This window comes from Glycine max, chromosome 17 (genome assembly GCF_000004515.6).
Source record: "Glycine max cultivar Williams 82 chromosome 17, Glycine_max_v4.0, whole genome shotgun sequence".
In the NCBI taxonomy this organism is placed as follows: domain Eukaryota; kingdom Viridiplantae; phylum Streptophyta; class Magnoliopsida; order Fabales; family Fabaceae; genus Glycine; species Glycine max.
This window is the reverse complement of record NC_038253.2, coordinates 23,179,251-23,240,628: the sequence shown is the minus strand read 5'-3', so window position 1 is coordinate 23,240,628 and position 61,378 is coordinate 23,179,251. Positions and strand designations below refer to the sequence as shown.

Sequence of the window (61,378 nt, the reverse complement as noted above, 5' to 3'; positions counted from 1 at the left end):
TGTGTGTGTGTGTGTGTCTGTGTGTGTGTGTGTGAGACAGCTGTGTGTGTGTGTGTGTGTGTGTGTGTGTGTGTGTGACAGCTGTGTGTGTGTGTGTGTGTGTGTGTGTGTGAGACAGCTGTGTGTGTGTGTGTGTGTGTGTGTGTGTGTGTGCCCTCTGTGTGTGTGTGTGTGTGTGTGTGTCAACAGCACAAGCTGGATTTCAAAGTTAGCTTTAGAGGCAGGAGACAAGTGGTGTTGACCGACACGATGTGCCTATTCTGCTGCAATCATGAGGAGGACGCTGCCCACTTGTTCTTTAACTGCAGTAAGACCCTACCTCTATGGTGGGAGTCATTATCTTGGATCGGAGTAGTGACTGCACTTCCACAAAATCCAAGGGTTCACTTTCTGCAGCATGGGCATCAGCTTGTTGGTAACACAAAGTCTACAAGGTGGAAGTGCTGGTGGGTTGCAGTAACGTGGACAATTTGGCAACAAAGGAATAAAACAGTCTTTCAAAACCAATGTTTCAACAGTAGCAAAGTCATGGATGATGCCCTACTACTACTTTGGTCATGGCTCAAGTCCAACGACAAAGACTTTACAGTACATTTTAACCAATGGGCTACTAATCTAATATTAGGTTTGTGTACCTAGCCTAGGAGTAAGGGGGATGGTTGTTGTAGTAGGGTGTTACATAGCTGGGTGCTGTGGTGCTGGCTTGGGTCCTATCAGTAAACATAGGAACCAGCTGGCCCCAAAAATACTGAATTTTAGTACCACTGGTACTGACTGCACAAAAGTGGTTCACTTTTCTACTTTTCTTATTAATTAGTCATATGCCTATATTAGTTTATTTCTAATTTTATTATATTGCAGATGGGGTAGGGGGTATTTTAAATCGTCATATTCTAAGGCAGCACAACATTCCAATAAGTCCTAAGATTGCAAGGCAGCATGATTTTGGTAAAATTTTAGTGGAATCAGGCTTTGAGAAAGCTATTGGGTTTGTGTTAGATGGATGCCCTACATCTACATCTACATTGCTGCATCATTGTTTCCCACTCTGTCATGAGTTGAAAGCTCTAACCTCTGCTACAAATCAGAGATCAAGCAAACCTTAGATCAACACATTGAAAGTGGTTCACTTTCATCAGAAATCAATAGCAGTGCTTCTCAAGTGGATTCACCCCAACCTATTATTACTAGTCCTGGTAAAGACATAGATTTTCTCACTCTAAAGCCCCCTAGCTTGAACCTATGGTAGAAGAACCTCACGTGCTAGAAGGAGACAAAGACATGGCTACCACAACTGATATCCAGAACCAAAGTCAAAGTCACAAGCAATTGGAAGCAGAAGGGAGATTAAAAAGCAAAATTTTTTGTAACAATCAGGTGTTGGAAGATGCCTAACAATTATGGGACTTGGGGACAAGCATAGGCTTGGAAGCAGACACATGTCACTCTGATTTTATTCAAAGCTTTGTAGATATGGAGGCCAGAGACAGAAATGAAGCTATGGAGTTGGGAGAGAGGAAAACTCATAGATGAATATTCTTTCCTACAACATTAGAGGGCTGGGCAATGGCAGTCACAACATATATATACAGAAGGGCAATAGATAAAAATACAAAAACATTCAACACTAACAATTAACTAGTTCTGAGAGTTAAAATCACAGTAAATACTTCAAAGATATCAATCCAATGAAAGAAAGGTCATGTAGAGAGGCATGAAGATATCAGTCTAATGAAAGAAAGGTCATGTAGAGAGGCATAACATAAGTTACAAATATACTAGTAATGCATACAACAACAATTTCAAATTAGTTTTCGAATCAAAGACATAAATACCTGAGTTCGAGGCTTCAGCACAATTGACTTTCTAGCAATGACCGCATGACCAGTTTGAATTTCGAAACAACAATGACCACAGGATCAACAATGGCTAAAATCGCTCCCAATGGAATCTGAAAATACTATGGCAGCATAATTTAGTGTTTAGCAAATTAAATAAAAAAGCCATTCGTATTTTTGAAAAAGATGTTATAAATGGAGATGAAAGCAGTAAAAGAACATATGCAGAGAGTAGTAGTCAGTGAGTGAATCAGATCCAGATTGAGGTCAAATTAAAGCCATTCTACTGCAGCACTTCACTTTCATAGCTAGTTAGCTAGCTCTATAGCTATGGTAGGAGCAGTAAAGTGTGTCATAATTGCCATGCCAGCCACTTGTCTGAGCAATGGTTTTGGTTTGAAAAGAAAAAGTAGTGTAATGTAAAAACTAAGTACTAACTAGTGTGTGATTGCTCTTGTTGCACATGGCAGCTCTACATTGAGTGCATACACAGAAGCAGTGAGGGAGCTGGCATGTGAGATATTGGAGCTAATAGCAGAGGGGTTGGGGGTCCCGGACACTCGGATATTCAGCAAGTTCATAAGGGATGTTGATAGTGACTCAGTTCTCAGGCTCAATCACTACCCACCTATAATTAACAAGGACAACAACAAAGACATGTCACAACAATTTACCAAGGTTGGCTTTGGAGAGCATTCTGACCCTCAGATCATAACCATTCTCAGATCCAACGAAGTGGGTGGCCTCCAAATTTCCCTTCAAGATGGGGTCTAGATCCCAGTCACCCCTGACCCTTCAACATTATATGTGAACGTGGGTGATGTACTAGAGGTACAAATGCTATGTTATGTTTTCTTATGTATCAACATTTTTATGCATACATTATTAAGTAATTTTGAATCTTTATGTCTCTCTGTCTTTACTGTAATAATTTTTAATCGAAGATTAATTGGGAGTATGATCATTTAATTTTAAACTACCCCTGTTTGGGAGTATGATCGTTTAAGGTGAAAGAAAATGCAGCAGAGAAATGCAGCAAAGAAAATGCAAGCATAGGTCTTCCTTGACATCATTCCTTTCCCCTCTTCTATTTCCTAAATGCAGCAGAGAAATGTAGTAGATTCAGCATGAAAGGAGCCTTTTGAATGTGCCCTGAAACTTGTTTCTTTGTGGCATTCGTATTTAATTTGAATTAATGTATTAATTCGTTGTGGCTTCTGATCAATTTGAATTTTGTTATTTTCTGAAAATTTGACTGCAACAGGAGATAATCAGGATATTGAAGAAAACCTAGAGAATGATGTAACAAATTCATCAAATGAAAGGTAAAATGGTAACTTAAATACAGTCTGATGATTCTCATCATATATCCTTGTTTCTATTACTATTGTACTGATTCTGATGTCATTGTTTTTAAAAAATATTTTTCTTTTATTTGGTAAATTTTGAAATTTGTGGGTGTTGCCCACCAAAGCATTGTTTTTAAATTTTTCATTTGCTCTACCTATTGTATACTTGGTGTATTGATTTCTGGAGTTTGTGACCAGGACTCAAGCTTTTCACATTTTATTGGAAGTGACGATGAAAACGAAAATTATATTGGGAGTAAGGACATTTCTAGGTTTTCAGTTTAAACCATTTGTAATTTCTGTCTTTGCTACTGATAAAAATAATTCTCTCTTTGCTTGTGTTTCAATAGACTGTCATGCTAGATTTTCTTTCAGACAACAACGGTGCTAGTTCCTTATCAGTGCAAAACAAAGATATTTATGCAGAACTTTTGAAGAAAGCAAAAAAGTTGAACAAACTGAAAGAAAAGGTGGTTTTCTTGTGTCTTATGGTTTAATGGTGGTTTTCTCTATTTAAATTTTATTCTGTTAGACAGAGAGGTTTATTGTTCCACAAATTCATATGGATGGATACCCATTTATTTGAGTAATACTTCTTTTGAACAATTATGCCATGCTAGTGTCCTTTTTTTCCTTTTTATAATCAAAATTTTAATTGGAAAGAAAGGAGAGTACAAAAAGGAATGATATTAATCCAACTCAAAAAAAGGATAAACAGCAGTGAACAAGCCTAACAGTATTACAAGGTGCTGTCAAGATTACAGTAACATGAAGCATCTAGTGTTCAATGTTGAATGCTGAAACTTTTGTTGTTCTGTCCTACTTATCAAGTTTAATAAGCTAGGTGATACATGCCTCAAAATATTTCTTATATTAAATTGTGGACTTGTTAATACTTAGTTTTGCAAGAACTAAGCATATACGATAGTCAAAGGAAAGAGAAGCTTTAGTTGTTACTATTTTCAATGAATTTGGACTTGTATGTTTAGGTGCTGAATTTTATGCAGTGGTGCATTATGTTGTTTTTCATTTTTCATCTTCTTTGCTTATAACAAACGAAGTATTTGCTTCTGGTTTATTTTTTTTCCCATTCAATGTTTCTTGTACACATATCTAACTTAGCTTTCTTTTTGAAATCTCCAGGATCTAGGGTTTTCTAAATTTCTAGAAAGTTATAATATGAAGATCGAACAAACCGAATATGAAGAAATTGTGAGTAGATTTATTAATAAGAATGTTGAAATTGCCTGTACATTTTTTCAGAGAATATTTCACTAAATTGAATTTAAGCCTGTGATGTGCCATCATTTTCTTCTATTTTCTAAACCCTTTTTGCACCATTTTAATTACTGATTGGTCTTAATTGTCAATTAATTAGGCAGTTTTATTATTTGGTCTCATTTAGCTAATTTGATGTTTTTAATCTAATTTTAGGAATTAATGAAACATTGGGCTTAATCCGGATTTTGGTTGTGGACTTGAAGAGGGCAAATAAAGCAGCGCTTACCTTAGTTAATTTTTAATTAGGAAATTTCGCAATTTTATTTTATGTGGTTCAGTGTTTATTTCGTTTTGGGCTAGAGTATTGTAATAGGGCCCAGTGACTTTGAGTGAATCTTTTTAAATAGCAGCCTTGGGATTCGTGCAGGGCATTTTGTTAGACTATTATTCAGAGCTTAGGGTTTATGGTTTTGAAGTTTTTCTATTCTAATGCTACTGTTTCGTTCTTAATGCAATTTTCGATTTCCTGCTCCTAATTACAATTTCGTTCTTGTTTCTTCTTCTACTTTCATTTACGTTTCTGTTTTCATTTTCGTTTCTATCTCATTTACATTTCTGTTCATCTACGTTTCTGTTTCTTTACGTTTCTGCTTCATGTTTCATTTACGTTTTCTGTTTGAATCTATGGAAGGCTAAATATTCTGGTGTTGTTTCCTTCTGAGGATGAAGCCCAACTCTCTTTGAGGTTTCGTTTATAATGTGGTTCCCTGGCAGTTTTCCTTTCACCAGTTAACCCAAATTCGTGAACATTAATCAGTGCACGCTTCGTGTTCGATTAATTGCCTTTGAGCCTAACTTGCGTTCATGCTTAATGGACGAAGGGCTAACTGGTGTATGTGGTGCTTAATCACGTATTGACAACCCTAAGTTGATTTTCGCTTAGTAAATTGAAATAGGGTTGGATTAAGTGGTTAACTGTTAGGGACGAATTCTCCATAACCCATGATAAGAGAATGGCTTCTGAATCAGAGGAAACAACCCATTTTTAATATTATTAGTTTCGTATTCCAGTTTCCTTGTTCTGCTCCTTAAATCACAAAACAAACAAACCCCCCCAATCGTTACTGTTACTGCAAGTATATTATGAACAATTGGTTTATCATTGCTCGTTGGGAAACGACCTAGGATCACATCCTAGTTACTGCATTATCATGTTTATTTGATTCGGGTACGGCCCCGATCAAATTTGGCACCGTTGCCGGGGAGCAGTGTCCAAAGGTTCATAATAACTAGCTAGTGTTGTGTGTTTAATTCATTCGTGTTTTAAGTTTAATTGTTAGTATTGTGTTAGTATGCGTGTTAGTGTTGTTTAGTGTCCTGGTATTTTGTTTAGTGTGTGTTATGTTTCAGTTTTCCTATTAAGCGCTTCCCCTGTTTCAATTTTGGGTGTTTTGCTGTGAATAGTGTTTTGCGACGGACTTAGCAACCACTTTTGCTTGCGGCAAAACAGAGTAGTAGTAGGAATCAAGTAGAGACGGATTTTAGCGACCACCCATGCTGAATTATTGGAGATTTTTTGTTTTAGTAGCTAGGGTTGTTATTTTTGGCTGAATTTTTTTGTGGTAACTTCTTTTAATCTATATTTTGTGGGAAAAATAGCTAGAGCCTTTAGTTTGGTCAGATTTGAAAGTTCCAAAAAAGTAGCAAATTTTGTGTTTGTGGAAACTTCAAACGGCCATAACTTTTGCTCCGGTTATCAGAATCGCAATTATTATATATGTATTTGGGGTAGAAAAAAATTTCCTACGCCATGGCAGCTTGCCATAGGCTGACTGAGGTCTCCATCATCCAAAAATAGTGATTCTATCAAAAGTTTTTTATTTTTCAAGTTTTATTCACTTATTTTTCTTAACCTACCATTTTTAGCTTCCATAGTAAGACTTTGAATTTTTGCCTGAAATTTTTTGTGCTATCTTCTCATCATTTTATAAGGTTTCTCACAAAATTTCAAGTCATTTGGATATCATTTGAGGGTAGCTGTAGTTCAAACCTGGACCTTTATTTACATGACAAGGCAACTAGTTGTGCATGCTGAATGTAGTGTATGACTAGAGGCAATCCATCTGACTTACAACCCTTTGATCCTGAGATAGATAGGACATTTCATAGATTAGTTAGGCATCATTTTATACCTTTTGATCATCCTGAGCATTCCATTACTGGTGAATCTGTGCATTCTGTTATTGGTGATTTTGAACATCCTGATTTGGAGCATTATAATTTTGAGCATTCTGATTCTGAGCATTCTGATTTTGAACATTCTGAGAACATGGCACAACCTCCACCCCGTGAGAGGACTCTAAGGGAAATGGCTGCACCAGATTTCACCTACGAAAGCTTGTGCATCCAATACCCTGATGAGGATGTCCCATATGTTCTTAAAACTGGACTGATTCATTTGCTTCCAAAGTTTCATGGCCTTAGAGGTGAAGACCCGCACAAACATTTGAAGGAATTTCATATTGTATGCTCCACCATGAAACCCCCAGATGTCCAAGAGGACCACATATTTCTGAAGGCTTTCCTTCATTCTTTAGAGGGAGTGGCAAATGACTGTATGTATTACCTTGCTCCAAGGTCCATCACGAGCTGGGATGACCTTAAGAGAGTATTCTTAAGAAAAAAATTTCCCTGCTTCCAGGACCACAAGCATCAGGAAGGATATCTCAGGTATTAGACAACTCAGTGGAGAGAGCATGTGTGAATACTAGGAGAGATTTATAAAACTATGTGCCAGTTGCCCTCACCATCAGATTTCCGAGCAGCTGCTTCTCCAATATTTTTATGAAGGACTCAGTAATATGGAGAGAAGTATGATAGATGCTGCCAGTGGTGGCGCCCTTGGAGACATGACTCCTGCTGAAGCCAGAAATTTAATTGAGAAGATGGCTTCCAACTCCCAACAGTTTAGCGCCAGAAATAATGCTATAGTCATTAGAGGAGTGCATGAGGTAGCTACAAACTCAGCTGCATCATCTGAAACTAAGAAGCTTGAAGGCAAACTGGATGCATTGGTTAACTTGGTAACCCAGCTGGCCTTGAACCAGAAATCTGTACCTGTCGCAAGGGTCTGTGGTTTGTGCTCCTCTGCTGACCACCATACAAACCTTTGCCCTTCCATGCAGCAACCTGGAGCAATTGAGCAGCCCGAAGCTTATGCTGCAAATATTTACAATAGACCTCCTCAACCTCAGCAGCAAAATCAACCACAGCAGAACAATTATGACCTCTCCAGCAACAGATACAACCCTGGATGGAGGAATCACCCTAATCTCAAATGGTCTAGCCCTCAGCAACAACAACAACAGCCTGCTCCTTCCTTCCAAAATGCTGCTAGCCCAAGAAGACCATACATTCCTCCACCAATCCAACAACAGCAACAACCCCAGAAACAGCCAACAATTGAGGCCCCTCCACAACCTTCCCTCGAAGAACTTGCGAGGCAAATGACTATGCAGAACATGCAGTTTCAACAAGAGACCAGAGCTTCCATTCAGAGCTTGACTAATCAGATGTGACAATTAGCTACACAATTGAATCAACAACAGTCCCAGAATTCTGACAAGCTACCTTCTCAAGTTGTCCAAAATCCCAAAAATGTCAGTGCCATTTCATTGAGGTCGGGAAAGCAGTGTCAAGGACCTCAACCCATAGCACCTTCCTCATCTGCAAATGAACCTGCCAAACTTCACTCTACTCCAGAAAAAGGTGATGACAAAAATTTACCTAACAATTTCTGTGTAGGTGAATCTTCTTCCACTGGTAATTCTGATTTGCAGAAGCAGCACATTCCCCCTCTTCCATTCCCTCCAAGAGTAGTTTCCAACAAAAAAATGGAAGAGGCAGAGAAAGAGATCTTGGAAACATTCAGAAAAGTAGAGGTAAACATACCTCTGCTGGATGCAATAAAGCAAATTCCAAGATATGCTAAATTCTTGAAGGAGCTGTGCACTAATAAGCGGAAGCTTAAGGGAAGTGAACGAATTAGCATGGGCAGAAATGTCTCCGCATTGATTGGTAAATCTATTCCCCAAATTCCTGAAAAATGTAAAGATCCAGGTACATTCAGCATACCTTATATTATAGGGAATAGTAAGTTTGACAGTGCCATGCTAGATTTAGGAGCTTCTGTTAGTGTTATGCCTCTGTCTATTTTTAATTCTCTATCTCTAGGTCCCTTGTAGTCAACTAATGTGGTAATTCATTTAGCTAATAGAAGTGTTGCCTATCCTGTTGGTTTCATAGAAGAAGTCTTAGTTAGAGTTGGTGAACTGATTTTCCCTGTTGATTTTTATATTTTGAATATGGAAGATGGATTTTCTCAAGGATCAGTTCCCATCATTCTAGGCAGACCCTTTATGAAAACTGCTAGAACTAAGATAGATGTTTATGCAGGCACACTATCCATGGTGTTTGGTGATATAACTGTGCATTTTAATATTTTGGATGCTATGAAATACCCATCTGAAGATCTTTCTGTATTTCGTGCTGAAATAATTGACCATGTTGTTGATGAATACAAGACTGATCTTTACTCTAATCTGCATGCCTCTCACTCTTCATGCATTGAGTCTGAAATTGTACTTGATCATATGTCTGAATTTGATGCTGAAAGTGACTCTGAAAGTGATATTGATTGCATGTCTGGTGGTGGTGTTTTACCTCTTGAGATTGATTTTATAGAGTCAGATAGGACTAACCATGTTTCAGGAAGTACACATACCTCTAACTTTCTTTATGAGGTACAAGCTGAGAAACCATCTCCTTCTACCACTATCCAGCCGACCACACCAGAATTGAAGCCTCTGCCATCAAATTTAAAATACGCTTACTTGGATGATAGCAAAAGTTTTCTAGTGATTATATCTGCCTCCCTTACTGATGAGCAAGAGGAGAAGTTGTTGTCTGTTCTCAAGAAGCATAAGAAGGCTATAGGCTGGACCCTGGTGGACATTCCTGGTATTAGCCCATCCACATGTATGCATCGAATAAATTTAGAGGATGGAGCTAAACCAGTAAGACAGCCACAGAGAAGACTCAACCCGGTGATTCTTGATGTAGTGAAGAAGGAGATAACCAAGCTTTTGCAAGCTGGAATCATTTATCTTATCTCCGACAGCCAATGGGTGAGTCCCGTCCAGGTAGTCCCGAAGAAGACTGGCCTCACAGTGATAAAAAATGAGAAGGAGGAGCTGATTCCTACTCGGGTGCAGAACAGTTGGAGAGTCTGCATTGACTATAGGAGGCTGAACCAAGTTACCAAAAAGGACCATTTTCCCCTGCCATTCATTGACCAGATGCTTGAGCGCCTGGCAGGTAAATCTCACTACTGTTTCCTTGATGGTTTTTCTGGTTATATGCAAATTTCTATTGCTCCTCAGGATCAGGAAAAGACCACATTCACCTGCCCCTTCGGCACTTTTGCCTATAGGAGGATGCCTTTCGGCCTGTGCAATTCCCCTGGTACCTTCCAGCGGTGCATGATTAGTATTTTAAGTGATTTCTTAGAAAATTGCATAGAGGTGTTTATGGATGATTTCACTGTGTATGGATCCTCTTTTGATGGTTGTTTGGATAGTTTGGAAAAAGTTTTGAATAGATGCATTGAAACTAAACTTGTTCTAAATTTTGAAAAATGTCATTTTATGGTTGAGCAAGGTATAGTTTTAGGCCACATTATTTCCAATAAGGGTATTGAAGTAGATCCTGCAAAAATTTCAGTTATTGCACAATTGCCTTACCCCTCTTGTGTGTGAGAGGTGCGATCTTTTCTTGGTCATGCAGGATTCTACAGGCGCTTTATAAGGGATTTTAGCAAAGTAGCCCTTCCACTGTCCAACTTGTTGCAAAAGGAGGTGGAGTTTGACTTTAATGACAGATGCAAAGAGGCGTTTGATTGCCTCAAAAGAGCGCTGACTACCACCCCCATCATCCAGGCACCCGACTGGACAACCCCTTTTGAGCTTATGTGTGATGCATCAAATTATGCATTGGGGGCTGTCCTTGCTCAGAAAATTGATAAATTGCCCAGGGTGATATATTATGCTTCTAGGACTTTAGATGCTGCCCAAGCGAATTATACTATTACTGAGAAAGAGCTTCTAGCCATAGTTTTTGCTCTTGAAAAATTTCGATCTTATTTGCTTGGTACCCGCATTATTGTTTATACTAACCATGCAGCTCTAAAGTACTTGTTGAAGAAGGCTGATTCTAAGCCTAGGTTGATCTGATGGATGCTCTGGCTTCAAGAGTTTGACTTGGAGATCCGTGATAGGAGCGGAGCACAAAATTTAGTTGTTGATCATTTGAGTCGGATCGAACGTGTATCGGATGCGAATTCACCCATTCAGGATGATTTCCCGGATGATCATTTGTATATACTGTATAGTATTTCTGACTCTCTTTCTACTCTTTGGTTTGCTAACATTGTCAATTATTTAGTTGCTTCTGTTTTTCCTCCCTTAGCATCTAAAGCCCAAAAATATAAAATTAAAAGTGATGCTAAGCATTTTATTTGGGATGACCCCTACTTGTGGAAATTGTGCAGTGATCAGGTCATTAGACGATGCATTCCAGATCATGAGACTGACTCAGTCTTGCAGTTCTGTCATTCTTCCGCACCGGGAGGTCATCTGGGTGTTCAAAGGACAGCTCGCAAAGTGCTTGATTGTGGTTTTTATTGGCCCACCATCTTTAAAGATGCGTGGAAGATCTGCAGCACTTGTGAGCAGTGTCAGAGAGCCGGAAATACACTTACATGGCGACAACAAATGCCTCAGCAACCTATGCTATTCTGTGAGGTGTTTGATGTTTGGGTATAGATTTCATGGGCCCTTTTCCTGTCTATTTTGGTTATGTTTACATTCTCCTTGTAGTTGACTATGTTTCAAAATGGGTGGAAGCCAAACCTACTAGAACTAATGATGCTAAGGTTGTTGCAGATTTTGTCAAATCTAATATGTTTTGCAGGTTTGGAGTACCTAAAGCAATTGTTAGTGATCAAGGAACCCATTTCTGCAACAGAACAATGCATGCCTTGCTTAAAAAGTACAGGGTGGTACACAGGGTATCCACACCATACCACCCCTAGACCAATGGACAGACAGAAATTTCTAACAGGGAGATCAAGAGAATTTTAGAGAAGATTGTGCAGCCAAGCAGGAAAGATTGGAGTATGAGGCTTGATGATGCTCTCTGGGCACATCGGACTACCTACAAAACACCCATAGGAATGTCTCCTTATCGGGTTGTCTTTGGAAAGGCATGTCATCTTCCAGTGGAAAATGAGCACAAAGCATACTGGGTAGTGAAGACTTGCAACTTCTCTATGGATCAAGCTGGTGAGGAAAGAAAGTTGCAACTGAGTGAGTTAGATGAAATCCGCCTAAAAGCCTACGAGAATGCCAAGTTCTACAAAGAAAAGACCAAGAAGTTCCATGATAGCATGATAGTTAAGAAGGACTTCATGGTTGGGCAAAAAGTTCTATTGTATAATTCTAGGCTTGGACTCATGAGTGGTAAGTTGAGGTCTAAGTGGATTGGTCCTTTTGTTGTTACTAATTTTTTTCCTTATGGTACAGTTGAGATCAAAAGCGACTCCATAAATAAGAGCTTCAAGGTCAACGGACATCGACTTAAAGCATTCCTCACGAACCCTTCTTTAGTGGATGTAGTGGTGGAAGAGACTTCCTTACTCCACCCTACTCTTCCTCCACCATGACTTAGGGAGTTCTTCTTTTCCTATCTCCTTCTTCCTTCTTTGCTTTTATTACACTTGTCCAATTCTATTTGATGGTTTAATTGTTTTAATCTTTTAATTGTGCTACATTGAGGACAATGTGTTGTTTAAGTATTGGGGGGGGGGGGGGGGAGTGTTCTTTGGTTTTGCTAGTTTTGTCGGTTTTGTTAATTTGTTAGTTGTGTTAATTTGTTAATGTTGTTAGTTTCGTCGAATTTCTAGTTTAATATTTTGGGTCAATTCTGTGTGCATGTACGACTTTGCATGTTTTTCTTTGAATTATAGGATATGTTCAAGAAATGGGTAATTGTTTTGAAAATAAAAGTTTTTGACATTTTGTGACTTGAAATCTTTGATTCTCCTCTACATGTCATGATAGTTTTGAAAGCTTAATTTGAAAGTGATGAGTTTACCTTTGTGAGAATTTGAGCCATCCATCATCATGATCATTTGGTGTGTTTTGCCCCATTGATTGCTTGCACAATAGCCTTGGCTTGATTCTTGTTGATGCTTCCTAATTCACATGCATATTTGGAAATGATTGAGGCAATTTTGTTCTTATAAGCTTCTAGCCAAATGGACTTACCTTGACTTAATTCCTTGGATAGCCCTTTTGAGCCTTGTTTCCCTTTCCTTGTTTTGAAGCTCACTACAAGCCTTAAGTGAAAAACCATGATATCACCATATCCTTAAGGAATTTTGGAGCTTTGGAATCATTTTGGGAATAAGTGTGGGGGTTTTTGTTTCATTAGATAACATGTTTTGTTGGCCATGCTTCATGATATATTTTGAGCCATACTTGATGTACATTGCATATTGGTTAAATGTTGGACATGCTGAATATGATGTTGTTTCTCAAAGGCTACAGAGTTACAAAAAAAAAATATTTAAAAAAATTGAAAAAGAAAAAGAAAAGCAATAAAGTTGAGTGAATAAGATCTTAAATGACAAAAGAATGATGAGACTCTTGGTTCTACTCTTTATGTTTAAATTTTATCTTTACTTCTTTTTATTTTCTTATGTTTTCTTAATATGTACTTCTTCCCCATTGCTCCTCTATTCCTTTGGGATTCAGCCACTTATTCCATATTTTTCCATACCTTGTCCTTGGCCCCATTACAACCTTAAAAGACCTTTTGATCCTCATGTGCTTGTGTTTATGGGTTGATTGTCAATTTTAGAATCTTGCCAAGTTTATGTGGTGTTTGTTTTCATGGGTGCTTTGAGGGTAAATAGTAGCCTAAACACTTGAGAGATAGAGTGTATATCTTGTGAGGCTTTATCACTTTTCATTCTTGAGCTGATTAACTATTTTGCCATGATGGGGTTGCTTGGATGATTTTCATGAATGTCTTGACTTTTCGGATCTCCTTATGTTAGATGTTACCCATTCCTTGATGTTCATTGAGAAATATGTGAATGTTTTCGTTTGTCTCTCTTTGATATCCTTGGATTATGTTCTTTGTTTCATTTTGCCCAGGAGTGCAAAAGGCTAAGTATGGGGGGTTTTGATGTGCCATCATTTTCTTCTATTTTCTAAACCCTTTTTGCACCATTTTAATTACTGATTGGTCTTAATTGTCAATTAATTAGGCAGATTTATTATTTGGTCTCATTTAGCTAATTTGATGTTTTTAATCTAATTTCAGGAATTAATGAAACATTGGGCTTAATCCGGATTTTGGTTGTGGACTTGAAGAGGGCAAATAAAGCAGCGCTTACCTTAGTTAATTTTTAATTAGGAAATTTCACAATTTTATTTTATGTGGTTCAGTGTTTATTTCGTTTTGGGCCAGAGTATTGTAATAAGGCCCAGTGACTTTGAGTGACTCTTTTTAAATAGCAACCTTGAGATTCGTGCAGGGCATTCTATTAGACTATTATTCAGAGCTTAGGGTTTATGGTTTTGAAGTTTTTCTGTTCTAATGCTACTGTTTCGTTCTTAATGCAATTTTCGATTTCCTGCTCCTAATTACAATTTCGTTCTTGTTTCTTCTTCTACTTTCATTTACGTTTCTATTTTCATTTTCGTTTCTATCTCATTTACGTTTCTGTTCATCTACGTTTCTGTTTCTTTACGTTTCTGCTTCATGTTTCATTTACGTTTTCTGTTTGAATCTATGGAAGGCTAAATATTCTGGTGTTGTTTCCTTCTGGGGAGGAAGCCCAACTCTCTTTGAGGTTTCGTTTATAATGTGGTTCCCAAGCAGTTTTCCCTTCACTAGTTAACCCTAATTCGTGAACATTAATCAGTGCACGCTTCGTGTTCGATTAATTGCCTTTGAGCCTAACTTGCGTTCATGCTTAATGGACGAAGGGCTAACTGGTGTATGTGGTGCCTAATCACGTATTGACAACCCTAAGTTGATTTTCGCTTAGTAAATTGAAATAGGGTTGGATTAAGTGGTTAACTGTTAGGGACGAATTCTCCATAACCCAGGATAAGAGAATGGCTTCTGAATCAGAGGAAACAACCCATTTTTAATATTATTAGTTTCGTATTCCAGTTTACTTGTTCTGCTCCTTAAATCACAAAACAAACAAACCCCCCCAATCGTTACTGTTACTGCAAGTATATTATGAACAATTGGTTTATCATTGCTCGTTGGGAAACGACCTAGGATCACTTCCTAGTTACTGCATTATCATGTTTATTTGATTCGGGTACGGCCTCGATCAGCCTGCTTAGCTAGTTATGTATTTTAATTCTATTGATTGGATTGTTGTATTTCACTATTGTTCCCTTTTTAATTCCACTCATCAGGTGGAGCATAGGTAAAAAATGACAAGAATCATTCCTTTTAGTTGGAATAAGTGCCGAGAACTGAATCTCAATTGTGGTTGGATTTGTTTGTGTGGCAATTGTGGCATAGACTGTTTGTTAGTTTTTCTGGGCAGTGAGTGAGTTTTGCCTTAGTAAACTGAGGCCTTACAGAAACATGCTGTTATTTCTGGACTGGTGCATATGAATGTGATATGTTATAGAGTCACCTGAGATTCCAACCTTGCATTCCTATTCCCTAGTATTTGCAGAGGGATTGGAAATCTCTATGGGAGTATGATAGTGGCTTACAACAAATATGGTCTATAGGAGGAATAGGTTGGGCAGCAGAGTAGTTTCCAAAATTTGAAATACTTTGCAGGGTCCCCATAAGAAGACCCCTTTAAAAAAAATTAACCTATGCGGCTTTAAGTGACACGTACATGGTATTCTTTAGTAAAAGGTGAACTTATAGTTCGCTATGTACTCATCACAACTTCTCATTTCTTGCTTTCTGTTTGATGAATTGAAAACCATGGCAAGAGAATATGTGGACAGATTGTAATGTCTTTGTGGGATGTGAGGAATCTAAAGTGAGAAACCAACTTAAGGCCTTTCTATTTGATTGTGTAATACAATATCCATTTGAATGCATGGTTTTCTTTTCCCTTTTTGTTTTCTATTTTTTCAATTCATGAGATGTTAAAAAGCTTTGAACATCAGAATATGGCTTTACAATATGGGCCTAAATTGGGCCAGCCATCAATATTATTACTTAATGAACCTCCAAGCTACTTGGGCCACACCCCCTCCAAAAATAAAAATGCAATGGGATGTAATTGGCAGGAACCTTGGACATCTCTGACTTCAACAATTGGATTTCTGACATGGAACTGCAGGAGATCAAATCTTTTGGTAGCAGATTTACTTGGTTTAGACCCAATGGATCTATGAAGAGCAGACTAGATAGGTGTCTGGTCTCTGAACAGTGGCTATCTCATTGGCCTGATTCCTCACAACATGTAATCCAAAGGGAATTTTCAGACCACTGCCCAATTATCTTGAAAACAGATATGGTGGACTAGGGCCCTAAGCCCTTTAGGGTGCTGGATTGGTGGCTCAAACACAAAGATTATCATAGAATGGTGAAGGAAACATGGAACAGAGATCAGCAAGTTGGTTGGGGGGGAATTGTGCTTAAAAATAAGTTGAGGAATTTAAAATCCAGCTTAAAACAGTGGAGTAGAGAGTTTGGGGATGTCAAAATGAAGAAAATTCAGCAGCTGAGACAACAGCTAAATGACATTGACACTATTGCCTGTGATAGAATTTTGACTGAGGCTGAGCTTATGTCCAAGAAGTCTATACAACATGATCTGTGGATGGCTTCAAATGCTTATGAATCCCTATTGAGACAGAAATCTAGGGCTAAGTGGTTCAAGGAAGGTGACAGTAACACAACTTACTTCCATAAAACCATTAATTTCAGAAGACATCAGAACACCATCCATGGAATCTTCATTGAAAGGATATGGGTCCAGCAACCTAATATGGTCAAGGATGAAGCTGTTAAATTTTTTGTCAGAAGATTCACTGAGGAAAACTTCTCCAGACCTACTTTGGATGGGGTTCACTTCGATATGATTACTCACAGGCAAAGGAAGGAGATGACTGCCCCTTTTTCTGACCAAGAAGTTAAAGAAGCTGTGTAGAGAAGGCGTATGATTCTGTTTCATGGTCTTTCCTGGATTACATGCCAGATAGGATGGGCTTCAACCTTAGATAGAGAAAATGGATCAAGGCTTGTTTGCAATCTGCCACAATATCAATCCTAGTAAATGGCAGCCCTACAAAGAATTTTTTTCCCACTAGAGGTTTGAGACAAGGGAATCCTTTAGCCCCTTTGCTCTTTAATATAGTGGCTGAAAGGTTTGACAGGAATGATGCGGGTAGCAATAGCCAAGAACCTGTTTAGAAGTTTCATGGTAGGGAAGCAAAGTGAGCCTGTAAATATTCTGCAATATGCAGATGATACAGTGTTTGTGGGGCATGCTTCATGGGACAATGTCATTGTTTTGAAGCCTATGCTGAGGGGTTTGGAATTGCCATCTGGATTGAAGATTAATATTGCAAAAAGCCAATTTGGGATTTTTGGACTTGGGGCTAATTGGATTCATGAAGCAGCACAATTTCTGAACTGTAGACATACGGAGACGGAGACTCCTTTCCATTATCTGGGCATTCCCATTGGGGCAAAGTCTACCAGCAGCTTGGTGTGGGAACCTCTGATCAGCCAATATGAAGCTAAGCTATCTAAATGGAATCAGAAAATTTTATCTATGGCTGGGAAGGTTACTCTGATTAATTCTGTCTTGACTGCCCTACCCATATATATTTTATCTTTTTTCAAGCTCCCACGAAGAATAGCTCTCAAACTTGTATCCTTGCAAAGGAACTTTCTATGGGGGGAAGGGGTGATCAAGGGCATAAGAAAATCCCTTGGGTGAAGTGGGATGTCATATGTCTCCCCAAGGAGGATGGGGGCCTTGGGGTCAAGGATATTTCTAAATTCAATCCAGTTGTGGGCCAGAATACTAATGTCAAAATATGGAGGCTGGTCAGATCTTAGTATTGGAAGGGACAAAGCTTGGCATTCTCAATGGTGGAAGGACCTCCGAAGGTAGGGGGAGGGGAAAAAATTAAATTCTGGAAAGATAAATGGTTGGGGGATGATTGTAAACTTGAACAACAATATAATCAGTTGTTCTTGATTAGTGGTCAGCAGAATAGTACCATCTCGAACATGGGAAGCTTCTCTCAAGGAAATTGGTGTTGGGGCTTAAAGTGGAGAAGGAATCTATTTGATTATGAGCAACATATAGCTGTGGCATTTATGGAAGCAATTACTGATATACAAATCCAGCCTCATATGCAGGATATTATGGTCTAGAAAGCAGATCCCAGTGGTGTATATTCCACTAAGTCAGCCTACAGATTATTGATGACCAACAATCAAATTCCAAAGGCCAACATCTTAAAGACAATTTGCTAATGATAAAAATAAGAAAAACCACAAAAAAATCTAGCAACTCTTACCACCGCAACTAAATGTAGACCTTAATCATTAAACATTCCAAAGAAGTATGCAAATAATACTGCTATGAACATCACTAGCTACAGCTCACCATGCAGTAGGCATAATCACCATTTGTATTTCATATTTTTAATAGAAGATAAAACACATGCCAAAAAAGTTATATATCAAACAAATTTATATGGAAGGCATTTGGAAAATTTGTGACATACTAACAAGTGCCCCAAACTCCAAAATAATTGCAAGAAGTGTCAGTAACTTGTTATGAACCTGCTTAATGCAAAATAATGAGATAGTGAGCCAAGCAGGATCCTTATCACTAGTTATCTCTACTAGTGCTCCAAGCAGTCTATAGATTTAACAAAGACCAAGCTTACCTCAAACCCAAACAGTGACAATGGCAGTGAGATCTAACAAAATGGCACGAAACTTTAAGCTTTCCTCGTACCTCAATCAACAATATTGCAACTGAAGACGTATTATTATTATCATCAATAAAACATGAACACCCAAGGAAACTTAGCATACACGAATTTGACCTACGTATCTCGCAGAGAAAGCTTTGAGCTTTGAGCACCCACGAGTGTTTCAGCACCCTAGTAGCAATAGTGTATGTCGGGTTTTCTTCGAGCGAGGACAATGTGGGTTCTGTGGGGTTCGAGCGACGACAATGTGGGTTTTCCGGCAGTGTAAGGGGTTCTGATGGTTCCAGCGAGGACAACGTGGGTTTTCCGGTAGTGTAGGGGGTTCCGTGGGTTCGAGCGACGACAATGTGGGTGTCGAGGGAGCGGTTTCCGGCAGATTTTAGGCGGGAGGAGAAAGAGAAGATCGATTTCAGGCAGGAGGATGACAAAGAGAAGAGGGAGGGCAAGGTTTTCGAGCGCGCGCGGCTTGTGAAATCTCAATTTTTATTAACTTATAAACATAACAACATTGGTTTTTTAAGGATAACCGATGTTAACTGAATATAGTTAACATCGGTTTTGTAAATAACCGATGTTAACATGAAGTAGTTAACATCGGTTTTGCTAAAACCGATGTTAAGTAACTCCATTTAATTACAAAAATGCCACCGCGCTTTCGTTAACATCGGTTTTAGCTATAACCGATGTTAATAGGGCGATGTAGAAAGCTTTTTTTTAGTAGTGAGGACTCAATGTTGTGATGGATCTACCATATTAGATATAGAAAGGTACTAAATTAAGTAGTGAATATATTGTTAATTATTTGTTAATTTTCTCCTTTCATTTGGATATCTTCCTTAGTTTGAATTAGTATTGGTATGTTTTTTGTAATGGGGTGTTGGATTGTTTACGCCACAATTTTCCCTTGTTTGTCAATGCTTTATATTTCAATTTATTGACTTGGGAGATCAAATAATATTATGTGAAATTTGATTCATTAGTCTAATTCTTTTGTCATCATGATATTGATATTATGTTTATTGATAATTAATTTTCGTGGAAAACTTATTTAATCACCACTCAAGACTTTATTTAACAAAATAAACTCAATTTTAGTCAAACTAACCACTTATTGGTGGACTACTTCAACTTTTCATAAAATTGGGTATAAGTTACAATTTTTTTCAACTATTAATTGTTAACTGATATATTTTCATTTTTCTAAAATCTATTTTTTTCTGAATAAAAAAACTTAAGAGATATATTTCTTATCGATTCCAAGAAAAATAATAGTAAATAGCTGAATCTTTTGAATATATTATCATAATTTTTCACTCAAATCAATGCATGAGATATCAGTGCATCTCTGGATGAAATTGAAATCTCTCCATATTCAACAATGTTATTACCCCCCTCCCCCCTTTTCTTCTTTACTATATATATGCTTGGTTGGCTCCTCCAACTTACCACCATCAAGTATACATCTTTAAGCAGAAAATGAAAGTGACATTTTTTGTTGCTTACATTAGACCGGTCATTTATTATATTAACAACTCACATTACAAATAAAAAAAATACTACCAACTACTCAAAATTTAAACCAAAATTTAATTTCGTTCTTGGCAGATTTTTTTTCTTTGTTAAAAGTCACTACTAATGCCATTTTTAAGAGTACCTATTAATGGCATTTTAATAATTTCACTACTAAAAAAAAGGCTTTCTACATTGCTCAATTAACATCAGTTATTGCGAAAACCGATGTTAACGAAAGCACGGTGTCATTTTTGTAAATAAATGGAGTTACTTAACATCGGTTTTAGAAAAACCGATGTTAACTACTTCATCTTAACATCGGTTATTTAAATAACCGATGTTAACATGATGTTAAGATGAATATGTTAACATCGGTTTTGGCAAAACCAATGTTGACTTCATAGAGTTAGCATCGGTTTTGTCAAAACTGATGTTAAGGAGTTTATCTTAACATCGGTTTTTTTTAAAAACCGATGTTACCTAGTTGATGTTAACATTGGTTTTCTAAAAGCCGATGTTAACTATATTCAGTTAACATCGAGTATCCTTAAAAAACCGATATTGTTATGCTTATAAGTTAAAACGTTGAAATTTCACAACCCGCGCGCTCGAAAACCCTGCACTCGCTCTTCTCTTTCTCCTCCCGCCTGAAATCTGCTGGAAACCGCTCGCTCAACACCCACATTGTCCCACATTGTTTTCAATACTGTCGAAAACCGCTCGCTCAAACCCACAGAACCCTCTATCGAAGAAAACCCTACACTGCTATTGGAACTGTGGCTCGAATAAAACCCTACATACACTCATCTGCTAGGTACTAGGGTGGTGAAACAATTCGTGTTTGTCACTTTTCCACGAGGTACTAGGATGATGAAACACTCATGGGTGCTCAAAGCTCAAAGCTTTCTCCGCGAGGTACGTAGGTCAACTTCGTGCTCTTTGTGGGTTATTGTACCTGTGTGCACGATGGTAGAAGTATGCTAAGTTTGGAAGGAACCAAGGTGGCAAATTGTAAATTACTAGCAACCAAGGAGGCAAATTGTAAATTACTAGAAAAATTGTCCATGAACTATGTTGAGTGCTTAAATTGCCATATGGATTCATTCCATCACTGGCTAGTCTAAGCCTAAGATTTCTTGCCTCTTTGCCGAAATCCAAATACAAATGATCAATCTTCCACTGGGAGGAATCAGCCAAATGACGGAGCATTCCGTCACAGTTTCTCCCATTTGCATGCCATGTAAGGTCTTTTGCATCGTCTCCATTAGCAAAAGGATGCTTAAACCTTGGAATGATGGGAAGATACCACAACACCTTCACTGGGGGCCCTTCTTTGAGTTTTCATCACTACTACAGTCGTTATTATCCTTCACTTTGTACCGTGATACCCTACACCTAGGGCATTTCTTGAAATTCATGTCTATACAGTATGCAATCATTTAGGCAAGCATGAATCTTCTGATACTCCATACCCATCAGACATAGTATCTTCTTGGCCTGATAATAACTTTTAGGCAACGTGTTTTCCCTGGGAAGCATATTGTGTACTACTTGAAGCAGTGAAGTAAAGCTTTTGTCACTCCACACATATCTGGCCTTCACATTAACCAGACTTAACACCGCCGACAACAGCGTCAAGGAATTCTTGCACCCCAGATACAGAGGCTTCTTTGAACCAGTTTGCAATGTATCATACATAGGAGCATGTGCTTGCTGAAAAGACTCTTGTCCAAGATCACGAATCATATCCTCTAAGCGATCTCCTATTTATACATCAAATGGTTTAAATTGAGACCCCCTCTACATGTCTGTCAATTCATCATGCCATATCCATGTGGTGTAATTCTTATTAATCCCATCACACAATAGATGCTCCCGTATGTCGTCCAGTATTTGTCATCTCCTGTTCAAACAATTGATGCAATGACAAAAACATTTTCTGTCCTCATCCGATCGACTTCTTTCGGAAGCAAATTGCAAAAATTGATCAACGCCTTCCTCATATGCAAGGCTCATGCGACTTTCATTCATCCAACTTCGATCCATCTAAATAATAACTCCGTGATACTCACAAAGTTATTCCATGCATGAAAATCTCACTCCTTTGTTAAATTTGACAAAATTTCGGCAGCATTTTGCATTGGTCTCCAAGTACACAACATGAAATCAGTGAGATTATTTCCCCAATAATCAAGTATGCACTAAGAGAACAACTAGAAATGCATTGTACCGAAATTTCATCAAATTGAAGAAAAAATTCTTAACCTTAATGCACAAATCTACCATAAAAATATGAGTCTCCCCAAACTGTCCAAATGGATAATTCAAGATTGAATATAACAATTAATGCAAACTATCTGCAAGAATCATTGTATCCAATCTCAAACAGGAATCTAAGGTTCACTCATGATAAACATTAACTATATGCACAATAGTCATTAATCACGTAAAACAACATAAAAAAGGACATGGTTTGCATTTGTACTTGTAATAATGCTTAGTAACAGTCTCCAAGAATGAATTTCGTGATTGACAATGCTTCAAACCAAATGATAAGTGTCTCGGAGCTTATGCTGCAGCAAACAAGGGTTCCGTCTATTATTGCTCAGCTGTCATTAATACTCTAACTACCATGTAACATAATTATGGGAAAGTAGACTATGTCTTACAATAGCAGTGTAAACTTATGTACACAAAACTTCTGCCATGTTCTTGCGGACACTCAAAGGTGTTTTTCACTAAAACTAGCAATATGTTCTTTATACAACTGTATGTCTTACAATAGCTTTCAATCGATCATAAATTTATCACAAATGATTTTGGTTGTATGCAAATTAAAAAGCCCATTTGCATGGACATGCATCATATCCGACTTCTCAAACAAATTCTCACCATAAAAAGTAAGCAAGAATTAAAATCATAAGCAGCTTCATGGAGATCACCGTGCAAGTGCTTATCCAATTAACACTCAATAAGACCTGTACAATGTTTCTTATTCCTAAATATCTCCTTAATTGGATTTATATTTATATGCCTCGGCATATGATAATAGCCAATGGAAGTTTTTCATCTCATTAACACTCCTCAACGATCTGATTAGAGAGGGAGTTGTAGTATTTCATTCAATAAGCAATATCATTTTCTTCTTAGTTCTTTAACTAATGACCAAGTATACTAATTAGCAAGTCCCTTATGATTATAATATCTATGTATTAATAATATTTTACTATTATGATCTTGTTTTTCAGATGCAAACTATTTGACAAATGGGAATTTAGACTCTGCCATAGACTGGATTCCTGGCTTGAAGAACATCACTCTAAGGGACCTTGCTGGCATTTATCGTACCACAGATCCAAATGATATACTTTTGGACTTTGTGGTGGAACAAATTGAAGAAACTTCAAAAGCTTCGACTATTATTCAGCCCATATTTGATGCCTTGGAGCATGATGTGCTGAATGCACTCTCCACAATGTTTCCTAAACTTTAAAACAAGAACACAATGTACTGTGAAGGCCCATTGAAGTTGCTCCTTGTTCAAACTTTAGAGAGTACATTTGACTCTATTTAGTGTAATTTGTGGAAGGAAGAGTGCGAGTGTCTCAAATGGTTGGAGTCACAAGAACTTAATTTGGTTCTCTATGTGAATTTTGGCAGTGTTATAGTCATGAGACACCAACAACTAGTTGAATTGACCTGGGGCCTAGCAAATAGCAACAAAAAGTTCATGTGAGTGATTAGGCCTGCTTTAGTTGAGGGTGAGGCCTCAATTTTGCCACCAGAAATTGTAGAAGAAACCAAAGACAAAGGCCTATTGGTAGGTTGGTGTCCTCAAGAGCAATTTTTGAAGCACCCAGCAGTGGCAGGGTTTTTGACTCACTATGGTTGGAATTCCACACTTGAAAGCATAACCAATGGGGTGCCTCTAATCTATTGTCCCTTTTTCAATCACCAAACTTTCAATTACAGGTATATCTCTCGTGAATGGGCTTTTGGCATAGAGATGGATAGTGATAATGTTACAAGGGCTGAAGTGGAAAAGCTTATGAAGGAGAGTTATTAGAGGGTGAGAAGTGTGGCGTCCCTAAATAATGATTGGTTTAATAGTAATGATTTAAATAACAAAAAAAAAACCATGGGAAATTTTTTTTTCTTTTTCTTTTTCGTTTCTTTCTCTTTTTCACAGTAATTAAGTTCAGAAGGAAAATCATCACTATAGAGTCCTGAATGACCAGTTCACAACTCTATTCGGAGTCATTTCTTTTTGATCACGCATAACCTCTAAAATATTTTGCTCTTTCAAAAAAATAAAAGTATGTCAGCCATTACTTTAGGTCGTCACGTGAAAATAATAAAATAAAATATGGTCGGTGAACTCTCTTTCAAATAAAGTTTGTTAACACATTCTTCTCAAATAACAAGATTAAACATAAGTACATTCATCATCTAAAGCTGTCCAAAATATGGGAGTTTTGCAAAATACATAGTGACATCAAGAGCAAAGGTATCCACTGTGGTGGCTTCAGCCATATGTATACAATCATCAAATTCCTATACAATAGGTCTACCCATACAAAAACCAAAAGAGTAAACCTAACAGTCTGTACTAGATACACCCACCCCCAAAAAGTATATAAACCTAGTCTAAGGAGCCGTCTGCTATGATGAAGAGCCTCCACTAGTCGCTATCCCTCCAGGGCCGCTCTCCTCCGTAGAGTCTGCCTCAGATGCCGACATGACGTCCTCGAGAGAATCCACCTCAGGGAGTGGGTCCTCATCACCCTCTGGAAAGTCAAGAGCATCCACAGCAGGCTCAGGAGGTAGCTCCTCTGGGTCCTCCTCAGGGTCTTCCTCAGATGACGTCACCTCTATCACTTGGACTGGCTCCACTAGTCGATATGGAGTAGGTGTAGGTAATATCCACTCCACAATGCGCTAGAGCGTGCATGCGGGTTCCTCTGGATGTACCAATGAAGTAGCCGTGAGTCGGATCGTGCCACGGAATCGGCACCTCACATTGCCTTGAGGGTCTCCCAAACTCCCTCTAAGAACTCCATCTCCACTCGGTCATGGATTAATTGCGCTGCCATCGCGATCTACAAGAAATAAAAGAAAGGGGGTAGACTCTTTCACGAGAGATCTAACTACGGTAGCAACACAATGCGTCCCATAACCACTACATGCAATTAAAAGGTGTGCCTCAAGGCTTTTCATCTCTGGTAATCGATTACACAACATTGGTAATCGATTACCAGAGGCCAAACTCGAGCTACACAGCTTCAGAACATGGAAACCCGCAATATGCATTGTGTAATCGATTACACATAACTGGTAATCGATTACCAGTGGCCTGTTACTCTGTGTAATCGATTACACAGTATTGGTAATCGATTACCAGAGGCATCCACAACATACTGTCTCCATTTCTAAGCCTGGTAATCGATTACACCCATTGGTAATCGATTACCAGAAGCCTCTCACTTTCCTGATCCCATTTTTAGGCCTGGTAATCGATTACACACCCTTGGTAATCGATTACCAGAGGCCATCTTAACTTCCTGTCTTCATTTTTAAGCCTTGTAATCGATTACACACCCTTGGTAATCGATTACCAGAGGCCATATTCCAAATATCACTCAAGATCCATAGCTGGCCAGCCACCACACAAGCCTCCTTGCTTTGTGGTCTTTGTTCTTTTATCGGTTGATTGCCAGGAGCTCGCCTGTTTAGGTACGTCACAGGTTCTCACTGACTGACTATGCCCGGGTTGGGTCGGGATTGGTCAATAGCACCCCACCTGACGTCCCCAAGGTCTCCTGACCCCCGCGACATATCTCCAGGTACCACTCTGTGGTCAACGAATAAAAGTAGGAAGACTCACTCTTCCACACTTCCTCACTTCAAGCTAGGATTATGGGGTACCCGTCATATGTGGTACTAGGTGGCGATCGGGCGATGGTGCAAGTCGACTCTCCACATCCACAAATCACACATAAATCCACCATCCCCAGTTGCCCACCTTCAACTGAGCTCACGTACTCCCACATAGCCCTTATCCTCGTTCCTCTCAACATCGGGTTCCCATCAATCCCTCCAAGCTTCCACAACATCCAAGCAATTCAACATCCAAACATCATGAACTATCAAAAACCAAGAAAACAGGGCAGAGGAAGAAAACTCTGCCCAAAACACAAACCAATACCACATCTTTCCTTACTCAAATACCCCAGTAACATTCTCTTCGGTCCAATTCGTTCACCGTTGGATCGACTCGAAAATTTTATTGGAGGTCCCTAGTACATAAGTCTACATTTTGACCGTTGGGATCTGCTAGAAACATCCACAACCAAATATGTACAACCCTTTCCACAACCAGCCATGCATAAGCATTTTCTGCACAAGCACAAAATTCTGCTGCACATTTCAACAGCAAAATTCTGCATAATAGTGCAGATTTTCGAAATCACTCTTGCCCTCATCCAATTTTGCCCAAATTGGATCCTACAAGTCCTAAATCATGTATAAATCATATCTAAACCAAAGACAAGCTTCAGACCAAAGCAACTCAAAATCTAGGTATCTAAAACCCCTCAATTTAGTGGATTTTCAAGGTTTGAGAAGTGAAAATGAGAATGGGGTAATTTTGGAGCAAACTATCATCTCACACAAGTCTATAACATTAATCTAAACTTGCTCAAACTGGTTTTACAACTAAAACTCCACCGAATCAAAATTTGACCCCTCAACACCCAATTTACCCTAGAAATGACTCTTGCCTTCACTTTGGTCACTCATTTTCCTCCTTTGCTCAGCCCAAGCTTTCCCACAAGTCCTAAATGACATTTCAAACTAGTATTAACTCACTTTAACCTCCAATTACCACTAAATCCAGATTTAGCTTTTCAAACCCTCAAAGCATCGCACTTTTCCACTCATATCACTACATTCTCACTTTTTAACCATAGGTTAACTCTACCCTTCATCTCTATCAGTTTTCTAACAGAAATTTCAACACCCAAACATCACAAAGCATCATCATAAAACCCTAAAACAGAATGGGTAAGCTTAACTCACATCAAACATGACAAGTTTAGCATGCTTTCAACAAATTCCTTCACAAATAACTACCATAAGGCATAAACCTAGTAAAACTACCCATCATATCTCCCAAACACCCAATACCCACGAAATCATGTGAGAAAGAAGTCTACCCAAACCTGAAATTTGAAGTCCCACAACGTAGATGTGTGCTTCACGACTCCGAAAATGGCTTCCTTTCGCGATTTGGAGCAGAAATGGTGAGCAAAGGTTGGAGCTTTGATGGAGCTTCAATGGTGAGGAAGAAGAAGGGAATAGCAATGTGAGAGAGAGAGGGAGAAAAGCTTCTGAACTTTTTGGCTGAGTGAGGAGAGAGAACATGGCTTTGTGTTTTAAGAAAAGGCTTTCTATTTTTTTTTTTTTAAAAGCTGTGCCACATGTCTTCTTTAGAGTGGAGCAAAAAGGGGCCCACTTTTTCTCTTGATGTGACTCATACTCAGCCACAAGAAGAGAAAAATCTGACCTTTTGAAATGCTAAAATCCTGCCTCAGTTTGCAAGCCGTTTCTCTGGTTCCAGTCCCTCGCGTTTCTCTGCACCCGTCGGGGCCAGTTTTCGAAGGTAGGCAATATATATATCAAAACGCTCAGAATGAAACCCCGAGCGTGGTTCAGAGGTTGGTTTTGTTAAATTTTAAGTTGCACGCAAAATGATAATTTTTAGACTAATTAATTGAGAATTAATCTATAACTATCCAGTTATGGATTTCTCTTCGTTAATTAGTCTAACCCGTGTATCTTTCCCCCAATATACTTATACCTACTTCTACCAGAAGTGTGTATATATATATATACGCTAAATAATACTCACATATATATAATCATTCAAAATGCATCGTTTACAAAATTCCGGGTAGAAATTTCCAGGATGTCACAAGAAGGGTAAAGAGATAAAGAAAAAATCAATTGAGTGGAAGAAATTGGCACAAGAAGCTACCCACACTAATGGTTCGTCCTTTTTGAATTTGGGAAAATTGGTGAATGAATTGTTGTTTGTCAAGACTTAGGCTACAAGAAAATAAGTTGGCATTAGTTAGTTTCCATATTACTAAGTTGATATTCAAATATTGTTTGTAATGCTATCATCTAAATTTGATTTGAACGAGTTTCCCTATGGTGTTAATGTGGGATTCAATATTACTATTATTTCTTTCTCGTTGATGCTATTCAATGCTTGAATGCTCTACTCGTTTTCAATTGGCAGATTATTTTTCAAAATTGTTTAATTAAAATGTATGCTAAATAAAGTAACAAAATTTCCCGTATCAAAGACTAGAATTTGAAACTCCTAATATACACCATTGACAAAAAGCCTCAAGCAGTTGACCAGAGGAACAAAAGCAGCAAAGTAGCTAGCCTTAGGGGAGTTGCTATCCTAGCAATTACATCAAAACATTCAAACAATACAACAACAACAGCAATTAATACATTGCAGTTCACACACCTTCCTCGTATGAAAGATTAAAAAATTGAAGAAATGGGATACCTGAAAATTGGCCAAGAAACCAGAAAAAGCAAGGCAGACAATATATGGACCAACTTTCTACTTAGACACTGCCCAATCAATTTTCACTAACCCAATTAGTCACATCATAGCTAAGCACCAACACACAAATCAAAAGTGTACTAGTTAATTTTAGTTCACAAACTAAAATCAATTCATTTTATCTTATAAACATTTACAAAGAAATTTATCTGCACTTTGTAGATAGATTATGTTTTGGAAACTGTGTGTGGAAGCAATGTCTTCCAAGGTTATTTTGATTATGCCAAAGAATCAAGAGTTAAGCAAAGTTTCAAGCAAAGATTCAAGAATCAAGTGTCAAGTTTAAAGAATCAAGATTCAAGATAAAGATTCAAGAATAATCAAGATCAAGATTCAAGACTCAAGATTCAAGAATCAAGCGAAGACTCAATCAAGATAAGTATTACAAAGTTTTTCAAAACATTGAGTAGCACAAGAAGTTTTCACAAAATCATTACCAAAGATTTTTACTCTCTGGTAATCGATTACCAGAAGGTAGTAATCGATTACCAGTGTTTTAAAACGTTAAGATTTTCAAGAGTCACAACTTTTTAAGTGACTAGTTTTTTAAAGAAATTGCCAAGAGTCACAAGCTTTGACTTGAGTCATCAAAAGATTATAAACATGGCATGAATTTTAATAAGAGATCAATCATCTATCTTTCAATCTTCTCTCAAACATCATTCAATATCTTTCAACTCTTTCTACAAAATTTTCTGATTCTTTTTCTTTTCATCTTTCTAAAAGTTTTTGTTCAAAACTTTCTCTTCCAAGAAAAGTTCTTTGTTCAAAAACTTGTGCTATTCATCTTTTTCATTGTCTTCTACCTTTGCCAAAAGAACGAAGGACTAACCGCTTGAATTCTTTTGTGTCTCTCTTCTCCCTTACAAAGGATTCAAAGGACTAACCGCCTGAGAATTCTTTTGATTCTTCCCTTTCCCTTAAGCAAAAGATTTCAAAGGACTAACCGCTTGAGATATCTTTTGTTTCCCCTTACAAAGATTCAAAGGACTAACCACCTGAGAATTCTTTATCCCAACACATTGGAGGGTACATCCTTTGGGTACAAGTAGAGGGTACATCTACTTGGGGATTGTTATACTGAGAACAAGAGAGGGTACATCTCTTGTGGATCAATTCAAGTGGAGGGTACATCCACTTGGTTTTTCAAAGAGAACAAGATAGGGTACATCCCTTGTGGATCTTTGGCTTGTAAAGGATTTTACAAGGTTGAAAGAAATCTCAAGAACCACAGGTTGCTTGGGGACTGGATGTAGGCACGGTTTGTGGCCGAACCAGTATAAATCTTGTGTCTATCTTCTTCTTCCCTACACTCTTTAATTTCCGCTGTGTACTTTTCTTTTACGCTTTACTTTTGTTTAAATTACATAACTTAGTAGTAAAGCCTAATTGAATCTAGTAACATTAAGAAGGATAAATTTTTTTAATTAGTCCAGACACGGTCATAGTTAATTCAACCCCCTCCTTCTTAATTATTCTGAGGCCACTTGATCCAACACTGTGTATGTGCATGCAAGCATCAGAAGGAAACAACACCAGAAATTTAGCCTTCCATAATTTCAACCAAAAACAAAAAATGCAATTGAAGCTAAAGGCAGAAACGTAAATGAAACTGGAAATAGAAACGAGAATGAAACTAAAGCAGAAACGTACATGAAACTAAAGGCAGCAGAAGAAATAAAAACAAAATTGCAATTAGAAGTAGAGAATGGAAAAATGCATTACGTGAACAGTAATAATAAGCTCAGAAAAACGTAAACCCTAAACCTTATGCTCTGAATAATAGTCTAACAGAATAGCCTTGCACGAATCCCAAGTCTACAATTTATAAGGGTCACTCAAAGTCACTGGGCCCTATTACATTATTCTGGCCCAAAATGAAATAAACACTGAACAACATAAAATAAAATTGCAAACCCCTAATTAAAAATTAACTAAGGTAAACGTTGCTTTATTTGCCCTCTTTAAGTCCACGACCAAAATCCGGATTAAGCCCAATGCTTCATTAATTCCTGAAATTAGATTGAAAACATCAATTTAACTGAATGAGCCCAAGTAATAAAATTGCCTAATTAATTTGACAATTACGACTAATCAATAATTAAAATGGTGCAAAAAGGTTTTAAGAAATAGGAGAAAATAATGGCACATCAAAACCCCCCATACTTAGCCTTTTGCACTCCTTGGCAAAATGAAACAAAGAACAAAATCCAAGGATATCAAGAGAAACAAACAAGAACATTTACATATTTCTCAATGAACATCAAGGAATGAAAGGAATGGGTAACATCTAACATCTAACATGAAGAGATCCGAAAAGTCAAGACATTCATGAAAATCATCCAAGCAACCCAATAATGGCAACATAGTTAATCAGCTCAAGAATGAAAAGTGATAAAGCCTCACAAGATATACACTCTATCTCTCAAGTATCTACTCAAGTGTCTAGGCTACTATTTACCCTCAAAGCACCCATGAAAACCAACACCACATAAACTTGGCAAGATTCTAAAGTTGACAATCAACCCATAAACACAAGTACATGAGGATCAAAAGGTCTTTTAAGGTTGTAATGGGGCCAAGGACAAGGTAGGGAAAAATATGGAATAAGTGGCTAAATCCCAAAGGAATAGAGGAGCAATGGGGAATAAGTGCATATTAAGAAAAAATAAGAAGACCTAAAGATAAAATTTAAACATAAAGAGTAGAACTAAGAGTCTCATCATTCTTTTTCCAATTAAGATCTTATTCACTCAACTTTATTGCTTTTCTTTTTCTTTTTCGATTTTTTTTTACTCTGTAGCATTTAAGAAACAACATCTCATTCAGCATGTCCAACATTTAACCAATATACAATGTACATCAAGTATGGCCCAAAATACATCATGAAGCATAGCCAACAAAACATGTTATCCAATGAAACAAAAACCCCCCACACTTATTCCCAAAACAATTCCAAAGCTCCAAAATTCCTTAAGGATATGGTGATATCATGGTTTTTCACTTAAGGCTTGTAGTGAGCTTCAAAACAAGGAAAGGGAAACAAGGCTCAAAAGGGTTAACAAAAGGAATTAATTCAAGGTAAGTCCATTTGGCTAGAGGCTTATAAGAACAAAATTGCCTAAATCATTTCCAAATGTGCATGTGAATTAGGAAGCATCAACAAGAATCAAGCCAAGGCTATTGTGCAAGCAATCAATGGGGGCAAAAACACACCAAATGATTATGATGATGGATGGTTCAAATTCTCACAAAGGTAAACTTATCACTTTTGAATTGAGCTTTCAAAACTATCATGACATGTAGAGGAAAATCAAGGATTTCAAATCACAAAATGTCAAGAGACTTTTATTTTCCAAAACAATTACCCATTTCTTGAACATATCCTATAATTCAAAGAAAAATATGCAAAGTTGTACATGCAAACAAAATTGACCTAAAATATTAAACTAAAAACCCAACAAAACTAACAAAATTAAAAAATTTAACACAACTAACAAAATTAACATAACCGACAAAACTAGCAAAACCAAAGAACACTCCCCCCATACTTAAGCAACACATTGTCCTCAATGTAGCACAATTAAAAGCAATTAAACCATCAAATAGAATCGGACAAGTGTAATAAAAGCAAAGAAGGAGATAGGAAAAGAGGAGCTCCCTAAGTCATGGTGGAGGAAGAGTAGGGTGGAGTAAGGAAGTCTCTTCCACCACTACGTCCACTAAAGATGGGTTTGTGAGGAATGCTTTAAGTCGGTGTCCGCTGACGTTGAAGCTCTTGTTTGTGGAGTCGCTTTTGATCTCAACTGTACCATAAGGAAAAACATTAGTAACAACAAAAGGACCAATCCACTTAGACCTCAACTTACCATTCATGAGTCGAAGCCTAGAATTATACAATAACATTTTTTACCCAACCATGAAGTCCTTCTTAATTATCATGCTATCATGGAACTTCTTGTTCTTTTCTTTGTAGAACTTGGCATTCTCGTAGGCTTCTAGGTGGATCTCATCTAACTCACACAGTTGCAACTTTCTTTCCTCACCAGCTTGATCCATTGAGAAGTTGCAGGTCTTCACTGCCCAGTATGCTTTGTGCTCAATCTCCACTGGAAGATGATATGCCTTTCCAAAGACAACCCGATAAGGAGACATTCCTATGGGTGCTTTGTAGGCAGTCCAATGTGCCCAAAGAGCATCATCAAGCCTGGTACTCCAATCTTTCCTGCTCGGCTGCACAATCTTCTCTAAAATTCTCTTGATCTCCCTGTTAGAAATTTATGCCTGTCCATTGGTTTGGGGGTTGTATGGTGTGGATACTCTGTGTACAACCCCGTACTTTTTAAGCAAAGCATGCATTGATTTGTTGCAAAAATGGGTTCCTTGATCACTAACGATTGCTTTAGGTACTCCAAACCTGCAAAACAGATTAGCTCTGACAAAATCTGCAACAACCTTAGCATCATTAGTTCTAGTGGGCTTGGCTTCCACCATTTTGAAACATAATCAACTGCAAGGAGAATGTAAACATAACCAAAAGAGACAGGAAAAGGGCCCATGAAATCTATGCCCTAGACATCAAACACCTCACAGAATAGCATAGGTTGTTGAGGCATTTTTTGTCGCCATGTAAGTGCACTTCCTACTCTCTGACACTGCTCACAAGTGCTACAAATCTTCCATGCATCTTTAAAGATGGTGGGCCAATAAAAACCACAGTCAAGCACTTTGCGAGCTGTCCTTTGAACACCCAGATGACCTCCCGGTGCGGAAGAATGACAGAACCGCAGGACTGAGTTAGTCTCATGATCTGGAATGCATCATCTAATGACCTAATCACTGCACAATTTCCACAAGTAGGGGTCATCCCAAATAAAATGCTTAGCATCACTTTTAATTTTATCTTTTTGAGCCTTAGATGCTAATGGAGGAAAAACAGAAGCAACTAAATAATTGACAATGTTAGCAAACCAGGGAGTAGAAGAAGAATCAGAAATACTATACAATATATACAAATGATCATCCGGGAAATTATCCCAAATGGGTGAATCCTCATCAGACACGCGTTCGATCCGACTCAAATGACCAGCAACTAAATTTTGTGCTCCGCTCCTATCACGGATCTCCAAGTCAAACTCTTGGAGCCAGAGCATCCATCGGATCAACCTAGGCTTAGAATTAGCCTTCTTTAATAAGTACTTTAGAGCTGCATGGTTAGTATAAACAATAATGCGAGTACCAAGCAAATAAGAACGAAATTTTTCAAGAGCAAAAACTATGGCTAGTAGCTCTTTCTCAGTAGTAGTATAATTCGCTTGGGTAGCATCTAAAGTCCTAGAAGCATAATATATCACCCTGGGCAATTTATCAATTTTCTGAGCAAGGACAGCCCCTAATGCATAATTTGATGCATCACACATAAGCTCAAAAGGGGTTGTCCAGTCGGGTGCCTAGTTGGACAGTGGAAGGGCTACTTTGCTAAAATCTCTTATAAAACGCCTGTAGAATCCTGCATGACCAAGAAAAGATTGCACCTCTTGCACACAAGAGGGGTAAGGCAATTGTGATATAACAGAAATTTTTGCAGGATCTACTTCAATGCCCTTATTGGAAATAATGTGGCCTAAAACTATATCTTGCTCAACCATAAAATGACATTTTTCAAAATTTAGAACAAGATTAGTTTCAATGCATCTATTCAAAACCTTTTCAAGACTATCCAAACAAACATCAAAAGAGGATCCATATATAGTGAAATCATCCATAAACACCTCTATTCAATTTTCTAAACAATCATTGAAAATACTGATCATGCACCGCTGGAAGGTACCAGGGGCATTGCACAGGCCGAAAGGCATCCTCCTATAGGCAAAGGTGCCGAAGGGGCAGGTGAATGTGGTTTTGTCCTGATCCTTAGGAGATATACTGATTTGCATATAACCAGAAAAACCATCAAGGAAACTGTAGTGAGATTTACCTGCCAGGCGTTCAAGCATCTGGTCAATTAATGGCAGGGGGAAATGGTCCTTTTTGGTAACCTGGTTCAGCCTCCTATTATCGATGTAGACTCTCCAACTATTCTGCACCCGAGTAGGAATCAACTCCTCCTTCTCATTTTTTATCACGGTGAGGCCTGTTTTCTTCGGGACTACCTGGACGGGACTCACCCATTGGCTGTCGGAGATAGGATAAATGATTCTAGCTTGCAAAAGCTTGGTTATCTCCTTCTTCACTACATCAAGAATCATCGGGTTGAGTCTTCTCTGTGGTTGTCTTACTGGTTTAGCTCCATCCTCTAAATTTATTCGATGCATACATGTGGATGGGCTAATACCAGGAATGTCCACCAGGGTCCAGCCTATAGCCTTCTTATGCTTCTTGAGAACAGATAACAACTTCTCCTCTTGCTCATCAGCAAGGGAGGCAGATATAACTACTGGAAAACTTTTGCTATCATCCAACTAAGCGTATTTTAAATTTGATGGCAAAGGCTTCAATTCTGGTGTGGTTGATTGGATAGTGGTAGAAGGAGATGGTTTCTCAGCCTATACCTCATAAAGAAAGTCAGAGGTATGTGTACTTCCTAAAACATGGTTAGTTCTATCTGACTCTATAAAATCAATCTCAAGAGGTAAAACATCACCAGACATGCAATCAATATCAATTTCATAGCATCAAGAATATTAAAATGAACAATTATATCACCAAACTCCATAGATAGTGTGCCTGCATATACATCTATCTTAGTTCTAGTAGTTTTCATAAAGAGTCTGCCTAGACTGATGGGAACTGATCCTTGAGAAAATCCCTCCTCCATATTCAAAATATAAAAATCAACAAAGGAATATCAGTTCACCAACTCTAACTAAGACATCTTCTATGAAACCAGCAGGATAGGCAACACTTCTATTAGCTAAATGAATTACCACATCAGTTGACTGCAAGGGACCTAGAGATAGAGAATTAAAAATAGACAGAGGCATAACACTAACAGAAGCTCCTAAATCTAGCATGCCATTGTCAAACTTACTATTCCCTATAATACAAGGTATGCTGAATGTACCTGGATCTTTACATTTTTCAGGGATTTGGGGGACAGATTTACCAATCAATGCGGAGACATTTCTGCCCATGCTAATTCATTCACTTCCTTTAAGCTTTCGCTTATTAGTGCACAACTCCTTCAAGAATTTAGCATATCTTGGAATTTGCTTTATTGCATCCAGTAGAGGTATGTTTACCTCTACTTTTCTAAATGTTCCAAGATCTCTTTCTCTGCCTCTTCCATTTTTTTGTTAGGAACTGCTCTTGGAGGGAATGGAAGAGGGATATGCTGCTTCTGCAAATCAGAATTACTAGTGGAAGATTCACCTGCACAAAAATTGTTAGGTAACTTACTCTTTAAATTTTTGTCATCATCTTTTTCTGGAGTAGAGTGAAGTTGGGCAGGTTCATTTGCAGATGAGGAAGGTGCTACTGGTTGAGGTCCTTGGCACTACTTTCCTGACCTCAATGAAATGGAACTCACATTTTTGGGATTCCGGACAGATTGAGAAGGCAGCTTGTCAAAATTTTGGGACTGTTGTTGATTTAACTGTGTAGCCAATTGTCCCATCAAATTAGTTAAGCTCTGAATGGTGGCTCTGGTCTCTTGTTGAAACTGCATGTTTTGCATAGTCATTTGCCTCAAAAGTTCTTCGAGGGAAGGTTGCGGAGGAGCCTCAATTGTTTGCTATTTCTGGGGCTGTTGCAGTTGTTGAATTGGTGGAGGAATGTATGGTCTGCTTGGGCCAGCATCATTTTGGAAGGAAGGAGCAGGCTGCTGTTGTTGTTGTTGAGGGTTAGACCATCTGAGATTAGGGTGATTCCTCCATCCAGGATTGTATCTGTAGCTGGAGAGGTCATAATTGTTCAGCTGTGATTGATTTTGCTGCTGAGGTTGAGGAGGTCTATTGTAAATGTTTGCAGCATAAGCTTCAGGCTACTCAATTGCTCCAGGTTGTTGCATGGAAGGGCAAAAGTCTGTATGGTGGTCAGCAGAAGAGCATAAACCACAGACTCTTGCGACAGGTACAAATTTCTGATTCAAGGCCAGTTGGGTTACCAAGTTATCCAAGGCATCTAGTTTACCTTCAAGCTTCTTAGTTTCAGATGATGCAGATGAGTTTGTAGCTACCTCGTGCACTCCTCTAATGACTATAGCATCATATCTGGCACTAAATTGCTGGGAGTTGGAAGTTATCTTCTCAAATAAATTTTTGGCTTCAGCAGGGGTCATGTCTCCAAGGGCTCCACCACTGGCAGCATCTGTCATACTTCTCTCCATGTTACTGAGTCCTTCATAAAAATATTGGAGAAGAAGTTGCTCCGAGATCTGATGGTGAGGGCAACTGGCATATAGTTTTTTAAATCTCTCCCAGTATTCATATAGGCTCTGTCGCAACCTACCCTTCGGCGGGAGGGCGACGCGTGACTCGCGGGATGCATGTTCCACGAAAGGAATACGCGCGGAGTCGCCACCAACGTTTATTTGAGGAAAACGTCGGAAAAACCGGAAAAGACGCGATCTACGAACTTTTAAGTGAAAGGTTCGGGAGTTGTATTTACGTACGGGGAAGGTATTAGCACCCCACACGTCCGTCGCAAGGGACGGCAGCCTTTAATCGAATGTGCAAACATGACTTTGATTTTTTATGTTCCCTTTTTATGTCTTTATATCCTTTATACCCTTTTTATATTTTTTTCTCTTTTTGTGGTCGACAACGGTGTTTCCCTTTGCTCCTACGTATTCCTCAATTGCGATGAGGAAATCAGACCTACGTAGTTCTTTCTTATCAAGTAATTTCTTTTTTACTTAAGAGGTGATCATTTTAAGGCGTTGGACCTTGAAAATGATCCATTTTACTTAGTAAGAAATTGAAATGACAAACTTCAAAAATCTATTTTTATGGACGAGCTTGACTAGGCGAGTTGATTTTAGCTTTAGTTTCACTTTAGTTATTAGTCAATTCAATTAAGAATGAGAAATCCCAAAGAGAAAACGTCCAATTGATTTTCCGCTTTATTTTACTAAAAGATGTTTTTTGATTATTATATTATTTTTTTACTTCTTTTTTTATTTCCAACGTGGTTACGGCACGACCGAACGGTCGGAATTCATTTTAACCGAAGTTAACAGATAATACAATTCAAACGATCGGTGGAAATTTATTTTATTTTTAGTTTAAGCGAGAAATGACTTAAATAAAATGGCTTAAGCACGTCAAAAGGGGGTATAAAAAGTAAATAAAAATACACGAAACACAATGTGGACCACCACGGGTACATAGAATGAATCGAAAAGCTTGGTTCGAGGTACTTACCCATTGAAGATCGAAGAACGATGAAGAACGAATAAAGAACGTCGAAGAACGGTCGAAACCTTTGCGAAATTCCTCACGGAAAATGTTACAGAAACGTTTCGGAAGCGCCTCGGCTTAGATTTTCTTCACGGAAACAATTTTTCCAAGCAAATTCGAAAGAGAGAGAAGTGCCTCAGGGGCTGAACCCTTTTCCTTCTCACTTCCTCCCCTATTTATAGCAAAATAGGGGAGATGCTTGCCGCCCAGCTCGCCCAGGCGAGCTCAGCTCGCCCAAGCGAGCAGGGTTGCTTCCTCCAGAAGCAACAGCCTTCTGGAGGAATCTTCTGGAGGGCCCAAGTGGGCCTGGTTGCTATTTGTACCCCCATTTTTACTAAGTACACCCCCTCTGCTTTTTTTGGTGATTCTTTTTTCGTAAAGTTACGGAAACTTACGAATTTCGTAACAATACTTGTTTTCTTTCTGTAATGTTACGGAACCTTGCGGATTACATAATCATCCCCTTTTTGACTTACGGAATGTTACGGAACCTCACTAATTATGCAACGATGCGTCCATTTGATTTCCGGGGTGTCACGGAACCTTACGGATTGTGCATCAATATTTTCTTTTGTTTTCCAGCATGTCCCGGAATTTCACAAATTGCCTAATGATGGGTGCCAAGCACCTTGCAAGGACCAAACAAAGATCGCATGTCATCAAGCAAAAGTCCCCGGACGAAATTAGGGTATGACAGTTGCCCCTCTTTACTTGTCTTTTATTGGAGATAAAAGGAAAGTAAAGATAAGACACTAATTTCGTTCCTCTCGATTAACGAGAGTCGCGGGTGACCATAAAATCTCCGCATGCAAATGACTTGTTGTTCCCGAGGGAACAAAAGGTGCAGAAGACGATGTCAGTCTCTGCATGCTATCAAGCGTTCTGTCTTACAGATAGCAAAAGAATGTTTATACGGATAACCACTCGGGTATTTCTGCCTGTCAGCGTGAAGATGATGTAAATCCCCGCGTGTCAACGGGCTTGTCGGCCGCGATTGACGAAGGGTGCAGAATGACCATAATTTGTCTCTGCGTGCCATCGGACACAACTGTGTCTGAATGGCAAAGGGGTGCAGAATGACCAAATTTTGTCTCCGCATGTCATCGGGCCCGCCGCCTCTGGATGACAAAGGGTGCAGAATGACCATAATTTGTCTCTGCGTGCCATCGGACACGACTGTGTCTGAATGGCAAAGGGGTGCGGAATGACTAAATTTTGTCTCCGCATGTCATCAGGCCCGCCGCCTCTGGATGACAAAGGGTGCAGAATGACCATAATTTGTCTCTGTGTGCCATCAGACACGACTGTGTCTGAATGGCGAAGGGGTGCAGAATGACCAAATTTTGTCTCCGCATGTCATCGGGTCCGCCGCCTCTGGATGACAAAAGGGTGCAGAATGACCATAATTTGTCTCTGCGTGCCATCGGACACAACTGTGTTTGAATGGCAAAGGGGTGCGGAATGACCAAATTTTGTCTCCGCATGTCACATGACCTCAGGGTCAGTATGACAGAGCTTGTGGGGCGGCCGACAAAAGCAAGGCTCTTGCTCCTACGTATCCTCCAATGAGGAACTCAGACCTACGTAGTTCTGGATAACTTGTGAGACTTGAAAAAGTCTCCACCGGAAGATGCTGACATCTCCGGAAAGGGCGTAGATGACCACATTGGCCTCTGCTCATCAATCACACTTGGGGTCACTGAATGACGAGGTGCGGATAACGGTAAGGTGTCTCCGCGGGCTACCAGCTCTTGGGTCATGGTAACAAAAAGTGGTGCGGTCGACAAAAGCAAGGCTCTTGCTCCTACGTATCCTCCAATGAGGAACTCAGACCTACGTAGTTCTGGATAACTTGTGAGACTTGAAAAAGTCTCGGTGTTTTCTCCACTAAAATGCAAACATGCTTTAGTAAAGAGACAAATATTCCAACCGATTAGAGCAGCATATGCTTTTTGAGTGACAAACAATGCGTCTACCAGGGAAGGAGAGTCTGCTGATGAAATCCCCCATAACCATAAATGAGATTTTGGATGTTAGCATTTCGTTTCTAAATGACCATTTAGAGGAAACACTGGGTTCGACAAAAATAGAAGAAATCCACTCAAAGTGTATCAATCTCGCACAGGTAAGTGTTTTATCCTAATTCCGAACCATAGATATGTCATGACTTGATTTTGCAAATTATTTCCTATCAAATCAAAAATTGCATGCGTGATCATGGATCAATAGGACTTCCCTTGGGAATGGGTTCTTTTGATGGGTTTTTCGGCTTTTGTGTGTTTTTGGCTTTTGATTTTTTGTTGGCTTTTTCCTTTTCTGTTTTTGTTTAGTGCGGGGCGAAAAAGTCGCTAGCGCACAAGATTTTGGTTGGCAATTAAAGGGAGAAGACCATTTTAGGTCGTGGTTTCCTTTCCTTCTTTTTGTTCATTTGGTGACAATTCTGTATTGTTCAGATATTGTCCGGTCCAAAGACCTCTCTGCACATTTCTTCTGGTTTCTTTGACCAGGAGTTTTCTTCTTTTTTACTTTCTCCCATTCTTTTTTCTTTGACTTGGAATTTTCTTTCCTTTCTTTTTGCTTTCTCCCACTCTTTTTTTTTCTTTGACTTGGAATTTTCTTTCCTTTCTTTTCGCTTTCTCCCACTCTTTGATTGGGAATTTCCTTGCTTCCTTTTTTCCTTTGATTGGAAATTTTCCTTATCTTTTTCTTTGATTGGAAATTTTCCTTCTCTTCTTTTTTGCTTTCGAGGGTAAGGATTGACATTCTCACCCTGGGTCAAGGTTTATGGTGAGTCAGGATTTTGGCTCAAGACTAGTAGAATGGCTAGGCATTATACATGTCAGGGTTTGGTTTGGTTCAAGGACAAAAAGGGATGCCCCACATTATTTCCATGACACAAATGCAAAAATGATGATTTGGAAATTTTATGCAAAACTCAAGTGTCAAATTTTTATGGTCATGTGATGCTAGGGCTCAGTATTCATTTCCTCCATTTTAGTCAACCCAATGTTTCCAAAATATGTTCTTTTATCAATTTGTGCATTCATCCGAGTCCATTTTGGGCGTCCGGGGAAATTTCACAGCGTTCACCCTTCGGGTGTACACACACATTTTCCAAAAACTAGTTATGATCAGTGAATTTTTTCAAAGAAAAGTTGGAAGTCATCTCTTTTCAAAAGCATGTTGGTTTTTCAGCTAGACAACTTATTTTTCTTTTTTTTCTTCCTTTTTTTTTATCATTATCATTGGTTTATTTCTTTTTCTTGTTTGTTTTTTTTTCCCCTTTTTTTTCATGAGGTATTTTGCTACCTAAACATGTGTATATTTTTGTGAGGTATTTTTGCTATATACACGCATATCCAAGGTATCTTGCTACCTAAACATACATATATATATTTTGTGAGGTATCTTTTTGTTTACATACATGCATATCTAAGGTATCTTTCTACCTAAACATACATATATATATTTTGTGAAGTGTTTTTTTGTTTACATACATGCATATCTAAGGTATTTTCACTACCTAAACATACATATATATATTTTGTGAGGTATCTTTTTGCTACATACATGCATATCTAAGGTATCTTGCTACCTAAACATACATATATATATTTTGTGAGGTATGACTACCTTCCGAGCTTGTGCTCGTTTTATTTAAATTCTTAGGATCATGAGCAACTAGGTGTGTCCCAATATGACTTGAGAAACAAAGCTGATCAAATAACAAGCAGAGATTTAAAAGGTACTAGGTTGCCTCCTAGTAGCGCTTCTTTAACGTCTTGAGCTGGACGCCTTATGACTTGTCGGTCACTGACCTAGTACTTTGCTTACCTTTGGCTTTGGACTTGGTCGCCTATTGGTCGGCCATGTGGTGTAGGCAATACTCAAACCTTTTTGTGGATGAGCAGAGGTGAACTCTAGAGGTGATGGCGGTGCGTCTGTTGCCCGCTGCCGGCCATCCCCAGGCTGCTGTGGTGTTTCACCCTGCGCCTGCCTGGAGACGCAGTACTTCTTGATGAAAGCTCGATTAGTAGGGGGCCTGATGCCCTTGCTGGAGGTGACAGGTACTCCGTAGAACTGACAGAGACCCGTATATAGAGCTGGCAACTCCAAGACCCTGTTGGCCTTCTTCGGGTCCACTAGGTGTCTTGCGGGCACAATCCCTGCAAACAATAGATGACATCAGAAATCAGTTGGGGGAGGTGCATACTTACCTATGCCACGATGACATGAACTTGCTGGGGGGAACGGGCGCCCTGTAGGGCTGACAGAGGCCCGTAACCAGAGCTGGAAACCCCAGGGCCCTGTTGGACTTCTTCAGGTCCACTGGGGGTCTCTGTGGGTGAGATCCCTGCAAACAATAGATGGTATCAGAAATCAGTTGAACCATATGCATACTTACCCATGTCGGGACGACACAGACCAACTGATACTTTTGCAGGGGGAGATTGGCATTGCGGTCGCTGGGCAGAATGTTGCTAAGTAGCAATGTCATCTATATCTGTGTAAGAGTGGTCATGTTGGTGTGCATGATCCGCACTCGTCTCTTTGCAGCGGCACGGGTGAAATCTTGCCCCGGTATGCATAGTAGCTGTGTGATAGCCTTCCTCTCTGGTTGTGCTCGCACAGTTGGCCCTCCTCCAATATCAGGGGGTGGCCCAGGAACCGTTAAAAGGAAACTACTGGTCCCTTAACCGGGAGTGCAAGTCTCGGTTAAGCATTTAAGGATAGAGGACCTTAAATTCTCTTAAGGTGCGGATGTGGAGCACACTGAAAATGAGGACACGTAGCCCTCTAAAGGTGAGGGCGTGCAACCCTCTCAAGGCGAGGATGTGTAGTCCTCTGGAGGTGAGGGCGTGCAGCCCTCTGTTGGCGAGGACGTGTAGTCCTCTTCAAGGTGAGGACGTGCAGCCCTCTGTTGGCGAGGACGTGTAGTCCTCTCAAGGTGAGGGCGTGCAACCCTCTGTTGGCGAGGACGTGTAGTCCTCTCAAGGTGAGGGCGTACAGCCCTCTGTTGGCGAGGACGTGTAGTCCTCCAAAGGTGAGGGCGTGTAGCCCTACGAAGGTGAGGACATGCAGTCCTCTGATGGCGAGGGCGTGTAGCCCTCTGAAGGTGAGGACATGCAGGGCGCGTAGCCCTCTGAAGGTGAGGACGTGTGATCCTCTAAAGGTGAGGGCGTGTAGCCCTACGAAGGTGAGGACATGCAGTCCTCTGATGGCGAGGGCGTGTAGCCCTCTGAAGGTGAGGACAAGCAGTCCTCTGATGGTGAGGGCATGTAGCCCTCTGAAGGTGAGGACATGCAGTCCTCTGATGGCGAGGGCGTGTAGCCCTCTAAAGGTGAGGACATGCAGTCCTCTGATGGCGAGGGCGTGTAGCCCTCTGAAGGTGAGGACGTGTGGTCCTCTAAAGGTGAGGGCGTGTAGCCCTACGAAGGTGAGGACATGAAGTCCTCTGATGGCGAGGGCGTGTAGCCCTCTGAAGGTGAGGACATGCAGTCCTCTGATGGCGAGGGCGTGTAGCCCTCTGAAGGTGAGGACATACAGTCCTCTAATGGCGAGGGCGCGTAGCCCTCTGAAGGTGAGGACGTGTGATCCTCTAAAGGTGAGGGCGTGTAGCCCTACGAAGGTGAGGACATGCAGTCCTCTGATGGCGAGGGCGTGTAGCCCTCTGAAGGTGAGGACATGCAGTCCTCTGATGGCGAGGGCGTGTAGCCCTCTGAAGGTGAGGACATGCAGTCCTCTGATGGCGAGGGCGTGTAGCCCTCTGAAGGTGAAGACATGCAGTCCTTTGATGGCGAGGGCGTGTAGCCCTCTAAAGGTGAGGACATGCAGTCCTCTGATGGCGAGGGCGTGTAGCCCTCTGAAGGTGAGGACGTGTGGTCCTCTAAAGGTGAGGGCGTGTAGCCCTACGAAGGTGAGGACATGAAGTCCTCTGATGGCGAGGGCATGTAGCCCTCTGAAGGTGAGGACATGCAGTCCTCTGATGGCGAGGGCGTGTAGCCCTCTGAAGGTGAGGACGTGTGGTCCTCTAAAGGTGAGGGCGTGTAGCCCTACGAAGGTGAGGACATGCAGTCCTCTGAAGGTGAGGACATGCAGTCCTCTGATGGCGAGGGCGTGTAGCCCTCTGAAGGTTAGGACGTGTGGTCCTCTGAAGGTGAGAGCGTGTAGCCCTACGAAGGTGAGGACATGCAGTCCTCTGAAGGTGAGGACATGCAGTCCTCTGATGGCGAGGGCGTGTAGCCCTCTGAAGGTGTGGACATGCAGTCCTCTGAAAGTGAGGACACGCAGTCCTCTGAAGGTAAAGGCGTGCAGCCCTCTGTTGGCGAGGACGTGTAGTCCTCTGAAGACTAGGGTACTAGTACCCGAGGGTCCATCCTTATGAGAAAGCAAGAGATCAACTCATCGAGAGAGCCGGTCATCCCAAATTCAAAAGATTTGGACATTTAGATGTAGGGAATCTATGTAGTTAAAATGATTTTGAGGGATGCAAATGCATGCAACCTTTGTTGTGAGATTTGGGTAAATGTGGACTTTATATGAAACAATGCAATGTAATGGAAAGTTGTACAATGTTCATAACATTCTTTCCCTATTTTGTGATTTTGATTTGATTTTTTTTTGGAAAACACAGATTGACTGTCCTTTTGAAAAAGGTGATAATTCATGCAACCTCATCCTATCTTTTTGCAAATCTCTCCGGGAACTCCCTCAGAGTGTATGTTCTTTTTTATTTAGTCACTTGACCATTTTGGAGTGACGACAATGGAGCCATTTGATGTTTAACCAATCCATCGAAATTCCAGGGTTTGTCCCCCTTTTTTATTATTATTATTTTTTTTTTTAAAAAAAACATCGATGGGTGAGAACTTTTGATTTGCCCCTAGGTTCACTTGTGGCTCATGCACGATGCCCCTCATTGCCCCAGTGTAAGGCTTTGAGGTACCAATTGTTATCTTTCGTCATGACCTTGTAGCAAGGAACCTATTGGGTGAGAAATTCTAATCTGCCCCTAGGTTCACTTGAGGCTCATGCACGATGCCTTTCATTGCCCCCGTGTAGGGCTATGAGGTAACCATCGTTGTCTTGTTTTCATAGCCTCGTAGTGAGGAAGAATGAAAGAAGCAGTTGATTCTTGCAAAAAGAATTTTTCCAAGGACGAGAAATAGTTGAAGGATTTTTTGATGGATTAAGTCAAATGACTCCTATGTAGAAGCAAGATGTTTTGATGTTTTGATGATGCCAAAGGATCAAGTGCTTCCAAGTTTTATTCAAGACAAGAATCCAAGAAAATCAAGATATATGATCAAGTTGATCTCTAGAATCTTAGGAAGAAGTTTCCAAATTGAAAAAGCAAAAGGTTTGGCCAAAGAATTCTATCTAAATCATTTTAAATTGAGATTTACTCTCTGGTAATCAATTACCAACAGCTGAAAATGTTTATAATAGTCACTAGAAATTTGAATTCAAAATTTATAATGTGTAATCGATTACACATGGATGGTAATTGATTACCAGCAGTTTATTCAAATTTTAAAGCCTGTGATTGATTACACAAGTCTTGTAATCGATTACCAGAGGAGATTTTCAGAAAATAATTTCCAAGAGTCACATCTATTCAAATGGTTTATGAATGGCCATCAAAGGTGACTTGGAAACACGAATTTAAAGGGAGTTTTCATTGCCCAAAAAGTTTTATCCTCTCAAAAGATTAAGAGTTTTTCTGAACTGAAATGTCTTATCCTCTCAAAAAGATTCCTTGGTCAACCACTTGCATATTCAATAAGGAATTTTGATTGATCTTCATTGTACAATCTATCTTTTTTAAGAGAGATTTCTTCTTCTTATTTCTGAAAAGGGATTAAGAGATCGTGGGTCTCTTGTTGTAGAGGATTCCTGAACACAAGGGAAGGGTTGTCCCTGTGTGGTTCAGACTTTGTAAAAGGAGTTTTACAAAGAGAGTGGAAAATCTCAAGTGGGTTGCTTGAGGACGGGAAGTGGCCGAACCAGTATAAATCAAGTTTGCATTCCTCTCTTCCTTTAAACTTCTTTTATTTATTGCTATTTATCTTTTGCTTTAAAGAAGTTTATTTTGAATTGTCTTTTGAGTAATTCATGTTAAGGGTGCATTGTTAATCCAAAAAGAAAGAGTGATAGTTCAATTGGGGAATAGTCTTTGCATCTTAATTCAACCCTCTTTTTTCTTAAGGTAACTGAGGCCATTTGTCCAACATCCTATTCTTGATAACTCACTTCTCTCTAAAAAGACAAAATGAGGTCACATGAACGTCTATATTTTTACTTGAAAACACAGTCAATCAAATGCCTTTTTATTTTTTATTTTGAAACTTATTTTTTTATTTTGAAACTTATTTGTTTTGAACTTTACTCGTTGTTTTACGGCACCTCCACCAATGTGCAAGACGAGTAATCTCTGATTGAACAGTCTTAGAAGTCAACACTCAGGAGCGCAGGTCACTTGAGCAAACAGACCAATGGCTTGCACCCACATTCCAGTGAAAGTTGAATAAGCAAACATGCGTTTGTGAGAGGATGAGGGACAAAGATATCAACTTTATCCATTTCATTTAACATTGTAATTGTGGTTTACAATAATGGCATAAACTTGGAAATCCTGATGAGTCATTAGAGACACCTAACAACAGCCTTCAAAATTGCCCCATGTGTGGCATCTCTTGTCAATGTCAGGATTTACACGCGATTCTCCTCAAATTTCAGCCAGCCCGCATCAATTTGACCTTGCACCTTACGCTTCAAAGCCCTACAATGCTCAATGGAACGCCCCGGGGCTTCTCCGTGACAAGCACACGATGCGTTTCGAGTCGTATTCTCGGAGAAATGGAGGTTGATGAACCTTGGCTAGGGTTATGGCTACCATTGAATTATCAAGTAGATATGGGAGCAAGTCAGCATAGGACACTGGAATTGGGGTGAATTCTACAGGCTTTCTCGCTGCAAAAATTCATTTTTTGGTTGGTGTTTTTGGTTTGTGCGAAAGGTGGTGTTCGTCATTGGAAGTGCGGTAGACAGACTTTGTGGTTGATTTAGGGATGGCCTTTGTGGATAACTGGGCGGTAGGTAAGGAGAAGGGTTGAGTAATGACATTGTTGGGTTGGTGGGAAACTTGGTCGTACAAGAATGGCAGTCACAGCATGGGTTTCTCCCTCATCGTCACCCTCTTTATTTGCCCCAGTTTTCTCATTCGTCCAAGCAGGATGATTAAATTTGCCTCTTTTCAGATCCACTTCGATCCTTTCACTGGCGAAGACCAAATCCGCAAAACTTTGAGGGTGCGTAGCCCACCATCTTTTCATAGTAGAGTATCGATAATGTGTCTACCATCACGATCATCGTCTCCCTTTCCATCATTGGGGGTACCACCTGGGCCGCCAGATCCCTCCACCTTTTGGGCGTGTTCTTTGAAAGATCCGTCCCCCTTTTTGCAAATGTTCTGTAGTTGCATCCTATCCGGAACCATATCAAAATTGTACTGATACTGCCTAACAAAGGCAACCATTAGGTCCTTCCAAGAATGGACTCGGGAAGATTCCAAGTTAGTGTACCAGGTAACAGCTACCCCAGTAAGACTTTCTTGGAAGGAATGTATCAGCAATTCCTCATCTTTTGCGTATTCCCCCATCTTCTGACAATACATCTTTAGATGGTTCTTGGGACAAGTAGTCCCCTTGTACTTGTCAAAGTCCAGCACCTTGAACTTGGGAGGGGTGATGATATTGGGTACTAGGAACAACTCTTCTAGGTTAGCAAAGGAATAATCTTCACCTCCTTCAATGGCCCTGAGCCTTTCCTCTAGATGATCTGCCTTTCCCTTTTCGGCCATAGCAGGAGGGGCTCTTCCCACCGCAAAATGCAATGGTTATGGTTGTGGGTGAAACTGAGGGCCCTCCAAAGTGTTTTCAAAGGGTATACCACCAACTGCTTGCCCTTCAGTGGCATATCCGAGCCAAGGCTCGAAGTCAGCTAGATTGTGGTGGGGAATTTCATGTGTCTCCCCCATGGTTTGAGAGATATGTGCCTGATCAGATTGAGGTTATTGGTTCTCAATGAGTATCGGAGTGGAGTTATTGAGATTTTCATTGAGAGTGTATGCCACATTGGGTGGTGTATAGTTGGGATGCAAGCCATATGATGGGCAGGCGTGCTCGTTTTGAATTTGCACATCATGGGGTCGTCCGTACTTCCCAAATCTTTGCCTACCATATTTGAGGTTGGATGATTCATTGTGGCCATTTGCTCTTTCATGGCCTCCATGTCGGCCTTCATCTGCTCTTGCACCTTCTCTACTTCACCCATTACTCTAGCTCTAGCACGGGTTTGGTAGGGGCGCCGTAAAGCGTGTTTTTTTTTCTTTTTTGATAATAACGATTAAGTTCATTTTTATTTTATTTTATTTATTTATTTATTTTTATTTTCTTTTTCAAGGAAAGAATGCAATGAGCAATGCAACCAATGAAAAGCATGGATGTATGCAAATGATGTACAGTTGAAGTATTGCGAATTTTTACGCAGGATATGGGGTTGAATCAATTTAGATTTTAACATGGTCCATGACATCTTTGTCAAGGTGAAACTGGAAGTAACAAGGACATCAACAATCCTAAATATGTTTGGCAGTAGTCGAAGCAGTGATGTGACTCGATTCATCTTTTGCCCCAATTTTTGCAAGATAGTTACTTCCATACTTCAACTTGACTTGATGAACTTTTTTCGAAAAAGCATGAGCTTGGTTCAACCCCATAACCCAGGGAATGGCAATTTTGACCGCCAATACTTCAACAACATTTCATAGGGATGAAAGACTCGGGAATACGCATACTATGCATGGAGAATGTAATTATCAAATTGAGATGCCCGAAGAAACATCTTTTCTTAGTTAACTATGCATTAGGTACCATGTTCACTCATTTTGTTTTTAAGTGAAACGGGTTTATGATCCCAACATGGTTGGCTCATGGTACCGAATATATGCAACTAAGAATGCATCATGAATTTTCATGCTTCCTTTTTTGTTTTTGTTTTGTAGAGGAAAATGCAAGGCTCATGCATGAGCAAACATGAAAACAAAAGGTATGCAGTTTGTAGAACAAAAAGTATGTTGAACGCATATGCATGATGATGCAATGACTCATGCAAAATGTGAGGCTGGAATATGATAACGGACAAATGCAGGAACGATATGTTCATTATGATGTTATGAAGAGATGCTTATGCGATGCATGATATGAATGCATTTTACGGACACGAGAGCCCGGAAAATTATCTCTTCTTACTTGCGCATTTGGGGGCGCAGTGCCCCATGTGTACAATTAAGAAGGTGATATGGACCTTCCGGCTTCCCGTGACAAAGGACGAGACCAACATACAATGCATGCTAGAGATAAAATGCGGGAGTGACTTGATTCGCACTGATTTTTGGAGTAAAAACGTGGGATAAACTCATTTTATTCAGAAATTTTATAACTAGTCAAGATCTGAGCGACAATACAAACTTCCTAGCGGTTTCTAATCATATGGTCCATTAAGTCTATCATATGCTGACAATAGCTGAGAAGTCCGTGGATCTCCTCGGGGGCGGAGTAGGTGTCCGCCATTGCTTTGGCCTTGGCTAGCAATCGGGGAAGTTCTTGACTCCTGTTCAAAGTAAGAGCAAATCGGTCCATCCACATTGTTGCCTCTTGGTGCAATGAATCAATTACCCTTTCCCTTGCTTCCCTTTCTGCTGATATCTTGGCATACTCATCCTCTAGCCTTTGCTCGTGAGTCGCCGCTAGATTTAGCCTCTCTTTGCACTCATCGATGATGGCCCACATATTCCCTTCAGTCTCGCTTAACTGTTGGGACAAATTTCTTTTCGACCTAAGGCAAGCCTTTAGCTCGTCCTTCAAGATCATGCCTTTGACCCGTGATGATTCCTTTCACCTCTTTGGAGCTTGAGCTCACTATTGCTGCCCTATAAAGCCCCTCAAAACTTTGCTTTGGTCGTGTTCTTCCTTTCAAGCCTTCTTGGTTTCTCGTTCCAAGGCTTCAGCGGTGGCCATATTGACGTCCCTTAGTTCATCATACTCTTTTCAGACTTTGATGGCTATGGACTTGAACTTCTCTTCGACTACCCAGGCTCTTTCAAGCTCTGCCTTTAGGGCTTGTACCTCATCACTTTCTTCCGAAGCTTTAACCTCATCATCTCTCATAGTCTTTAGATTTGGGAGCCAATCCAATCCTTGTGTCCGGACTCTCAGCCACTTATGATAGCCGCTGATGCTCCCATTACTGCTTCCCCTAAGCTCTCTGTCCTTTCTTCACACCGCATCACATGCCTTGTGAACTCCTTAGAGTACCCTCGCATTGGGGTCACTGAAACCCCGTGCGATGAAAGGCGTGATGCTTTCGTCTGATGGCACTCCTCTCATGGGGTAGCCAAGCTGTCTTATGGCGAGGACGGGATTATAATTAATACAACCCCTTGTTCCATCAAGGGAACATTTGGACATCCTTCGCATGAAGGTAGAATCCTGATTCTTCCTTCCTTCTAGCGAGGGAACAAATTAACAGACGCCCCTCCATGCTAGTCAAGAGTTGGTCCCAATTCGCCTTTCCTTTTTCGACGCACGAGCGGTGACCTTGTAGCGGATAGACGGGCCTACCTTCTTGGAGAAAAAGGTGTGAAACCAGCCACACATAGAGAGCCAGTGCACAACAAACAATTCTTGCGCCACTCTTTTCACATCCCCGGTCGAACATGTCATACATGACAAAAATGGCGACGACTGGGCTTTCCTTGCCATGATGAAAGGCGAGGAAAGCGTCAATCACTGCTAGGTCCACTAACCCTTCCATATTCGGAAAGAGGACAACTCCAAAGATCAAAAGCGCCAAGATGTCAATAAAAGAAAGCCCATTTGCCTTCATTTTCCAAGGCCTTTGCCCTTTCCTCCAAACACTTCCTTGGTACTCTGACTACTCCATTTCTGTTTTGCTTTACACGGTCCAACTCTTGTGCTGAGATTTTCACTACCTTGGAAACTCTTGTCGTGGAGGGATAGAACCCAAAGAAAAGATATGGCTTCCTTCCTCCCAATGGGCATCCCAGGATTTCTTCAAACTCTTCCACAGTCGGCACTAGCTGGAAGTCCTCAAATGTGAAGCACCTTAAAGGCTGGTCATAATACTGGGCAAGGGATGCAATTGGTTCCATGGAGACTTCTACCCTAGCTAGGTCCCAAATGCTTACCATAGGCTTTGCGGAAGGCTTGCCGTTGAAGTTGACCCATTAATTGCTCCAACTTTCATAAACTAGTGACCTCTAAGCTCTTGATTTTGACTTGATAAAACCTCTTTTTAAGCGAAGGCTTTTGACTTGATCCCATGTTTTACTAAAGTGAAACAAGATCTAGTGCGAATCAAAACTCCGACATCTATCATGGGTGGAATGGATGAATGCACGAAGGAATGCATATGACACGGATGCAATTTATGAATACGGGAGCCCGGGAAATTGTCTCCTTCTTAGATACAACGTCTTGGGGTAGCAAAGTGCCCAACGTATGTATTTAAGAAGGTGACACAGACCCTCCGTTGGTCATATCTCTCTTGAAGGTCCCTAGAGGTATCATCCCCTTCGAAGAACATATTGCAGCAGTAGGGACTACTAGCAACGATATATTTTCAAAGAGGAAAACTCTAGATGAGGGTTCACTGTAATCAAGCAAGTCGGAGACCTAGCATGATCACAGATTCACCTCCACTCCTTATGTTCCCATGAACCCGGGTATAAGGCCCTTTTTCAACTCATAGTGTGTGCAAATAGTGTTGGTGTTTGTGTGCATCAAATGAATAAATATTTACCTCAAGGATACAAAAAATGCACTAAAAGCATCAAAGAGTTATATATACAAGAACATAATGAAGGGAAACCAACAAAGGGGTAAGTCATGGTAAAACATTGCACAAGATTAAATGGCCTAACTCTCTAAAAACAGTCCCCGGTGGAGTCGCCAACTGTCGCAACCTACCCTTCGGCGGGAGGGCGACGCGTGACTCGCAGGATGCGTGTTCCACGAAAGGAATACGCGCAGAGTCGCCACCAACGTTTATTTGAGGAAAACGTCGGAAAAACCGGAAAAGACGCGATCTACAAACTTTTAAGTGAAAGGTTCGGGAGTTGTATTTACGTACGGGGAAGGTATTAGCACCCCACACGTCCGTCCCAAGGGACGGCAGCCTTTAATCGAATGTGCAAACATGACTTTGATTTTTTATGTTCCCTTTTTATGTCTTTATATCCTTTATACCCTTTTTATATTTTTTTCTCTTTTTGTGGTCGACAACGGTGTTTCCCTTTGCTCCTACGTATTCCTCAATTGCGATGAGGAAATCAGACCTACGTAGTTCTTTCTTATCAAGTAATTTCTTTTTTACTTAAGAGGTGATCATTTTAAGGCGTTGGACCTTGAAAATGATCCATTTTACTTAGTAAGAAATTGAAATGACAAACTTCAAAAATCTATTTTTATGGACGAGCTTGACTAGGCGAGTTGATTTTAGCTTTAGTTTCACTTTAGTTATTAGTCAATTCAATTAAGAATGAGAAATCCCAAAGAGAAAACGTCCAATTGATTTTCCGCTTTATTTTACTAAAAGATGTTTTTTGATTATTATATTATTTTTTTACTTCTTTTTTTATTTCCAACGTGGTTACGGCACGACCGAACGGTCGGAATTCATTTTAACCGAAGTTAACGGATAATACAATTCAAACGATCGGTGGAAATTTATTTTATTTTTAGTTTAAGCGAGAAATGACTTAAATAAAATGGCTTAAGCACGTCAAAAGGGGGTATAAAAAGTAAATAAAAATACACGAAACACAATGTGGACCACCACGGGTACATAGAATGAATCAAAAAGCTTGGTTCGAGGTACTTACCCGTTGAAGATCGAAGAACGATGAAGAACGAATGAAGAACATCGAAGAACGGTCGAAACCTTTGTGAAATTCCTCACGGAAAACGTTACGGAAACGTTTCGGAAGCGTCTCGGCTTAGATTTTCTTCACGGAAAAAAATTTTCCAAGCAAATTCGAAAGAGAGAGAAGTGCCTCAGGGGCTGAACCTTTTTCCTTCTCACTTCCTCCCCTATTTATAGCAAAACAGGGGAGATGCTTGCCGCTCAGCTCGCCCAGGCGAGCAGGGTTGCTTCCTCCAGAAGCAACAGCCTTCTGGAGGAATCTTCTGGAGGACCCAAGTGGATCTGGTTGCTATTTGCACCCCCATTTTTACTAAGTACACCCCCCTCTGCTTTTTTTGGTGATTCTTTTTTCGTAAAGTTACGGAAACTTACGAATTTCGTAACAATACTTGTTTTCTTTCCGTAATGTTATGGAACCTTACGGATTACATAATCATCCCCTTTTTGACTTACGGAATGTTACGGAACCTCACTAATTATGCAACGATGCGTCCATTTGATTTCCGGGGTGTCACGAAACCTTACGGATTGTGCATCAATATTTTCTTTTGTTTTCCGGCATGTCCCGGAATTTCACAAATTGCCTAATGATGGGTGCCAAGCACCTTACAAGGACCAAACAAAGGTCGCATGTCATCAAGCAAAAGTCCCCGGACGAAATTAGGGTATGACAGGCTCTCCCCACTGAGTTGTCTAATACCTGAAATATCCTTTCTGATGGTTGTGGTCCTGGAAGCAAGGAAATTTTTTTCTAAGAATACTCTCTTGAGGTCATCCCAGCTCGTGATGGACCTTGGAGCAAGGTAATATAGCCAGTCCTTTCCACTCCCTCTAAAGAATGAGGAAAGGCCTTCAGAAATATGTGATCCTCCTGGACATCTGGGGTTTCATGGTGGAGCAGACAATATGGAATTCTTTCAGGTGTTTGTGTGGGTCTTCACCTGCAAGGCCATGAAACTTTGGAAGCAAATGGATCAGTCCAGTTTTAAGAACATATGGGACATCCTCATCAGGATATTGGATGCACAAGCTTTCGTAGGTGAAATCAGTTGCAGCCATTTCCCTTAGAGTCCTCTCACGGGGTGGAGGTTGTGCCATGTTCTCAGAATGTTCACAATCAGAATTTTCAAAATTATAATGCTCAAAATCAGGATGTTCAAAATCACCAATAACAGAATGCACAGACTCTCCAGTAATAGAATGCTCAGGATGCTCAAAAGGTATAAAATGATGTATAACTAATCTATGAAATTTCCTGTCTATCTCAGGATCAAAGGGTTGTAAGTCATATGGATTACCTCTAGTCATACACTACATTCAGCATGCACACAACTAGTTGCCTTCTGATGCAAGTAACAGTGTAGGTTTGAACTGCAACTACCATTAAATGATATCCAAATGACTTGAAATTTTGTGAGCAACCTTATAAAATGATGAGAAGATAACACAAAAAATTTCAAATGAAAATTCAAAGTCTAACTATAGAAGCTAAAAATAATAATTTAAGAAAAATAAGAGAATAATACTTGGAAAATAAAAAACTTTTGACAGAATCACAATTTTTTGGAAAAAGGAGACCTCAGCTGGCCCGTGGTCTGCTGCCACGACATGGGAAATTTTTTTCTACCCCAAATACATATATAATAATAGCGATTCTGATAACCGGAGCAAAAGTTATAACCGTTTGAAGTTTTGACAAAAATCAAATTTGCTACTTTTTGGGAACTTTCAAATCTGACCAAACTAAGGGCTCCAACTATTTTTCCCACAAAATATGGATCAAAAGAAGTGACCAAAAAAAAATTCAGCCAAAAATAACAACTCTAGCTACCAAAACAAAAAATCTCAATTAATTCAGCAAGGGTGGTCTCTAAAATCCGTCGCTAAGGGATTTCCACAACTACCCAGCTTCCTAGTTCAACAAAAGTGGTCGCTAATTCCGTCGCAAATAACTATTCATAGAAAAACACAAAAACTGAAACAGAGGAAGCGCTGAACAGAAAAACTAAAACAAAATACCACACTAAACAAAATAACAAGACTCTAAACACACTAACACAATACTAACACAACACGAAAGCATAAAACAACTAAACATAAAGCAAGAATTATGAACCTTTGGACACTGCTCCCCGGCAACGGCGCCAAATTTGATCGAGGTCGTACCCGAATCAAATAAACATTAAAATACATTAACTAGGAAGTGATCCTAGGTCATTTCCCAACGAGCAATGATAAACCAAATGTTCATAATATACTAGCAATAACAGTAACAATGGGGGGGTTGTTTGTTGTGTGAATTAAAGAACAAGCAAAATGGAATACAAAATTAATAATAGTAAAAACGTGTTGTTTCCTCTGATTTAGAAGCCATTCTCTTGTCCTAGGTTATGAAGAATTCATCCCTAACAGTTAACCACTTAATCCAACCCTATTTTAATTTACTAAGCGAAAATCGATTTAGGGCTGTCAATATGTGATTAAGCAACACATACACCAATTAACCCCTTGTTCATTAAGCACGAACGCAACTTAAGCACAGAGGCAATTAATCAAACACGAAGCGTGCACAGATTAACAGAACGCATGTGGGTTAATTGGTGAAGGGAAAATTGTCAGGAAGCTACATTATAAACAGAACCTCGAAGAGAGCTAAGCTTCATCCTCAGAAGGAAACAACACCAGAAATTTAGCCTTCCATAATTTCAACCAAAAATAGAAAACGCAATTGAAGCTAAAGGCAGAAACGTAAATGAAAGTAGAAGGAGAAACAAGAATGAAATTGTAATTAGAAGCAGGAAATGGAAAATTGCATTAAGAACGAAACAGTAGCATTAGAATAGAAAAACTTTAAAACCATAAACCCTAAACAAAGCTCTGAATAATGAATGGCATAACAGAATAGCCTTCACGAATCCCAAGGCTGCTATTTAAAAAGAGTCACTCAAAGTCACTGGGCCCTATTACAATACTCTGGCCCAAAACGAAATAAACACTGAACCACATAAAATAAAATTGTGAAATTTCCTAATTAAAAATTAATTAAGGTAAGCGCTACTTTATTTGCCCTCTTCAAGTCCACAACCAAAATCCGGATTAAGCCCAATGTTTCATTAATTCTTGAAATTAGATTAAAAACATCAAATTAGCTAAATGAGCCCAAATAATAAAACTGCCTAATTAATTAACAATTAAGACCAATCAGTAATTAAAATGGTGCAAAAAGGGTTTAGAAAATAGAAGAAAATGATGGCACATCAAAACCCCCCATACTTAGCCTTTTGCACTCCTGGGCAAAATGAAACAAAGAACAAAGTCCAAGGATATTAAAGAGAGACAAACGAAAACATTCACATATTTCTCAATGAACATCAAGGAATGAAAGGAATGGGTAACATCTGACATAAGGAGATCCGAAAAGTCAAGACATTCATGAAAATCATCCAAGCAACCCAATCATGGCAAAATAGTTAATCAGCTCAAGAATGAAAAGTGATAAAGCCTCACAAGATATACACTCTATCTCTCAAGTGTTTAGGCTACTATTTACCCTCAAAGCACCCATGAAAACAAACACCACATAAACTTGGCAAGATTCTAAAATTGACAATCAACCCATAAACACATGCACATAAGGATCAAAAGGTCTTTTAAGGTTGTAATGGGGCCAAGGACAAGGTATGGAAAAATATGGAATAAGTGGCTGAATCCCAAAGGAATAGAGGAGCAATGGGGAATAAGTGCATATTAAGAAAACATAAGAAAATAAAAAGAAGTAAAGATAAAATTTAAACATAAAGAGTAGAACCAAGGGTCTCATCATTATTTTGTCATTTATGATCTTATTCACTCAACTTTACTGCTTTTCTTTTTCTTTTTCGATTTTTTTTAATAATATATATATATATATATATATATATATATATATATATATATATATATATATATATATATATATATATATATATATATATATATATATATATATATATATATATATATATTTTACTCTATGCCTTTGAGAAACAACATCATATTCAGCATGTCCAACATTTAACCAATATGCAATGTACATCAGGTATGGCTCAAAATATATCATGAAGCATGGCCAACAAAACATGTTATCCAATGAAACAAAAACCCCCCACACTTATTCCCAAAACAATTCCAAAGCTCCAAAATTCCTTAAGGATATGGTGATATCATGGTTTTTCACTTAAGGCTTGTAGTGAGCTTCAAAACAAGGAAAGGGAAACAAGGCTCAAAAGGGCTATCAAAGGAATTAAGTCAAGGTAAGTCTATTTGGCTAGAAGCTTATAAGAACAAAATTGCCTCAATCATATATCCAAATATGCATGTGAATTAGGAAGCATCAACAAGAATCAAGCCAAGGCTATTGTGCAAGCAATCAATGGGGCAAAACACACCAAATGATTATGATGATGGATGGCTCAAATTCTCACAAAGGTAAACTCATCACTTTCAAATTGAGCTTTCAAAACTATCATGACATGTAGAGGAGAATCAAAGATTTCAAGTCACAAAATGTCAAAAACTTTTATTTTCAAAACAATTACCCATTTCTTGAACATATCCTATGATTGAAAGAAAAACATGCAAAGTCGTACATGCGCACAGAATTGACCCAAAATATTAAACTAAAAATCCGACGAAACTAACAACATTAACAAATTAACACAACTAACAAATTAACAAAACCAAAAAAACTAACAAAAACCAAAGAACACTCCCCCCCATACTTAAACAACACATTGTCCTCAATGTAGCACAATTAAGAGATTAAAAACAATTAAATCATCAAATAGAATCGGACAAGTGTAATAAAAGCAAGGAAGGAGATAGGAAGAGAAGAACTCCCTAAGTCATGGTGGAGGAAGAGTAGGGTGGAGTAAGGAAGTCTCTTCCACCACTACGTCCACTAAAGAAGGGTTCGTGAGGAATGACTTAAGTCGATGGCCGTTGACCTTGAAGCTCTTGTTTGTGGAGTCGCTTTTGATCTCAACTGTACCATAAGGAAAAACATTAGTAACAACAAAAGGACCAATCCACTTAGACCTCAACTTACCACTCATGAGTCCAAGCCTAGAATTATACAATAGCATTTTTTGCCCAACCATGAAGTCCTTCTTAACTATCATGCTATCATGGAACTTCTTGGTCTTTTCTTTGTAGAACTTGGCATTCTCGTAGGCTTCTAGGCGGATTTCATCTAACTCACTCAGTTGCAACTTTCTTTCCTCACCAGCTTGATCCATAGAGAAGTTGCAAGTCTTCACTGCCCAGTATGCTTTGTGCTCAATTTCCACCGGAAGATGACATGCCTTTCCAAAGACAACCCGATAAGGAGACATTCCTATGGGTGCTTTGTAGGCAGTCCGATGTGCCCAGAGAACATCATCAAGCCTGGTACTCCAATCTTTCCTGCTTGGCTGCACAATCTTCTCTAATATTCTCTTGATCTCCCTGTTAGAAATTTCTTCCTGTCGATTGGTCTGGGGGTGGTATGGTGTGGATACCCTGTGTACCACCCCGTACTTTTTAAGCAGTGCATGCATTGTTCTACTGCAAAAATGGGTTCCTTGATCACTAACAATTGCTTTAGGTACTCCAAACCTGCAAAAGTGCCGAAGGGGCAGGTGAATGTGGTCTTTTCCTGATCCTCAGGAGCAATAGTAATTTGCATATAACCAGAAAAACCATCAAGGAAACAGTAGTGAGATTTACCTGCTAGGCGTTCAAGCATCTGGTCAATGAATGGCAGGGGAAAATGGTCCTTTTTGGTAACCTGGTTCAGCCTCCTATAGTCAATGCAGACTCTCCAACTGTTCTGCACCCGAGTAGGAATCAGCTCCTCCTTCTCTTTTTTTATCACTGTGAGGCCGGTCTTCTTCGAGACTACCTGGACGGGACTCACCCATTGGCTGTCGGAGATAGGATAAATGATTCCAGCTTGCAAAAGCTTGGTTATCTCCTTCTTCACTACATCAAGAATCACCGGGTTGAGTCTTCTCTGTGGCTGTCTTACTGGTTTAGCTCCATCTTCTAAATTTATTCGATGCATACATGTTGATGGGCTAATACCAGGAATGTCCGCCAGGGTCCAGCCTATAGCCTTCTTATGCTTCTTGAGAACAGACAACAACTTCTCCTCTTGCTCATCAGTAAGGGAGGCAGATATAATCACTGGAAAACTTTTGCTATCATCCAAGTAAGCGTATTTTAAATTTGATTGTAGAGGCTTCAATTCTGGTGTGGTCGGCTGGATAGTGGTAGAAGGAGATGGTTTCTCAGCCTGTACCTCATAAAGAAAGTTAGAGGTATGTGTACTTCCTGAAACATGGTTAGTCCTATCTGACTCTATAAAATCATTCTCAAGAGGTAAAACACCACCACCAGACATGCAATCAATATCACTTTCAGATTCACTCTCAGCATCAAATTTAGACATATGATCAAGTACAATTTCAGACTCAATGCATGAAGAGTGAGAGGCATGCAGATTAGAGTAAAGATCAGTCATGTATTAATCAACAACATGGTCAATTATTTCAGCACGAAATACAGAAAGATCTTCAGACGGGTATTTCATAGCATCTAGAATATTAAAATGAACAGTTATATCACCAAACTCCATGGATAGTGTGCCTGCATAAACATCTATCTTAGTTCTAGCAGTTTTCATAAAGGGTCTGCCTAGAATGATGGGAATTGATCCTTGAGAAAATCCATCTTCCATATTCAAAATATAAAAATCAACAGGGAAAATCAGTTCACCAACTCTAACTAAGACATCTTCTATGAAACCAACAGGATAGGCAACACTTCTATTAGCTAAATGAATTACCACATCAGTTGACTGCAAGGGACCTAGAGATAGAGAATTAAAAATAGACAGAGGCATAACACTAACAGAAGCTCCTAAATCTAGCATGGCATTCTCGAACTTACTATTCCCTATAATACAAGGTATGCTGAATGTACCTGGATCTTTACATTTTTCAGGAATTTGGGGAACAGATTTACCAATCAATGCGGAGACATTTCTGCCCATGCTAATTCGTTCACTTCCTTTAAGCTTCCTCTTATTAGTGCACAGCTCCTTCAAGAATTTGGCATATTTTGGAATTTGCTTTATTGCATCCAGCAGAGGTATGTTTACCTCTACTTTTCTAAATGTCTCCAAGATCTCTTTATCTGCCTCTTCCATTTTTTTGTTGGAAACTTCTCTTGGAGGGAATGGAAGAGGAGGGATGTGCTGCTTCTGCAAATCAGAATTACTAGTGGAAGATTCACCTGCACAGAAATTGTTAGGTGCTACGGGTTGAGGTCCTTGACACTGCTTTCCCGACCTCAATGAAATGGCACTGACATTTTTGGGATTTTGGACAGCTTAGAAAGGCAGCTTGTCAGAATTCTGGGACTGTTGTTGATTCAATTGTGTAGCCAATTGTCCCATCTGATTTGTTAAGCTCTGAATGGAGGCTCTGGTCTCTTGTTGAAACTGCATGTTCTGCATAGTCATTTGCCTCACAAGTTCTTCGAGGGAAGGTTGTGGAGGAGGCTCAACTGTTGGTTGTTTCTGGTGCTTTTGCTATTGTTGGATTGGTGGAGGAATGTATAGTCTGCTTGGGCCAGCATCATTTTGGAAGGAAGGAGCAGGCTGCTGCTGTTGTTGTTGCTGAGGGCTAGACCATCTGAGATTAGGGTGATTCCTCCATCCAGGGTTGTATCTGTTGCTGGAGAGGTCATAATTGTTCTGCTGTGGTTGATTTTGCTGCTGAGGTTGAGGAGCTCTATTGTAAATATTTGCAGCATAAGCTTCGGGCTGCTCAATTGCTCCAGGTTGCTGCATGGAAGGGCAAAGGTCTGTATGGTGGTCAGCAGAGGAGCACAAACCACAAACCCTTGCAACAGGTACAGATTTCTGGTTCAAAGCCAGCTGGGTTACCAAGTTAACCAATGCATCCAGTTTGCCTTCAAGCTTCTTAGTTTTAGATTATGCAGCTGAGTTTGTAGCTACCTCATGCACTCCTCTAATGACTATAGCATCATTTCTAGCGCTATACTGCTGGGAGTTGCAAGCCATCTTCTCAATTAAATTTTGGGCTTCAGCAGGAGTCATGTCTCCAAGGGCTCCACCACTGGCAGCATCTATCATACTTCTCTCCATATTACTGAGTCCTTCATAAAAATATTGGAGAAGTAGCTGCTCTGAAATCTGATGGTGAGGACAACTGGCACATAGTTTTTTAAATCTCTCCCAATATTCATACAGGCTCTCTCCACTGGGTTGTCTAATACCTGAGATATC

General features: G+C 39.6%; 2 protein-coding genes, 1 non-coding gene and 2 pseudogenes across 3 annotated transcripts; 3 read left to right on the top strand and 2 right to left on the bottom strand.

Moving 5' to 3' along the window:
* The first annotated feature begins 655 nt into the window (after nucleotides 1–655).
* Nucleotides 656–2,612, top strand: LOC112999934 (gibberellin 2-beta-dioxygenase 4-like). Its single transcript, XM_026126354.1, has 3 exons — nucleotides 656–767; nucleotides 862–988; nucleotides 2,309–2,612. The coding sequence occupies exons 1-3, from the start codon at nucleotides 656–658 to the stop codon at nucleotides 2,610–2,612; spliced, it is 543 nt and encodes a 180-aa protein (XP_025982139.1).
* A 4,504-nt stretch (nucleotides 2,613–7,116) lies between these two features.
* Nucleotides 7,117–7,223, bottom strand: LOC113000041 (small nucleolar RNA R71). The gene has a single exon (XR_003265312.1). It is a non-coding gene; the product is annotated as a small nucleolar RNA R71 (small nucleolar RNA).
* An 8,134-nt stretch (nucleotides 7,224–15,357) lies between these two features.
* Nucleotides 15,358–15,468, bottom strand: LOC113000030 (uncharacterized; annotated as a pseudogene).
* Nucleotides 15,469–16,910: 1,442 nt separating this feature from the next.
* Nucleotides 16,911–17,474, top strand: LOC102664570 (uncharacterized). Its single transcript, XM_006601480.1, has one exon. It carries the CDS (start codon nucleotides 16,911–16,913, stop codon nucleotides 17,472–17,474), a length of 564 nt encoding a protein of 187 aa, XP_006601543.1.
* Nucleotides 17,475–17,574: 100 nt separating this feature from the next.
* LOC100803044 (7-deoxyloganetin glucosyltransferase-like) lies at nucleotides 17,575–28,103 on the top strand (annotated as a pseudogene).
* The last annotated feature ends 33,275 nt before the right edge of the window (nucleotides 28,104–61,378 follow it).

What these genes read in the sequence shown, in the direction of transcription:
- LOC112999934 (XM_026126354.1), top strand. Translation starts at nt 656, where the DNA reads ATGGTTGTTGTAGTAGGGTGTTACATAGCTGGGTGCTGTGGTGCTGGC. An exon ending in ACTGAATTTTAGTACCACTG is followed by an intron (nt 768 to 861) that starts GTACTGACTGCA and finishes ATTATATTGCAG; the next exon opens with ATGGGGTAGGGGGTATTTTA. An exon ending in GGCTTTGAGAAAGCTATTGG is followed by an intron (nt 989 to 2,308) that starts GTTTGTGTTAGA and finishes TGCACATGGCAG; the next exon opens with CTCTACATTGAGTGCATACA.
- LOC102664570 (XM_006601480.1), top strand. Translation starts at nt 16,911, where the DNA reads ATGCGGGTAGCAATAGCCAAGAACCTGTTTAGAAGTTTCATGGTAGGG.